The sequence below is a fragment of the Sphaeramia orbicularis genome, chromosome 2 (genome assembly GCF_902148855.1).
Source record: "Sphaeramia orbicularis chromosome 2, fSphaOr1.1, whole genome shotgun sequence".
In the NCBI taxonomy this organism is placed as follows: Eukaryota; Metazoa; Chordata; class Actinopteri; order Kurtiformes; family Apogonidae; genus Sphaeramia; species Sphaeramia orbicularis.
The window spans coordinates 24,593,937-24,657,097 of record NC_043958.1 but is presented as its reverse complement, the minus strand read 5'-3'; the positions used below and the strand labels follow the sequence as shown (position 1 = coordinate 24,657,097).

General features: G+C 33.1%; 1 long non-coding RNA gene across 1 annotated transcript; it reads right to left on the bottom strand.

Annotated features, from left to right (window-relative positions):
* Positions 1 to 2,598: 2,598 nt before the first annotated feature.
* On the bottom strand, positions 2,599 to 22,099 carry LOC115435297 (uncharacterized). The gene is made up of 2 exons (XR_003937679.1): positions 22,047 to 22,099; positions 2,599 to 2,681 (listed from the first exon to the last, which is right to left on the bottom strand). It is a non-coding gene; the product is annotated as an uncharacterized LOC115435297 (long non-coding RNA).
* Positions 22,100 to 63,161: the final 41,062 nt, after the last annotated feature.

The window sequence follows — 63,161 nt, the reverse complement described above, 5'->3', positions numbered from 1 at the left end:
ACATCAAATTAGCAGCATTAAAAGTTTTTATTTCATAGTTTTCACACAGTATATCAGTAAATACATGTTTCTTTACTTTAAAAATTTAATGCACATTTTTGCAACTCCATGAAAAATAGCTTCATTAAAAAAAAAGAAAAGAAAAAATAGTTTCAATTCAATTCACACACAAAAAAGTAAAAAGTATTGTGCAAAAATCCCAACTGAAAAAAGAGCCCAAAAATTAAAAATATCCATAACTTTTTATTTGTAGTGTATGTTAAAATGTGAGAAAACATCAAATTAGCAGCATTAAAAGTTTTTATTTCATAGTTTTCACACAGTATATCAGTAAATACATGTTTCTTTACGTTGAAAATTTAATGCACATTTTTGCAACTCCATGAAAAATAGCTTCATTAAAAAAAAAAAAAGTTTCAATTCAATTCACACACAAAAAAAGTAAAAAGCATTGTGCAAAAATCCCAACTAAAAAAAAAAAAAAAAAAAAAAAAAATTGCCCAAAAATTAAAAATATTCATAACTTTTTATTTGTAGTGTATGTTAAAATGTGAGAAAACATCAAATTAGCAGCATTAGATGTTTTTATTTCATAGTTTTCACACAGTATATCAGTAAATACATGTTTCTTTACTTTAAAAAGTCAATGCACATTTTTGCAACTCCTTTTTGCAACTTTGCAAAATAGTTTCAATTCAATTCACACACACACAAAAAAAATAAAAAGCATTGTGCAAGAATCTCAACTGAAAAAAAAAAACATTGCCCAAAAATTAAAAATATTCATAACTTTTTATTTGTAGTGTATGTTAAAATGTGAGAAAACATCAAATTAGCAGCATTAGATGTTTTTATTTCATAGTTTTCACACAGTATATCAGTAAATACATGTTTCTTTACGTTGAAAATTTAATGCACATTTTTGCAACTCCATGAAAAATAGCTTCATTAAAAAAAAAAAAAGTTTCAATTCAATTCACACACAAAAAAAGTAAAAAGCATTGTGCAAAAATCCCAACTAAAAAAAAAAAAAAAAAAAAAAAAAAAAAAATTGCCCAAAAATTAAAAATATTCATAACTTTTTATTTGTAGTGTATGTTAAAATGTGAGAAAACATCAAATTAGCAGCATTAGATGTTTTTATTTCATAGTTTTCACACAGTATATCAGTAAATACATGTTTCTTTACGTTGAAAATTTAATGCACATTTTTGCAACTCCATGAAAAATAGCTTCATTAAAAAAAAAAAAGTTTCAATTCAATTCACACACAAAAAAAGTAAAAAGCATTGTGCAAAAATCCCAACTAAAAAAAAAAAAAAAAAAAAAAAAAAAAAATTGCCCAAAAATTAAAAATATTCATAACTTTTTATTTGTAGTGTATGTTAAAATGTGAGAAAACATCAAATTAGCAGCATTTAATGTTTTTATTTTATAGTTTTCACACAGTATATCAGTAAATACATGTTTCTTTATGTTAAAAATTTAATACACATTTTTGCAACTCCATGAAAAATAGCTTCATTAAAAAAAAGAAAAGAAAAAATAGTTTCAATTCAATTCACACACAAAAAAGTAAAAAGTATTGTGCAAAAATCCCAACTAAAAAAAAAAAATTGCCCAAAAATTAAAAATATCCATAACTTTTTATTTGTAGTTTATGTTAAAATGTGAGAAAACATCAAATTAGCAGCATTAGATGTTTTTATTTCATAGTTTTCACACAGTATATCAGTAAATACATGTTTCTTTACTTTAAAAATTTAATGCACATTTTTGCAACTCCATGAAAAATAGCTTCATTAAAAAAAAAGAAAAGAAAAAATAGTTTCAATTCAATTCACACACAAAAAAAGTAAAAAGTATTGTGCAAAAATCCCAACTGAAAAAAAAGCCCAAAAATTAAAAATATCTATAATTTTATTTTTGTAGTTTATGTTAAAATGTGAGAAAACATCAAATTTGCAGCATTAGATGTTTAATTTCATAGTTTTCACGCAGTATATCAGTAAATGCATGTTTCTTTGCTTCAAAAATTAAACACATGGTGTCCAGCTTGGTGGACATTTTTGCAACTCCATGAACAATAGCGTCATTCAAAAAAAAAAAAAAAAAAAAAAATCACATTGCTTTTTTAGTGTCCAAAGAGGAATAAAGAAAAAAATCTTGATTAATGTTCTCATAATTCATGCATGAAAGGGTTAAATTCATTCATTACACTGGGTACGTTTACATGATGTTTTTTAAATCCGATTTATTTTTCCAGAAGAAATGAATTCGGAACTGAAGTATTTTTTCTTCTGTTTACATGGAAATGTTAAACCCGAATAAAGGTTTACATGAGAAACGTTTATTTGGTTCTCGCGGCCCTTCTGTTAGCTTAGCTTAGCATAGTCACTGCATTCCCATGGTCACATGTAGCCAGTTTTTTGAAGGTGATTTGTTGTCTTTTGTAAGCGATTTTCTGAAATCCGATTCTCCCTAATTATTTCTTGAGATCTGCGACTTACTGCATTGACCCTCAAATTGCGCGAATATAACCTGCAAATAAAAATTTGCCTCATAGAAAAATGACAGAGTCGCTAAAACTTGTTCTTTGATGAAAAGTTTTTTTGCTGGCAAGAGGTGGTTTTTCGGGCGTAGCGAAATTGATATATTACGCAAAACTGCACTCGAAAGACCTTTTTCTGCAACAAGACAAAAAAAAAAAAGATGTTGACGGATGTTACAACAAGCGAAGAAGAACAGTTTTAATAGAAACATGGCGCGGTATTCACCAAGGAACTGAATCATTTTTTAAAATTTCGTACGACATAGAGGGCTAATATATAACAATAATGGCGATATCTGTAAATCAATGTAATATTTATGTTAGCTGCCATGTTTATAGAATGACTCCTCGTGTCATCTCGCGATAATAAACAAATCATCGCATTTGTGATTCAATGGAAAAATTAGCATTACGCACTTCTGTTTTTCTGACATTTAGTAAATATTGGTAAAGTTTTGCACAGATGTCCAACGGAAAAGCCACTAGTGACACATTCAATCTCCTCATTGCTCCACGTCTGTCCACGGCTCATGGCTCTAGCTACCCATGTGGCTCGGCTACTTCCAGTTTGGTTGATTACCCACAATGCCATGCGGTTACGGTGGCTCATCAAGCACAAAAAGATACATGGTTCCTTGGTTTGTTTCAGCTCACACCAGAAGAGAACCGGCCCAGAGTCTGTTTGGAAGTTGATTGCTTGTTTGGTTGGAATCAGAGTTTGCGTGTTTGTATTCGCACCTAAAAAAAAGTTCGGAGTTTCCGGGGAAATGAAGTCTAGTCCATTTTATAACAAAGTAGGTTTGAATACACCCTTACATACATATGTACATTCAGGTTTAGTCCACTTGCTGAACCTGTACAGCACAGGTGTCAAACATGCGGCCCGGGGGCCAAATCTGGCCCGCCAAAGGGTTCAATCCGGCCCCTGGGATGTACAGGGGTTGGACAAAATAATGGAAACACCTTCACCTCAAGATGATAATGCCCCAATCCATACAGCTAGAACTGTTAAAGAATGGCATGAGGAACATTCTAATGAAGTTGAGCATCTCGTATGGCCGGCACAGTCCCCAGACCTCAACATTATTGAGCATTTATGGTCAGTTTTAGAGATTCAAGTAAGACGTCGATTTCCACCGCCATCGTCTCTAAAAGAGTTGGAGTGTATTAAAACTGAAGAATGGCTTAAAGGTCCCGTATTATGCTATTTTTCAGTCATTGTCATATAGGTCTCAGAAGCCCAAAAACATAGTATTTAAGTTTGTTCGCCCCAAAATCATCCTTTGTTCGGAGTTTCAGCGGTCGAAAAAGTCCCTCTCACTGCCCTCCTCAGAACAGGCTGTTTCTGGGCCTGCTTCCGGGTATGCAAATGAACGCATCTGTCCACGCCCACTCCCCCTCCCCTCTCTGGGAGAGGACGCGGCTTACGCTAGCGGTACTATGCGCTAATGTTGACTGTGAAGCCATCATACACATGTCTCAGACAGAACGTCTTTCCAAACACTTTCTTTGCCTTGAGCCGTGATTGAGCCCCGACGGAAAACGGCGGTGTTGTGTCGAGTTCGTGGACCTGACACGGAAAGACGCCTGCCGCCACTAATGCAGGCAGCTACTAACAAGCTTGATGCTAACTCTACTGATGCCAACCACAAAAGGCCCGTGTTCAAAGTAGTTCTGTTGAATGTCTCTTCATATTATCAGCTCTTGCATGTTAACGGGGACGCAAACGTTAGCAGCAGTAACCGAGCTATGTTAGCTGCCATGCTAACGTTAGAAGTACACATCAACAACCACCAGCTTATCCGTAATGTAGGGTTATGCAGTAAAGATACAAAAAAATGATAAGAACTTACATCTCCCACACTTGTACTTGGGTCACGAAGCGTTGGTACTGCGTCCTTCTGGATTCGGAGTCTTTGTGCTAAGCCAGAGCTGTATGGGCCCATGTTTGAAAAACACTCGTCCGTGAAATGCCGGGGACACACATACAAGCGTTTGGGAATGTTGTTTGGTCCATGACCATCAAAGATAGAATCCAGACACTTTTTACGGAGAGGCTCGGAAGTGGGGAGCAAAAATAAACTTTCGTGTTGGTGTGTGCAGCCAACAACACCACAACTTGCGTGTCTTGCCTTCGCCATGTTTGTTGTCCAAGAGGTACTTTGCCAGGGCGGGGCTCGCTTTGCCAGGGTGGGGGCACAGTCAGGGGGAGGAGTTAAATCCACTTATGTCGTCATAAGCGGACCCAACTCAAACTCGGCCGTTTGAGCATTTTGACAAACTGTGGTGTAGCAAGGCAGGGAGGAAACAGACAGTTTTCAAATTCGAACCTCATAATGAGGCTACTGCAACACACACTACTATAAGAAAACTGTCACAAAGTCAGATTTGCATAATACGGGACCTTTAAAATTCCTTTGGAAACAATTCGCAAGTTGTATGAATCAATACCTCGGAGAATTGAGGCTGTAATTGCCGCAAAAGGCGGACCTACACCATATTAAATTATATTTGGTTGATGTTTTAAGGTGTTTCCATTATTTTGTCCAACCCCTGTATTTGTGAGATACAGAAATTACACTGAAGATATGGAGGATGTTAAAATCATTTCAGTCTAAAGTGGGTCAGACCAGTAAAATACTATCATAATAAACTATAAATAATGAAAACTGTAAATTTGTCTCATTGTTTTAGTGTAAATAAATTAAATTGGACACAGATGTTTACATTTACAGACTAGCCTTTTACAAAAAAATTGAATATCTGAAATTTCTCAAGAGAACTATGTGGAATTTTAATAATATTCTGCCTGTTTTGTGTATTTGTAGATCCACTGTGATCTCTAAGTTGTGATTCACGTGTTTAAATGATAAAGTAAGGCGTAGTATTGTTAACAATGCGCTTATTTTACTAAAGAATTTTCAGGTTGTTCAGATTTGTTCATGTTATGTTCAAGTACAATTCGTAGATGTAAACATTTTAATTACAGAATTTAGTTTTTTCACTCAAAAGTTCTTATCCTATTACTTATATATTTTACTGGTCTGGCCCACTTTAGATCGTATTAGGCTGAATGTGGCCCCTGAACTAAAATGAGTTTGACACCCCAGCTGTACAGTATGACTTTGATTAAATATAGACAACTAATGATTATTAAATTGAAGGTAATTAATAGAAAACTGTTGTAACCCTTTAACCCCTGACGTGTCTGTGGTGAGCGTTCTGAATGCATGATTTATTTTAACCCTTTCATGCATGAATTATGAGAACCTTAATCAAATTTTTTTCCTGAGTGTTTTTATTCCTCTTTAGGCATGAAAAAAAAAACAATTCAATTGAAAATTTTCTTCTGAAAAATAAATAATAAATAAATAAATAAATAAAATAAAAATATATATATATATAAAAAAAAAACAAAAACATAAAAAAAATAATAATGAAAAAAAAAAATCTTATGAGCGTATTTTTCATGAAGTTGCAAAAATATCCACTCAGCTGGACACCGCATGTTTAATTTTTGACGCACAGAAACATGTATTTACTGATAAATTGTGTGAAAACTATGGGGAGGGCTTGTGATTCTGGGGGTTTATGCTCAGGAGAGATCTACATAATGTTACCAATTCATGTCAGAAAAGATATGGAGTGTCTTAAAACTTTAATAAAGATATGTGTAAAAAAAAAAAAAAAAAAAAACTAAACTAAAAAGAAAAGAAAAGAACAACAAAATCCATGAATATACAAGATAACAGCTGTAGAATAGCTGTCCACTGGAGTGACCAGTATGCATGAAAGGGTTAAATATTCATTCATTCATTCATTCATTCATTATCTGAACCCACTTCACCCTCACTAGGGTCATGGGGGTCGCTTGGAGACTATCCCGGCCACTTAAGGGTGAAGGCGGGGTACACCCTGGACTTTTCACCAGTTAAATATTCATGACAATTCAAAGTTTGCTCAATAGGAAATATTTCAAAATGTGTTAATAGAAAAAAACCTTGTGCTTTCCATAGACATCTGAGCATGCTCAGTGTACCCCCCGCCTCCTGTGTAATGGGGGGGGTTAGACTGGTCAGTGAGACCACTGTGTCACTGTTGTTTGCAGTGTTGTGATGCTCTTCCTGTATTTTTATTTTTTTTTACTGTGTTTTTACCAAAATTAGTCCATGTAACTGTTTTTTGGAGTTCAACCAGGTGCCAAAAAGCAGCTGGACTGATATAGAAAAAAAAAAAAAAAAAAAAAAAAGAGCCTCAAAACAAAAACTTTTGGGCCAAAGTTCAAATACTTGTTGTTCAGTGTGTTCCAGTTCACAGCTCATGTTAAACATTCTAACTTATGGATGTACATTCTGAGGGTCTTATTTAGTAAAAACCTGTCAAACTTCAATTCCTTTCTTTCTCCTTCTGTTCTTCCACCCTGTTTTGACCCTAAAACACACAGTAAAGCAAAACCACTGAAGAAAAGGAACACAAGCGCATACTCACAGCAGCTTTTAAACAAACACAACCTGTTTCACTGAAATAGTGTCCCAGGGGTTAAAGGGTTAAACTGTGGATTTAACCCTTTCATGCATTAATTAAGAGAAGATTCATCAAGATTTTTTTTTTTCTGTATTCCTCTTTGGGCATTAAAAAAAAAACAATGCGATTACTGTAAATTCCTTTTTTCCCACGCTTTAAACACTGCGGCTTATACTCCGACGCGGCTCATACGACGATTTTCCCTTATTGCTGCCACACCCCAGGGAAGAATCTGTCTGTTGTTAGCAGGTATGCAGGAATGGATAATGTTAAAACTTAACCTTTATAAAGTTAATATGAACACACACTAAGGGGAACTTTTAAGGCAGTGGTTCTTAACCTGGGTTCGATCGAACCCTAGGGGTTCGGTGAGTCAGTCTCAGGGGTTCGGCGGAGGTCAAGACACACACTCGACTCATTAGTCGGGTGTGTGTGTCGGGCTAGGTCCGTGTATGTAAACAAACGGCTTCGGAGACTCTTTCTCTGATTGACATCCAATATACGCGGTGTATTGTTGTTGCTTATAGCGCTACAACACATCCGGAAGTGTTTATAATCTCTTCCACTTGACGATGTGACGATGAATTATTTGAGTATTTTCCACATCGTTGTTATGACTTTTGCTACTTCCTGTTAACCACGGAGGCAGCCATGTGTAGCGTTTGTTTACATTTTTCGGTCAGTTACAATCATGTGATGACCGACGCACCGTTGCGGATGGAGAAATCGTATTACGCTAAAGCTGAGCTAGTGCTGTAATAAAACAACGATCACAAAAATACTGAAGGAGTATAACGAGAACTTTTTTTTTGATACACTACATGCAATTATGTTTTTTGGTAGTATTAAAAAAGGTCATGCCTTTGTGAAAAGGTATGGAATTTGTTGTGAGTTCATGCACTGTATTGGTTTTGTTCTTTGAACACAGTGATGTTAATGCACGGTTCATTTTGTGCACCAGTAAAACATATACCTGTGTCTTGAATTTGAAAAAAATCATATTTTATTTTTTAATAAAGAAGGATTCGGTGAATGCACATATAAAACTGGTGGGGTTCAGAACCTCCAACAAGGTTAAGAACCACTGTTTTAAGGAAAAATAGTAAACCTTCAAATGTTAATATTGTTTCACAAATATACAAAACAAAACTCTGAATGAAAACACCCAACAAAGCTCTCCAGAGACCGTCCTAAATTTAAAGCATCTCAGAATTAATGCGCACGTCGTGCGTAATGTTAAATGAAAATGATATTACAACAGACGTAATAACTTGTTTTTAATCTTTATATTTTAAAAATAAATTAAAAGTCCTACTCTAACGAAAAACAAAAATTTGTTCACTTTCAAGTGTCTTTCAAGTCATTTTAAGTCCGTGAATCCACAGCCGGCGCAAAAGCAAGTCAATCCTGTATCGGCACAGATCCAAAGGAAACCCCGATAAGTCCACCGACAAAAAAAAAAAAAAGAAAGAGAAAATGTGCTTTTATTACTATCCTTTTATTGCCTCGTTTTTTGTCTTTTGTTTTTTAATCATCATATTAACAACAAATCAGCCTGTAGATATGACACAAGCTCACACATATCATACCCATTTACATACAGGGAAGAATTTCATTTGAACTCAAAGAAAACCTTTATCCAATTACCGTCCAGTTTTGACGCAATGAAAAAAAAGGTTCCACTCGGTCCCACAGACTCCCATAGAAGCCAGGCTTCAACGGGGAAATGCACTGACCATAGATCGTATGAGGAAACAGCGCAACGGGAATGTATGAGAAGTGAACAACATGGAGTCTGATGATCTGTGATAAAGCTGATTCTGAACGAACTCGTCTGTGAGATGAACGTGTTTTAACACATGTGTAGTCAATGAAATGTCAACACAACCAAACATATTTAACCATTTAATTTTCGTAATGATAGGGGAAGCCGGGCTTCTCTTGCAGTCTATGAGAAATCGCCACTGGTGGACACCCGCGGATTATAAACCGGCGCGGCTTATATGTGTACAAAATTGATTTTCTTTCTAAAATTAGGGTCTGCGGCTTATATTCAGGTGTGGTCTATAGTCCGGAATTTACGGTTATTTATTTATTTATTTTTTTTATGAACCTATTTTTCATGGAGTTGCCAAAACGTCCACTCAACTGGACACCATGTGTTTAATTTTTGAAGCAAAGAAACATGTATTTATTGATATACTGTGTGAAAACTATGGAATAAAAACATTAAATGCTGCAAATTTGATGTTTTCTCACATTTTAACATACACTACAAACAAAAAGTTATGTGTGTGAACTGAATTGAAACACATTTTTTTAATGACCATACATAGTTTTATTTACAAATGGCAAAAATGACAAAAAAAAAAAAAAAAAAAAAAAAAAAAAAAAAAGAAAAGAAAAGAAAATAAATATTCTTAACTTTTTGTTTGTAGTGTACCCAATACTAGTCATTGCTCACTTTATGGACATAATATGCCAAAAAAAGAAAAAAAAAAATTGTGTTGTTAACCCTTTCATGCATGAATTATGATTATTTTATTCCTCTTTAGGCATGAAAAAAAAAAAAAAATGCAATTGACAGCTTTTTATGAACTTATTTTTCAAGTTGCCAAAATGTCCACTCAACTGGACACCATGTGTTTCATTTTTGAAGCAAATAAACATGTATTTACTGATATACTGTGTGGAAACTATGGAATAAAAACATTAAATGCTGCAAATTTGATGTTTTCTCACATTTTAACATACACTAAAAACAAAAATTTATGTGTGTGAACTGAATTGAAACACATTTTTTTTTAATGACCAGACATAGTTTTATTTACAAATGGCAAAAATGACAAAAAAAACAAAAAAAAAAAAAAAGAAAAGAAAAGAAATATTCTTAACTTTTTGTTTGTAGTGTACCCAATACTAGTCATTGCTCACTTTATGGACATAATATGCCAAAAAAAGAAAAAAAAAACAAAAAAAAAACTTGTGTTGTTAACCCCTTCATGCATGAATTATGAGAACCTTAATCAAGATTTTTTTTTTTCTGTATTCCTCTTTGGGCATTAAACAAACAATGTGATTATTATTATTATTATTATTATTATTATTATTATTATTATTATTATTATTTTTATTTATTATTATTATTATTATTATTATTACTATTATTATTATTATTATTATTATTATTATTATTATTATTATTATTATTATTATTATTATTATTTATTTATTTATTTATTTATTTTATGAACCTATTTTTCATGGAGTTGCCAAAACGTCCACTCAACTGGACACCATGTGTTTAATTTTTGAAGCAAATAAACATGTATTTATTGATATACTGTGTGGAAACTGTGGAATAAAAACATTAAATGCTGCAAATTTGACGTTTTCTCACATTTTAACATACACTACAAACAAAAAGTTATGTGTGTGAACTGAATTGAAACACATTTTTTTAATGACCAGACATAGTTTTATTTACAAATGGCAAAAATGACAAAAAAAAAATCACAAAAAAAAAAAAAAAAAAAAAAAAAAATCCTTAACTTTTTGTTTGTAGTGTACTCTAATACTAGTCATCGCTCACTTCATGGACATAATATGCCAAAACAAAAAAAAAAAAAAAAAAAAACTTGTGTTGTTAATTACAGTCTAATAACAATAACAAGGAATTGCTTTACACTCGAACTTGTTAGATCAGGTTTATCAAGAACAGCAAAGTTACAGTAAATTTTTCAGTGTCCAATGTGTTGGCTGATATAGAACTAAAACAATAAGAATAGTCTTTATTGTCATTGTAACATGAAACATGTACAACGGAATTAAAAAAAGACTATTCGGTAACACTTTACTTGAAGGTCTAGTTTATAATGCATTAAGCGCACATTCCTAAGACATTATAAAAGTCATTACAACAGTTTATGATCATGTACAACAACTTATACGGAGGTTAATAAAGTATTATAAGTGTCGGCATAATGTATTATAAATTCAGCTTTCATAATGTTTTATACCTCCATACCAAAGCAGTGTGAAGGAATTTATTTGTTTTAGGTGGGGAACTTTTGTTAGGTTTCGTCACTGGTCTCTATACCCATCTATTTTAGGGATTTCATATTTATTAAAAAAAAAAAAAAAAGTATGTTTGAATTAACAAAGATTCAGAGCTGCCACGTTATTTTTTTTATTTATGTACAAAGCAACATGTAACACTTCTATTTACTGTCTCTGTTCTTTTAATGTTTTGTTTTTGCAAAATGAAGACTTATTAAGAACACTTTAATGTCTAATTTTTGACTTACACTTGACTTAGAGCCAGCAGATACTACTCATACGTCATCATACTTGTGTTATATCAAACAACTGATAATGTGTTCTGTAACCCAGGACTTGAGATTCTTCCTACAAACACTTGTCACTTTGGTATGGAGGTACAGCCTACTCTCGTTATACCGCCAACTTCCGTTCACGGCCAAATTGGCGGTATAGCGAAAATGGCGTTACAACGGGTTGCGTCCATAATGTGCATGTCTTTACTATATGATGTCTATGCTGCCTCCGTTAACCCGTTCTAATTGCGTTTCTAAATAAATCTTGATTCTGTTATGTTGTAAGGGATCATTTAAAGTGGGGAAACATTTTAAGCATTATTATACCGTGTCGGGAAATGACACCCCATCATCTTGAGGCTTTGGCTTAATCCCACGTCCTCTTCCCGACATCCAGTGTTCTGCGATAAATGAACGGTGGCCGTTCCGTAGACCTACTCGTAGCTTGTCGCGATCAGCGTCTGGCGCGTTTGTTTCAATGCATTGTTAAAATTTATGTGTACTCGATGGCAATCACGCCGGCGGTATAACGGTCGGGAAATCAATGGTATAAGTGTTGTTTGTGCATGGAACTGGGCTGGCGGATGGAGATAGGCGGAAATGGCGGTAGCTAATGGAATAATGCATTGGGGATTTTTGTGCAATGGTTTTGGTCGGCGGTGAGTGAAAATGGCGGTATAACGGCGGGCGGTTTAACGAGAGTAGACTGTATAAAACATTATGAAAGCTGAATTTATAATACATTATGCCTACACTTATAATACTTTATTAACCTTGGTATAAGTTGTTTTACATGATCATAAACTGTTGTAATGACTTTTATAATGTATTATAATGTCTTATGAATGTGCGCTTAATGCATTATAAACTAGACCTTCAAGTCAAAAGTGTTACCGACTATTCTAAAACAATACAATCCATGAATATACAAGAGAACAGCTGTAAAATAACAGCCCACTGGAGTGACCACTGTGCATGAAAGGGTTCATATAAATTTGTGCTCTACAGAATTTTTGCGCGTTAGAAGGTCCAAACTTAATACAAACAGCTGCTCCTTCAGATAAACGTCTTCGTATTCACCTGTTCCAATGCTTTATGTTTAAGCTATGGACTCACATTGACTTTCAATATAGAAACATATGCTGATTTTCCTGCTCTGTTCCCGTGGGGGTCAGCAAGTACAAGTTAAAAGCAACTTGAAACTGTGAAAAATTGCAAACATTACGAAAAAATCGAGACGGTTTGCATCAGCTTCTAAAGCACAGAGGGTAAAAAGAAAGTACAGGCGGTTTAATATCTTGTGGAATCAGCAAACGGTTGCCGTAGCAACCTTCATTTAATTGAATTAAGATAATGTGATTGCATCTCTGCCTTCGACACACTTTTTTTCCTTTTTTTTTTTGCAGATTCATTCTACTCGTTACTACCGAGATCTAACATTGTATCTGAGCAGTTTGATGGCAAATGACGTTAACCCTTTCATGCACAGTGGTCACTCCAGTGGACAGTTACTCTACAGCTGTTCTCTTTACATTCATGGGTTTGGTTGTTTTAGTTCTTTTTTTTTTTTTTAATGTAATTGAAGACTTTTTTTTTGGCTTAATTCAAGATTTTTTGCTAAATTTGATTTTTTTTTTTTCTTTTTTTTTTGCTTAATTGAAGATTTTGTTTTTTGCTTAATTGAAGATTTTATTTTATTTTTTTTTGCTTAATTCAAGATTTTTTCCTTAATTCAAGCAAAGTTTTTTTTTTTTTTTTTTTTTTTTTTACTTTAACCCTTTCATGTCACTACAGTGGACAGTTACTCTACAGTTTTACTCTTGTATATTCATGGGTTTTGTTGTTTTAGTTCCATATCAACCAACACAGTGGACACTTATGCATCATCTCATAAACTGCAATTCATACCATTATTGTAACTTTACTGTTCTTGATTGGTTCTTGAGTGGAAATCAATTGTTAATATTTATTTTTTGCATATTATCTCCGTGAAGTGAGTAATAACTAGTATTAGAATATGTTAAAATGTGAGAAAACATCAGATTAGCTGCATTAAACATGGTTTAATTTCACTGTTTTCATATCACTGTGTGATATTGGGTTTTAAATACATGTTTCTTTGCTTCAAGAATAAAATTCATGGTGTAGCTGAGTGGACATTTTTGTAACTCCATGAAAAACAGGTTGATGTAAAAGTCAATGTGAGTCCATAGCTTGAACATAAAGCACTCGAACAGGTGAATACAAAGACGTTTATCTGAAGGAGTAGCTGTTTGTATTAAGTTTTGACCTTGTCGCACGCAAAAATTCTGTAGAGCACAAATTTATATTAACCCTTTCATGCACAGTGGTCACTCCAGTGGACTGTTATTTACCTCCGCCAAGGAGGTTATGTTTTTGCCAGGGTTTGTTTGTTTGTTTGTTTGTTTGTTTGTTTGTCTGTCCGTTAGTGTGCAACATAACTCAAAAAGTTATGGACAGATTTGGATGAAATTTTCAGGGTTTGTTGGAAATGGGATAAGGAAGAAATGATTAAATTTTGGTGGTGATCGGGGGTGGGGGGGCCCACAGGGGGGGGCGGGCACTGATCAGCCTTGGCGGAGGTCTGCGCTCTCCGAGTGCTTCTAGTTTTTTCTTTAACAAAATGTTTTTTTTTTTTTTTGTATGTTATCTCCATGAAGTGAGTAATAACTAGTATTATGTATGCGTATGTTTAAATATGAGAAAACATCAGATTAGCAGCATTAAAAGTGTTTTTATTTCATAGTTTTCACACAGTATATCAGTAAATACATGTTTCTTTGCTTCAGAAATCAAACACATGGTGTCCAGTTGAGTGGACATTTTTGTAACTCCATTAAAAACAGGTTGATTTAAAAAAAAAAAAAAAAAAAAAAAAAAAATCAGTCAATCACATTGTTTTTTTCATGCTTAAAGAGGAATAAAAACACTCAGGAAAAAAAAAATCTTGATTAAGGTTCTAATAATTCATGCATGAAAGGGTTAACTCAAGTTTTTTTTTTTTTTTTGGTATAATATGTTCATGAAGTGAGCGATGACTAGTATTAGGGTACACTACAAACAAACAGTTAAGAAACTTTCTTTTCTTTTCTTTTTTTTTTTTTTTTGTCATTTTTGCCGTTTGTAAATAAAATTATGTCCTGTCATTAAAAAAATGTGTTTCAATTCAGTTCACACACACATAACTTTTTGTTTGTATTGTATGTTAAAATGTGAGAAAACATCAAATTTGCAGCATTTAATGTTTTTATTTCATAGTTTTCACACAGTATATCAGTAAACACATGTTTCTTTGCTTCAAAAATTAAACACATGGTGTCCAGTTGAGTGGACATTTTGGCAACTGTAAAAATAGGTTCATAAAAAGCTGTCAATTGCATTTTTTTTTTTTTTTTTCATGCCTAAAGAGGAATAAAATAATCATAATTCATGCATGAAAGGGTTAACAACACAAGTTTTGTTTTTTTGTTTTTGTGGCATAATATGTCCATGAAGTGAGCGATGACTAGTATTAGGGTACACTACAAACAAACAGTTAACAATATTTCTTTTCTGTTTTTTTTTTTTTTTTGCTCTTTTTTTTGTCATTTTTTGTCATTTTTGCCATTTGTAAATAAAACTATGTCTGGTCATTAAAAAAATGCGTTTCAATTCAGTTCACACACATAACTTTTTGTTTTTAGTGTATGTTAAAATGTGAGAAAACATCAAATTTGCAGCATTTAATGTTTTTATTTCATAGTTTTCACACAGTATATCAGTAAATACATGTTTCTTTGCTTCAGAAATTAAACACATGGTGTCCAGTTGAGTGGACATTTTTGTAACTCCATTAAAAACAGGTTGATTAAAAAAAAAAAAAAAAAAAAAATCAGTCAATCACATTGGTTTTTTTCATGCTTAAAGAGGAATAAAAACACTCAGGAAAAAAAAAATCTTGATTAAGGTTCTAATAATTCATGCATGAAAGGGTTAACTCAAGTTTTTTTTTTTTTTTTTTTTTGGTATAATATGTTCATGAAGTGAGCGATGACTAGTATTAGGGTACACTACAAACAAACAGTTAAGAAACTTTCTTTTCTTTTCTTTTTTTTTTTTTTTGTCATTTTTGCCGTTTGTAAATAAAATTATGTCCTGTCATTAAAAAAATGTGTTTCAATTCAGTTCACACACACATAACTTTTTGTTTGTATTGTATGTTAAAATGTGAGAAAACATCAAATTTGCAGCATTTAATGTTTTTATTTCATATTTTTCACACAGTATATCAGTAAACACATGTTTCTTTGCTTCAAAAATTAAACACATGGTGTCCAGTTGAGTGGACATTTTGGCAACTGTAAAAATAGGTTCATAAAAAGCTGTCAATTGCATTTTTTTTTTTTTTTTCATGCCTAAAGAGGAATAAAATAATCATAATTCATGCATGAAAGGGTTAACAACACAAGTTTTGTTTTTTTGTTTTTGTGGCATAATATGTCCATGAAGTGAGCGATGACTAGTATTAGGGTACACTACAAACAAACAGTTAACAATATTTCTTTTCTGTTTTTTTTTTTTTTTTTGCTCTTTTTTTTGTCATTTTTTGTCATTTTTGCCATTTGTAAATAAAACTATGTCTGGTCATTAAAAAAATGCGTTTCAATTCAGTTCACACACATAACTTTTTGTTTGTATTGTATGTTAAAATGTGAGAAAACATCAAATTTGCAGCATTTAATGTTTTTATTTCATATTTTTCACACAGTATATCAGTAAATACATGTTTCTTTGCTTCAAAAATCAAACACATGGTGTCCAGTTGAGTGGACATTTTTGTAACTCCATTAAAAACAGGTTGATTTAAAAAAAAAAAAAAAAAAAAAAATCAATCAATCACATTGTTTTTTTTCATGCTTATAGAGGAATAAAAACACTCAGGAAAAAAAAATAAAAAAAAATTTGATTAAGGTTCTAATAATTCATGCATTTTTTTGCAAATGAAATCCTGGGAAGGTGTGACAGACGAGCCGAGACGCTGGATATCGTCTCCTGCTTCTTCTGTCATCTGTTCTGGATCAAACATAAGAGAGAGGGAGGAGGTGGTGGTAGTAGTGGGTGGGTGGGGGGGTGGGTGGGGGGTGCAAGAAGCTCAATGTTCCACGTAATGGAAGCATGAGTTTTTCCCAACCGCTGGACAAAGCACTTGGAGCGCTGGTTTCCTCAGTCCACTTCACGCTTGCCTGAGCCTGAACACATGACAAGTAAAACCCGAAGGCGCTGGTGGGGGTGGGGGTGGGGGTGGGTAGGTGGGGGGGGGGGGGGGGGGGGAGGAGGAGGAGGAGGTGGAGATGCAAGAAAAGATCCTAAGTGTTTTGATTTGCCTGTGCGTTTGGTGTGTGGATGCATGGATCTGTGTCCTCTCTCTCACCTTTGCTTTTCATCTAACTCACTCACCCTCTCTCTCTCTTTTTCGTCTCTCTCTCTCTCTCTCTCTCTCTCTCTCTCTCCAAGGTTACTCACTATTGTTTTCTCCGACTGGAATCATTGCACGCCTCTCTTCTTTTCTGTCGGAGGACCATGTGAGCCTCTTGAATGTAAGTGCCTCTTTTTGTTGCCTAATTCACTTTCATTGGGACCATTCCTTTGGAGGCAATAGGTTTCTTTTCTTTTTTTTTTTTTTTCTTTTTTCCGTCCTCTCTCTGCTCCTAGTAGCACGTGCACAATGAGATGTCATCCAGTCGTGGGTGGGTGGGGGGTGTTCCAGGGGTTAGACTGCTCCATGTGGTCTAAGCGTGGGAGTTGAATGCACGTGTGTGTGCTGCTGTCGTTGTCTCACTGCAGCTTTTGTCGTTGCTTGTAAATGGAAATCGTTGCATGTGACACCGGATGATTGTTATAAGTCTGTCGCAACTTGAAGACTTATTGAGTTTGTTAATAACCAAATTTGCATCATGTAGAGACGTATACTACAGTAGTGCGTACAAAAAATGAAACTAGTATAGTGTATTATTGTGTACTTTGAGTGTACTTTGCTGTACTTTATAAAAAATTTTTTGTCTTTTTTTGTTTTGTTTTGGTTTTTTTTGGCTCAACTGAAGATTTTTTCTTTTACTTAATTGAAGGTTTTTTTTTTTGCTTAATTCGAGATTTTTTTTTTTACTTAATTGAGGATTTTTGTTTGTTTGGCTTAATTCAAGATTTTTTGCTAAATTTGAGATTTTTTTGGCTAAATTGAAGATTTTTTTTTTCCTTAATTGAAGATTTTTTTTTGGCTTAATTGAAGATTTTTTCCTTAATTCAAGCAAATTTTTTTTGTTGTTGTTTTTTGCTTATTTCAATTCAACACTGTGGAATTTTTGCACTTGGCAAAAACATCCCAGGGGCCGAACTGGACCCATTGTTGGGCCACATTTGGCCCCCGAGCCGCATGTTTGACACCCCTGGTATAGCGTATAACTGTGTACTTTGAGTGTACTTTGTTGTACTTTATTAAAAAAAAAAAAGTCTTTGTTTTAGTGTAAAATAAATACATAAATAAATAATGAAAATACTTACTTTTATAAACTATCCATAAAAAAAAAAAAAAAACTGAAAAAAAAAAAAAAAAAAACTGAAAAAAACTGAAATTTAAATGAAAAAGCATAAAAAAAATTTAGTGCAATTTTAACAATATTATTCCTCAACTTATCATTTGTCCATGTGCATTATGGGTCAGATCTACAAAGACACCAAACACTGAGGAACAGGCAGAAAAAATGTTATAATTGTGCTTAATTTTCTTTAGACATTTCAGGTTGTTCATATTTGTTCATTATTCACATTTTATTGTTACAGGAGAGTTTGTAAATGTAAATATTTTCATAATTTAATGTTATTTTTGCACTAAAAAAAGAAAAAAAATTAAGTTGTTAGTTCAAGTTTTTTTTTTTTTTGGCTTAATTGAAGTTTTTTTTTTTTACTTAATTGAAGGGTTTTTTTTTTGTCTTAATTTGAGATTTTTTTTTTACTTAATTGAGGATTTTTGTTTGTTTGGCTTAATTCAAGATTTTTTGCTAAATTTGAGATTTTTTTGGCTAAATTGAAGATTTTTTTTTTCCTTAATTGAAGATTTTTTTTTGGCTTAATTGAAGATTTTTTCCTTAATTCAAGCAAATTTTTTTTTGTTGTTGTTGTTTTTTGCTTATTTCAATTCAACACTGTGGAATTTTTGCACTTGGCAAAAACATCCCAGGGGCCGAACTGGACCCATTGTTGGGCCACATTTGGCCCCTGAGCCGCATGTTTGACACCCCTGGTATAGCGTATAACTGTGTACTTTGAGTGTACTTTGTTGTACTTTATAAAAAAAAAAAAGTCTTTGTTTTAGTGCAAAATAAATAAATAAATAAATAAATAAATAATGAAAATACTTACTTTTATAAACTATCCATAAAAAAAAAAAACTGAAAAAAAAAAAAAAAAACTGAAAAAAACTGAAATTTAAATTAAAAAGCATAAAAAAAATTTAGTGCAATTTTAACAATATTATTCCTCAACTTATCATTTGTCCATGTGCATTATGGGTCAGATCTACAAAGACACCAAACACTGAGGAACAGGCAGAAAAAATGTTAAAATTGTGCTTAATTTTCTTTAGACATTTCAGGTTGTTCATATTTGTTCGTTATTCACATTTTATTGTTACAGGAGAGTTTGTAAATGTAAATATTTTCATAATTTAATGTTATTTTTGCACTAAAAAAAGAAAAAAAATTAAGTTGTTAGTTCAAGTTTTTTTTTTTTTTTTGGCTTAATTGAATTTTTTTTTTTTACTTAATTGAAGATTTTTTTTTGCTTAATTGAAGATTTTTTTTTACTTGATTGAAGATTTTTTTTGCTTAATTGAAGATTTTTTTTACTTAATTGAGGATTTTTGTTTGTTTGGCTTAATTCAAGATTTTTTGCTAAATTTGAGATTTTTTTGGCTAAATTGAAGATTTTTTTTTTCCTTAATTGAAGATTTTTTTTTGGCTTAATTGAAGATTTTTTCCTTAATTCAAGCAAATTTTTTTTTGTTGTTGTTTTTTGCTTATTTCAATTCAACACTGTGGAATTTTTGCACTTGGCAAAAACATCCCAGGGGCCGAACTGGACCCATTGTTGGGCCACATTTGGCCCCCGAGCCGCATGTTTGACACCCCTGGTATAGCGTATAACTGTGTACTTTGAGTGTACTTTGTTGTACTTTATATAAAAAAAAATGTCTTTGTTTTAGTGTAAAATAAATAAATAAATAAATGAATAATGAAAATACTTACTTTTATAAACTATCCATAAAAAAAAAAACTGAAAAAAAAAAAAAAAAACTGAAAAAAACTGAAATTTAAATTAAAAAGCATAAAAAAAATTTAGTGCAATTTTAACAATATTATTCCTCAACTTATCATTTGTCCATGTGCATTATGGGTCAGATCTACAAAGACACCAAACACTGAGGAACAGGCAGAAAAAATGTTAAAATTGTGCTTAATTTTCTTTAGACATTTCAGGTTGTTCATATTTGTTTGTTATTCACATTTTATTGTTACAGGAGAGTTTGTAAATGTAAATATTTTCATAATTTAATGTTATTTTTGCACTAAAAAAAAAAAAAAAAAAAGTTGTTAGTTCAAGTTTTTTTTTTTTGGCTTAATTGAAGTTTTTTTTTTAGTTAATTGAAGATTTTTTTTTGCTTAATTGAAGATTTTTTTTTTTACTTGATTGAAGATTTTTTTTGCTTAATTGAAGATTTTTTTTTACTTAATTGAAGATTTTTTTTTTGGCTTAATTGAAGATTTTTTTCTAAATTTGAGGGTTTTTTTGGCTAAATTGAAGATTTTTTTTTTTACTTAATTGAAGATTTTTTTTACTTAACTGAAGACTTTTTTTGGCTGAACTGAAGATTTTTTCCTTAATTCAAGCTATTTTTTTTGCTTATATAATTAGTTATCTCTTTTCATAAGTTAATGTTATTTTTTGGAAAAAACAAAAAAAAAGAAAAAAATTAAGTTTTTAATTCAAGTTTTTTTTTTTTTTGTCTTAATTGAAGATTTTTTTTTACTTAATTCAATTTTTTTTTTTTTTTTTTGCTTAATTCAAGATTTTTTTTTTTTGGCTAAATTGAAGATTTTTTTTACTTAATTGAAGATTTTTTTTTTTTTTTTTCCTTGGCTTAATTCAAGATTTTATGCTAAATTTGAGGGTTTTTTTTGCTAAATTGAATACTTTTTTTTACTTAATTGAAGATTTTTTTTTCTTGGCTTAATTCAAGATTTTTTGCGAAATTTGAGGGGTTTTTTGGCTAAATTGAAGATTTTTTCCTTAATTCAAGCTATTTTTTTTATTTTTTTTGTGCTTATTTCAATTCAACACTGTGGAATTTTTGCACTTGGCAAAAACATCGCAGGGGCCGAACTGGACCCTTTGTTGGGCCTCATTTGGCCCCCGGGCCGCATGTTTGACACCCTTGGTACAGTGTATAACTGTGTGCTTTAAGTGCACTTTGCTGTACTTTATAACCCCCTGAGGATTAATACTAGTAACTTGTAACTATATTTTAGCAGTTTCATATTTACTTTATAATCAATCGGCAAATGTTAGCTTTAAATGCTAAGTGATCATTGTTTGCTTCTATAATTAGTTATCTCTGTGCTATTGTGCATGTAGCACAGATGTAACATTAACGTAAACAACCTCATATAACACTACAGGATGCGATATTTATCAGTCACTGAGTCTGTTTACATGCACCAATACTTAGATTATTATCCGATTTCTGGAGTAATCAGATTATTCAAGTGACCATGTAAACGGGATAATCTGATAGCAGTAGTAATATGATTACAAGAAATCGGATTAACACACCTGGATTTCTCGCCAATACTCCGATATATACAGGTTAATCTGATTTATTTCATTTTTCTATGTCTGTGCATGCGTAAACACAATTAAAATCACAGAAAATAGAAGTTACGAAATTAAACATAACAGAGGATAACAACAGGAAGTTTGATTCTACTATCGCTAAAAAGTCCGATATGAACTGTGTCGTCTAAAACACGATTTTTCGATTAAGTGCATGTAAATGCGTTAGATCGGATTATTACAATTAGCCGATTACTCCCAGTTATCGCACTTTTATGGTCATGTAAATGGAAAGGCGTTAATGTATGTAATGTGCGATTCCACTTGCCATTTCTAACACTGTTATTGTATTAATTACGATTTTATTCTATCGCCATTGAACGCAACACCCCTGCTGACTAGGGTCATGCACCCCAGGGAGCTAGCAACAATTTTGCTGTCTATGTAATAGGTACACTTATTGTCAGTCCCGTCATTATTTTACTTTTTTTTTATCTTAATTTCATATTTAAGTGATTGTTTTACATTATTATATTTGCGTAACGTTTAGCTCCCTATCAGTTGAGCATATTCTTGTTTCAAAGTAGTCGTGTTTCCACTGACCCTCAAATTGTGCATAAAAATGTACCTAATGGAAAAACGACAATTTCAACAAAAGTCTCAGTTTTCGATTCAAAATTTTTGCGCTAACACGAGGTAGTTTTTCGGGCGTAGCGCAAATGGTATATCACGCAAAACTGCAATGGAATGACCTTTATTTGCAACTAGAGTCAGGTGAATTAAAAAAAAATGGATGGTGACGGACGCTACAACAAGCGAAGAAGAAGAAGAGGAAATATGTCGCGGTATGTGTGGGCACACCAGGAAATTATTTTACATTATTTATCTTAATTTCATATTTAAGTGATTGTTTTACATTATTATATTTGCGTAACGTTTAGCTCCCTAGCAGTTGAGCATATTCTCGTTTCAAAGTAGTCGCGTTTCCATCGACCCTCAAATTGCGCAAATATAACTTGCACATAAAAATGTTCCTAATGGAAAAACGACAATTTCAACAAAAGTCTCAATTTTCGATTAAAAGTTTTTGCGCTAACAAGAAGTAGTTTTTAGTGCAAATGGTATATTACGCAAAACTCCAACGGAAAGATGTTTTTTCGCAACTAGAGTCAGGTGAATTAAAAAACAGATGGTGATGGACGTTACAATAAGCGAAGAAGACACATGTTGCGGTATGTGAGGGCACACCAGGAAATGCAATCATTTTTTTACTTTAGTACGCGATAGAGGGGTAATATATAATAATAATGAATATATTTGTAAATCAACACAATATTTACGGAAAGACTTCTCGTGTCATTTCGCGATAATGAATAAACAAATCATCGCATTTGGAAATTTTTTTTTGACATTTTGTAAATATCGGTAAAGTTTTGTGCAGATGTCCAATGAAAAAGTGACTAGTGACTGTTTTTACTTATTTGTTCATGATTTTTATATGATTTTTATCAACTATATGGACAAAAATATTGGGACACATCATGGCTACAGCTGTAAGACGTCTTATTCATGCTGATTTGACATATAAACATCAATATTAATAATCAACATGATATTTACACTTGTAATTTAGTGAGATAAAAAAAAAAAAAAAATAGAAATTTAGAGGTAGAACATTTCAAATCATTGTCCTGGACAAAAAAAAAATAAAAAAAAAAAATCAATTTTTAGAGAAATTACATAAAAACCATTTCTGTGGCATTTTGGAAGCAAAGATAACAATTTAAACCAAACTAACCAATGCAATGCAATGATATTCATCCCAATATAAAACTATATTATAACGTCTGTCATGATATTTATGAACTATATGGACAAAAATATTGGGACACATCATGTCTACAGCTGTAAGATGTCTTATTCATGCTGATTTGACATATAAACATCAATATTAATATCAATATGAAATTTATACTTATAATGTAGTCAGAGCAAAAAAAATGTTTTAGAAATTTAGAGGTGGAACATTTCAAATCATTGTCCTGGACAAAAAAAAAAAAAAAAAATCAATTTTGAGAGAAATTATGAAAAAAACATCTTTGACACATTTTGGGAGCAACAATAACAATTTAAACCAAATTAACCAGTGCAATGCAGTGGTATTTATCTCAATATAAAAGTATATTATAACGTCTGTCATGAGGTTTATAAACTATATGGACAAAAATATTGGGACACATCATGTCTACAGCTGTAAGACGTCTTATTCATGCTGATTTGACATATAAACATCAATATTAATCATCAACATGATATTTATACTTATAATGTAGTCAGAGAAAAAAAAAAAGTTTTAGAAATTTAGAGGTGGAACATTTCAAATCATTGTCCTGGACAAAAAAAAAAAAAAAAAAAAAAATCAATTTTTAGAGAAATTACATAAAAACCATTTCTGTGGCATTTTGGAAGCAAAGATAACAATTTAAACCAAACTAACCAATGCAATGCAATGATATTCATCCCAATATAAAACTATATTATAACGTCTGTCATGATATTTATGAACTATATGGACAAAAATATTGGGACACATCATGTCTACAGCTGTAAGATGTCTTATTCATGCTGATTTGACATATAAACATCAATATTAATATCAATATGAAATTTATACTTATAATGTAGTCAGAGCAAAAAAAATGTTTTAGAAATTTAGAGGTGGAACATTTCAAATCATTGTCCTGGACAAAAAAAAAAAAAAAAAAAATCAATTTTGAGAGAAATTATGAAAAAAACATCTTTGACACATTTTGGGAGCAACAATAACAATTTAAACCAAATTAACCAGTGCAATGCAGTGGTATTTATCTCAATATAAAAGTATATTATAACGTCTGTCATGAGGTTTATAAACTATATGGACAAAAATATTGGGACACATCATGTCTACAGCTGTAAGACGTCTTATTCATGCTGATTTGACATATAAACATCAATATTAATCATCAACATGATATTTATACTTATAATGTAGTCAGAGAAAAAAAAAAAGTTTTAGAAATTTAGAGGTGGAACATTTCAAATCATTGTCCTGGACAAAAAAAAAAAAAAAAAAAAAAAAAAAAATCAATTTTGAGAGAAATTATGAAAAAAACATCTTTGACACATTTTGGAAGCAATGATAACAATTTAAACCAAAGTAACAAATGCAATGCAATGACATTTATCCCAATTTAAAACTATATTATAACGCCTGTCATGATATTTATAAACTATATGGACAAAAATATTGGGACACATCATGGCTACAGCTGTAAGACGTCTTATTCATGCTGATTCGACATATAAACATCAATTTTAATAATCAATATGATATTTATACTTGTAATCTAGTCAGAGAAAAAAAAAATATAGAAATTTAGAGGTAGAACATTTCAAATCATTGTCCTGGACAAAAAAAAAAAAAAAAAAAAAAAAAAAAAAAAAAAAAAAAAAAAAATCAATTTTTAGAGAAATTACATAAAAACCATTTCTGTGGCATTTTGGAAGCAAAGATAACAATTTAAACCAAAGTAACAAATGCAATGCAATGACATTTATCCCGATTTAAAACTATATTATAACGTCTGTCATGATATTTATAAACTATATGGACAAAAATATTGGGACACATCATGGCTACAGCTGTAAGACGTCTTATTCATGCTGATTCGACATATAAACATCAATTTTAATATCAATATGATATTTATACTCATAATTTAGTCAGAGCAACAAAAAAAAATGTTTTAGAAATTTAGAGGTGGAACATTTCAAATCATTGTCCTGGACAAAAAAAAAAAAAATCAATTTTGAGAGAAATTATGTAAAAACCATCTCTGAGACATTTTGGGAGCAACAATCACAATTTAAACGAAACTAATCAATGCAATCCAATGATATTTATCCCAATATAAAACTATATTATAACGTCTATCATGATGTTTATAAACTATATGGACATAAATATTGGGACACATCATGGCTACAGCTGTAAGATGTCTTATTCATGCTGATTCGACATATAAACATCAATTTTAACAATCAATATGATATTTATACTTGTAATTTAGTCAGAGAAAAAAACAATGTTATAGAAATTTAGAGGTGGAACATTTCAAATCATTGTCCTGGATTTAAAAAAAAATCAATTTTGAGAGAAATTACATAAAAACCATCTCTGACACATTTTGGGAGCAACAATAACAATTTAAACGAAACTAACCAAAGCAATCCAATGATATTTATCCCAATATAAAACTATATTATAATATCTATCATGATTTTTATAAACTATATGGACAAAAATATTGGGACACATTATGGCTACAGCTGATTTGACACATAAACATCAATATTAATATCAATATGATATTTATACTTGTAATTTAGTCAGAGAAAAAGAAAAAAGTTTTAGAAATCTAGAGGTGGAACATTTCAAATCATTGTCCTGGACAACAAAAAAAAAAAATCAATTTTGACAGAAATTACATTAAAAAAAAAAACATCTTTGACACTTTGTAAGCAATAATCACAACTTAAACCAAACTAACAAATGCAATGCAATGATATTTATCCCAATATAAAACTATATTATAATATCTGTCATTATTGTTTTGTATCCCAAACCCCTGTTTAGAAAAGAAACACCTGAATTCAACACGTTCCAATAATTTTGTCCATTTGTGTACGAGTTAGGCAATTACGCTATGAGGCTAACAGTATGTTTACGGTTCGACCATGCAAGAGCAGTAAAGGCTGTGTTTATTTATACCCAAATATAATCCAATTTGTCCTTTGTTTTTTGTGTGCATGAGCCACTGGACAAATTGCTCGTTTCATCTCCAAGAAATAGAAGCTCCACATTTGACCTTGATACGGTAAATTATAGTGCTCTATCTTTGACTACTCAGTATAATAGTCCCTGAGAGGTTGCTTTTACAGTCAATAAGGAACCCTTGCATAAACATAAATTAAAACATAATTTCCTCTAGAGATAGACCACTGTCACTGATGCCATTTAATGTACCATGTACCATGTCTCATTGTTTTAGTGCAAAGAAGCTTTTTTTTTTTTTTTCAGCTTTGCATTTACTTTTCACTTTTAGATGTTTTCAGACTGCATCGTTTTCTTATAAGTTGCTCTTTTTCTCTGTTTTGTACCGCTGGGTTTTAATGCATGCAAATATGTCTCGCAGTGTGCAAAGATTAAAAATACTTTCAGCTTCAAATGATAAATAGTTTCACTTCCTTCAGGTCTACATTAATTTCTCGGAGCATCCACTCGCACTTTACTAGAATGTGCGTGAAATGAATTGCAACTGACATGGACAATGAATAATGCACGAAGTATATATACGCTGCTATCAATTATGGAAAACTTTGCTAAGCTACATGCTGAATACGGGTCAATGAAATGGGTTTACGTCCTCTGTAGGGTATTGATTGTAATCACCTATGTTAAACATTGCTGGAGCTGAGATGTAAAGTAAATGTTTAGATAAAGGTTAGCAGGTAAAAACTGCTGTAAATGATTTAAAAGATGTAAAATACAGTCAGTTTACCGGTGCAGGAATGAATGAATGAATGTTTATTTCAGTTAAATACAAAATACAAAACACATACATATAAAAAAAAAAAAAAAACAACAACAAAACAAAACACATACATATTAAAAAACAAACAAACGCCAATAAGAGATGCACGGTCCAAACTCATTCGATTTAAAATTCTCAATAGACTATACTGGACACCTGTCAAACTATATAGAGCAGGAATATGCAATTCTAATATCTGTTGGCGGTGTAAACAAAGTCCTGGAGACATGGTTCATATGTTTCTTACCTGCCCGAGTCTGACCTCTTACTGGCATGGTGTCATGGGAAAGATAAATAGTACTTTAAATTTGAATTTGGTCCTGACACCTGCGTTGTGTCTTCTGAATTTCCTGGAACATGATGTTACATTAGAAGTCAAAAGAGCACATTGGCTTAAAATTGCACTCACTACAGCTAAGAGGGTCATACTAAGGCACTGGAAGGGGCAGAACAACCCTACTTATTCTGAATGGTATTCAACCTTATCAGAGACCGCCTCATTTGAAAGACTGATCCACAAGATAAATGGACAGATGGATATGTATAGAAGTGTGTGGGAACCCTTCTTAACACAGATCGGCTCATATTGAGGGATGCCGATTGAACTTAGCTCATGCTGGAAGATCCAATGTGCCCCCCCCCCCCCCCCCCTTTTTTTTTTTGTTTGTTTGTTTGTTTGTTTGTTTGTTTGTGACTGACTGGCTGGGGGAGAGGGGGGATTGTGGGAGAAAAAGGAAAAGGAAGAGTTGTTCCTTCAACATGGACATCTTACTAATGTGTGTTCTTTCCAATTTAGTGCAAGATGCAATGTGTTCGGCTCTGTGCTAGGGCTGTGGACTAATTGTGATGTCCTTGATTTATTTATTTATTTTTTTTAAAAATGTGATTGTGAACCTTTGAAGGACTCAATAAAAATAAAAAAAAAACAAAAAAAAAAAACAAACAAACAAACAAACATAAAATTAACACATTTTCCTATTCACATCCTTAGTCCAAGTCCACACCTTAAGTTGCAGCAGGTAAATACTTAAACACAAATTATACTACATTCAGTGTTATAAGTTATTTTGTAATCGTATTACTTTCATAGCCCTTCAGAATTGGACAAATTAAAGTCTTTTTGAAACTCAACAGTGAGCTACACAATTTCACTTCATCCTTCAGTTCGTTCCATAGATTGACACCAATAACAGAAATACTGTGATATTTAACGTTTGTTCTTACTTTACATTTTTAAAACACAAACATCCCTCTTAAATTATAATGTCCTTCTCTTAACTTAAGAATTTTCTGAATACAAACAGGAAGATTTTTACTTTTAACGCGAAACATAAATTCCATTGTTTTTAAATATACAATATCAATAAATTTTAGAAAACCAGATTCTACAAAAAGTGGATTACTTGATTGGAAATAACCAGCTTTGTTTATGACTCTAATAGCTTTTTTTTTTGAGTTTAATTATCGGGTCTATATTAGTTTTATACACATTGCCCCATATTTCCACACAGTACGACATATATGGCATTACAAGTGGACAATACAACATATGCAAACATTTTTTGCTTTACAAGTCTTGAGTTTTATAAAGAATCGCAACAGCCTTGAACATTTTACGTTTGATATATTCTTTTTGTGGTTTCCAATTTCCCCTAGCACCACCAAAAACCATCAATTTTGTTTTATCTTCATTAAGTGCTAACTTATTTACGTCAAACCATTTTTTTTAACTTGATCAATTCCTTTTCCACATTTTCTAATATTTGTTTCACATTTGCTCCCGAATAAAGCAAATTAGTATCATCTGCAAATATTGTAAATTTTAACTTCCTAGATGCCATAAAAATATCATTTAGATAAAGTATAAATAACTTGGGTCCCAGAACGACGGATGGTTGGTTTAGCAGCATGAATGTGAAAGAGAAAATACACAAAAACATATAATTCAGTCGTATTTGACTCGTAAAAAGGAAATAGTATTACTTTATTGAAAACAGATTCCTTTCATTTTGTGAATCTTAAGATCAGATGATGTTAAAATGTTGAAAAAGTCACGTTGTTACAGTTTTGCCGTCGTCTTTTGTACATGAGGTTTTATGACAACCTGGTATTGTTCTGACCTTTGGCTTCAAGTTTGATAAAAAAGTTTCATTATTCACTTAAAGTGCAGCCATCACGGATATGGCAAAGGTACTTCCCAGACTTCCTGTTCCGAATGGATAAGGTCAAATGTTGTTAATGAAAGGATAATGTGACTTAACGCTTTAAAACCTGGTGCGTCACCGCTGACACACCCTGTACATATGCAGTTTGGGTGGCTGTAACTGTTTCACTGTTTGTGCGATTGGAAAAATTCCAACGGTTTCTGAAACTGGAGATGTTGGGCTTTGTAGGTTTTACTGTGTCATTACGGTAATTTCACTCACAGTTGTATAGAAGCTGGAGAAGTCACCGTTTTAGCAGAATAACAACATGCAATAAATTGTATATGATTGCTAGGTTTTGAAAGATGTGAAAAAAGTGCTGTAAAAAATGGGCAAACATTCACTCACAGCATATTTTCTAATCTTTTTTTTAAATTTTATTTTTATATTCTAATTTTTATTTTTATTTTTATATGATTTTATTTAAACTTTTTCAATCCGCAAAACCAAGACATATACTCTTAATGAGTACAAACAAATCAAAACAACAATTTGAGACAAAAAAACAAAAAAAGACGACAAAACAAACCCCTAAAAAATAAATTAATAAATTCTATATATATTAGAGCTGCAACCGATTAATCGATTAATCGAGTCAAAGTGATCCAAAAAAATCATTCAACCGCAATTCTCCTGAATCAAATCTTTGTTTCCTTCATTTCTCTGCTGTTACACATTGGTTCCACTGTTGTGTTTCACACGGACGTTTATTATGACGCACAAAGATCGGTGCAATAGAATATCTCCCTTCCATCAATTTGAGTCGATTAATCAAATCGGGACTTTTTGCATTGACTAGTCGATTAATCGGTTGCAGCTCTTTAAGATTCTTTATTTGTCAGTATATATTTATATATGCACACACACACACAATAATAATAATAATAATAACACAAATTAAACCCCACCCACAAACATGCTCAACCTCAACATCCTCAAACCTGGACTTTTTTTTCCTTTTACATTATCAATTTTTTAAAAACGCTTCTTCTCATATAATTTCAAATTGGGTTAATTTGTTCTTTTCTGTTGCTATTGCCTTTTCTATGTTTAAATAATAACTCAACGCTCATTTCTAGTGCGACAATGAAGGCACGTAGGTAGATATTTTCTAATCTTTTAATAGTCAAAATAAGAAAAAAAAAAAAAGTCCAGGCAGTTTAAAGTCGGTTTAAAAGGTTAAGTGTTTTCAAGTCAAGACGGTTAAAAAATGTTAATGTACTTAACTCTAAAGTGAATAATTTGATAACGTTTAGTGACTTTTACACATCAACTAACATCAGCATTCAAATCATGGTGTCACATGATACAATATTAACGGTTGTAAATCATGGGTGTTAGACTCATTTTAGTTCAGAGGGCATATTCAGCCCAGTATGATCTGAAGTGGGCAGGACCAGTAGAATAATAACAGTGAAAAAACTCAAATTTTATTATTGACTATGTTTACATCTACAAAATTTCCTTAAAAGTTCAAACAACCTGAAATGTCTTATACAGAAGAGGAAAAATAGGTCCAATATTATTATTATTATTATTATTATTATTATTATTATTATTATTATTATTATTATGAGAAAAAAGTCAGAATTCTGAGATTAACCCTTTCATGCATGAATTATGAGAACCTTAATCAAAAATTTTTCCTGAGTGTTTTTATTCCTCTTTAGGCATGAAAAAAATAGTGCGATTGAAAATTTTCTTCTGAAAAATACATTTTAAAAAATAAATCAAATAAAATAATTTTAAAAATAAAAAAGACATAAAAAAATAATAATGAAAACAAAAAAATTCTTATAAACGTATTTTTCATGAAGTTGCAAAAATATCCACTCAGCTGGACACCACACGTTTAATTTTTGACGCGCAGAAACATGTATTTACTGATAAATTGTGTGAAAACTATGGGGAGGGGTTTTGATTCTGGGGGTTTATGCTCAGGAGAGATCTACATAATGTTACCAATTCATGTCAGAAAAGATATGGAGTGTCTTAAAACTTTAATAAAGACGTGTAAAAAATAAAAATAAAAAAAAATCCATGAATATACAAGAGAACAGCTGTAGAATAGCTGTCCACTGTAGTGACCAGTATGCATGAAAGGGTTAAAGTCAGAATTCTGACTCCAATCTCAGAATTCTGACTTTTTTTCTCATAATAATAATAATAATAATAATAATAATAATAATAATAATAATAATAATAAACATATTTTGGATCTTTTTTTTCCGTGGCCCTAATCCTCTTAAGTAAGATTTAGTAACATTATTCCTCAACTTAATATTTACACATGTGCACTACAATTTACAGATCACATCGGATCGGCAAAGACGTAAAACATTTAGTAACAGGGAGAAAATTGTTAAAATTGCACTTATTTCTCTCAAGACATTTCATATTTGTTCAGGTTTTTCACATTTTTTGCGAAAGGATTGTTTGGAAACGGAAGGATTTTCATATAATTTACTGTTTGACTCTAAAACAAAGAGAAAAAATGGAGGTTGTCTTTATTTATAGGTTATTATGATAGTATTTTACTGGTCTGACCCACTTGAAATTGAAAATAATTTTGATGCACTTGACTATTAACCCTTTCATGCACACTGGTCACTCCAGTGGACAGCTATTCTACAGCTGTTCTCTTGTATATTCATGGATTTTGTTGTTGTTTTCGTTGTTGTTGTTTTTTTTACACATATTAAAGTTTTAAGACACTCCATATCTTTTCTGACATGAATTGGTAACATTATGTAGATCTCTCCTGAGGATAAACCCCCAGAATCACAAGCCCTCCCCATAGTTTTCACACAATTTATCAGTAAATACATGTTTCTGCGCGTCAAAAATTAAACGTGTGGTGTCCAGCTGAGTGGACATTTTTGCAACTTCATGAAAAATAGGTTCATAAGAATTTTTTTTTCATTATTATTATTATTATTATTATTATTATTATTTTTTTTTTTTTTTTTTTTAATTATTATTGTTATTTTTTAAATTATTATTATTCATTTTTCAGAAGAAAATGTTTAATGGCATTGTTTTTTTTTTTGTTTTTTTTTCATGCCTAAAGAGGAATAAAAACACTCAGGAAAAAAAAAAATGATTAAGGTTCTCATAATTCGTGCATGAAAGGGTTAATGTCTTCAGTGTAATTTTAGCATTTTACAAATTTATCCCAAATATTATTATTATTATTATTATTATTATTATTATTATTATTATTATTATTATTATTAATTATTGTTATTTTTTAAATTATTATTATTTATTTTTCAGAAGAAAATGTTTAATGGCATTGTTTTTTTTTGTTTTTTTTTCATGCCTAAAGAGGAATAAAAACACTCAGGAAAAAAAAATTGATTAAAGTTCTCATAATTCGTGCATAAAAGGGTTAATATCTTCAGTGTAATTTTAGCATTTTACAAATTTATCCCAAATATTATTATTATTATTATTATTATTATTATTATTATTATTATTATTAATTATTGTTATTTTTTAAATTATTATTATTTATTTTTCAGAAGAAAATGTTTAATGGCATTGTTTTTTTGTTTTTTTTTCATGCCTAAAGAGGAATAAAAACACTCAGGAAAAAAAAAAAATTGATTAAAGTTCTCATAATTCGTGCATGAAAGGGTTAATATCTTCAGTGTAATTTTAGCATTTTACAAATTTATCCCAAATATTATTATTATTATTATTATTATTATTATTAATTATTGTTATTTTTTAAATTATTATTATTTATTTTTCAGAAGAAAATGTTTAATGGCATTGGTTTTTTTTTTGTTTTTTTTTCATGCCTAAAGAGGAATAAAAACACTCAGGAAAAAAAAAAAATTGATTAAAGTTCTCATAATTCGTGCATGAAAGGGTTAATATCTTCAGTGTAATTTTAACATTTTACAAATTCATCCCAGGGGCCAAATTGGACCCTTTGGTGGGCCAGTTTTGGCCCCCGGGCCTTATGTTTGACACCTGTGTTTTAATTTAAGTCATCTGTTTAACTCCCCCCCCCACAGACTGTAAAGCAGGGGTCTCAAACATGCGGCCTGGGGGCCAAATGCGGCCCGCCAAAGGTTCCAATCCGGCCCCTTGGATGAATTTACAAAGTGCAAAAATTCCACACTCAAGTCATTTTAGTTCATGTTCCACATACAGACCAATGTGATCTACAGTCAAACAATAATAGCATTATAACCTACAAAAAAAAAGACTCCATATTTTCTTCTTGGTTTGATGTGAAAAAATAATATTACACTATGCCTATAAATAATGACAGCTTCAAATTTTTGTCTTTGTTTTAGTGCAAAAAATAACATTAAATGATGAAAATACTTACATTTACAAACTATCCGTTAAAGGTCCCATATTATGCTTTTTTATTATTATTTATTATGCTTTTTCAGTCACGTCATATAGGTCTCAGAAGCCCAAAAACATAGTATTTAAGTTTGTTCGCCCCAAAATCATCCTTTTTTCGGAGTTTCAGCGGTCGAAAAAGTCCCTCTCACCAGCCCTCCTCAGAACAGGCTGTTTCTGGGCCTGCTTCCGGGTATGCAAATGAACGCATCTGTCCACGCCCACTCCCCCTCCCCTCTGGGAGAGGACGCGGCTTATGCTAGCGTTCGCTGTTCTGAATACACAAGTCACCTGTCTGAAATGCCCCTCTCTCGTCTCCAATACACATGTCTCAGACAGAACGTCTTTCCAAACACTGGCTTTCTTTGCCTTGAGGCGTGATTGAGCCCCGACGGAAAACGGCGGTGTTGTGTCGAGTTCGTGGACCTGACACGGAAAGACGCCTGCCGCCACTAATGCAGGCAGCTGCTAACAAGCTTGATGCTAACTCTACTGATGCCAACCACAAAAGGCCCGTGTTCAAAGTAGTTCTGTTGAATGTCTCTTCATATTATCAGCTCTTGCATGTTAACGGGGACGCAAACGTTAGCAGCAGTAACCGAGCTATGTTAGCTGCCATGCTAACGTTAGACGTACACATCAACAACCACCAGCTTATCCGTAATGTAGGGTTATGCAGTAAAGATACAAAAAAATGATAAGAACTTACATCTCCCACACTTGTACTTGGGTCATGAAGCGTTGGTACTGCGTCCTTCTTGATTCGGAGTCTTTGTGCTAACCCGGAGCTGTATGGGCCCATGTTCGAAAAACACTCGTCCGTGAAATGCCGGGCACACACATACAAGCGTTTGGGAATGTTGTTTGGTCCATGACCATCACAGATAGAATCCAGCCACTTTTTACGGAGAGGCTCGGAAGTGGGGAGCAAAAATAAACTATGGTGTTGGTGTGTGCAGCCAACAACACCACAACTTGCGTGTCTCGCCTTCGCCATGTTTGTTGTCCAAGAGGTACTTTGCCAGGGCGGGGCTCGCTTTGCCAGGGTGGGGCTTACCTTTTCATGCAGGGTGGGGCCACAGTCAGGGGGAGGAGTTAAATCCGCTTATGTCGTCATAAGCGGAGCCAACTCAAACTCGGCCGTTTGAGCATTTTCACTAAATGTGGTGTAGCAAGGCAGGGAGGAAACAGACAGTTTTCAAATTCGAACCTCATAATGAGGCTACTGCAACACACACTACTGTAAGAAAACTGTCACAAAGTCAGATTTGCATAATATGGGACCTTTAACAATAAAATGTGAATAACCTGAACAAATATGAACAACCTGAAATGTCTAAAGAAAATTAAGCACAATTTGACCAATTTTCTGTCTGTTATTAAGTGTTTAGTGTCTTCGTAGATAGATGTAGTTTTGCTATAATATGGATTAAAATTGCACTTATTTTTCTTAAGAAATTTCAGTTTTTTTCAGGTTATTCACATCTTTTTTGTTTGGATGGTTTATGAAAGTAAGTATTTTTATAATTTAATTGGGGTTTTTTGCACTAAAACAAAGACAAAAATATGGAGTTGTCATTATTTATAGGTTATTTTGATATTATTTTACTGGTCCGGCCCACTTAAAGTCAAATCGGGCTGAATTTGGCCCCTGAAAGAAAATGAGTTTGAGACCCCTGCTGTAAAGACTGTAAAGCTTGCAAAGTAATGTTATATTAAATGTACTGATTGTGTTTCCTTAAATGTTAGCCTGGGCCTGTATTTCTCTCAGCTGCAGCAGCATTTATGCTTTTATTCTACTTCCCTCTGTTTAATCTGGATAAATAGTCTGATTTAGTATTAAAACTGGCTTCGATCTGCACATGCAATGCACTTCTCTAAAAATGGAATGAGCGTCTCAGTGGATACAATCTACTCCTACTCTACTCTTAACTAGCAGTGCATTACATGACAGGTACAAGCATATTTTTATTTATTTATTTATTTATTTTTGGCCTGTAATTGAGAGCTACACAGTAAAATCGCCAGTGAAAAAGTCACTTTTTCTTCAGTTTTCTGGGTTTTTGATATAATAACCTGAGCTTTTACGAACATCTACATGATCAGTGAATTAAATATTGGGAAAAAAAAAAGATTTTCACAGGCAAAATGCAAAATATTGAGAATTTTTTTAATACTAAATGGTGTTAAATCACCTCGGAAATGTTAAATACAGAGAAAAATTCATTTGGGAACTGCCACAAAAGTAACACTGGGTCTTTATTGGTTAAGCAAATATTGTTTTTTTTTTTTTTTTATTATCTTAAGCGCAATTACATTATTAAAAGCTAATGTTAATCGGAAATGCTAAACTCCGAGCATAAATAATATCTGGATTGACCTCTGTTCACAACCCAGCTTAGAAAGTTGCATTCCTACAATAGTTTTTAAACAGCAGAGAAATCTACACAGTCAAATCACCAGTGTTTATATAACACTTAAAGAGTTAATTTTAACACTACCTCAGTGAACATATGGTCCCTATCTACAAAGTGTCAAATTTACACTGAACATAGAGTTACATTTCTAGAGTCAACTTTACTCTAGTAAGAGTTAATATTTGACACTACACTACACTAATTAGTGTCAATCAAGTATTACACTATTTGAGAAGTAACACCCATAGTGTTATTCACATTCAACACTGAAGAGTTAAGTGTTAAGAAATAACTTTTCCAGTGTTAAACCTACTTAACACTACATGTTGATAAATAAATGACTCCAAAGAGTGTTGATTTCTAACTGCCTCCTACCGGTGTTACATGTGATGTACTATAGTCCCAGTGTCTGCAGGGGGGAAAAAAGATGATATTATTTCTGTTCCCAATTTATTCCAAGTAAAAATGAAATATTGCAATTAAAAGTAAACATAAAATGACATGTAAAATAAAAGCCGCCGACCCGATATCACGTTATCCATTTGAAATTCGGTATTTGAAAACACGTACCCAATATTGATGACGACAACGTAACTATATTCTTGCGCACAGAATCTGCTCGGATGAAATAACAAAAACAATAGTTTATTTACACAAACTTACAAACGCAGTTTTTCGATGCGAGGAAGATGGCGACGCCAGAGTCCGACTTCTCACTCAGTTTGAGCGCGGAGGTAGGTGGGCGGGGCTTTTCAGAGTCATTATTTTTTAACACTGAAAGGTATCTTTCAGGGCTTTAAGACATTTCCGGTTGTTCATATTTGTTCAGATTATTCACACACATTTTGCAAAATTACACTAGTTAGTGTAAATACATGAAAATATTTACATTCTGAAAGAGAAACATTTGGAGTTGTCATTATTTATATGTTATTATGATGGTATTTTACTGGTCCTGCCCACTGGAGATTGAATTGGTCTGAATGTGGAAACTGAAATAAAGGATTGTTAATATCTTCAGTGTAATTTTTGCATTTCCCAAATTCTTCCCAGGGGCCGGACTGGACCCTTTGACGGGCCGGATTTGGCCCCCGGGCCGCATGTTTGACACCTGTGGTCTATGCACTTCCGGATTCCTTGGTATTTTAACGTTGTATTTCCGGATACAACATTTGAACGTGTGGTGCATCCTCTGGTGTATGGTCCTACAGAGTGAGCAGTCAGGTTTTTTCTCTTTTTTTGATTCCCCTGCAGATAATGGCACGTATTGCCAAAGCAGCTCGTTGGTTTTTGTTTAGCGCTACCATTTTGTGACTCACGCCAATGCACAATCGTGTATGCCAGGGGTGTCAAACTCACTTTAGTTCAGGGGCCACATTCAGCTAAATTTGATCGGAAGTGGGCCGAACCAGTAAAATAACAACAATATAACATAATAATGTATAAATAATGTCAACTCCAAACTTTTCTCGATGTTTCAGAGTGAAAAAAGTACATTTACATAATGAAAGTGTTGACACCTTCAAACTATCCTTTCAAAAGATGTGAATAACGTGAACAAACTGATAAAAACAAATGTAATTTTAACAATATTATGCCTCAGTTTATCATTTACACATGTTCATTATAACTTACAGATCACAGTGGATCTACAAATACACAAAACATTTAATAACAGACAGAATTTTGTTAAAATTGAAAAAAAAAAAAAAAAAGAAACAAAACTCTTTAAGACATTTCAGGTTGTTCATATTTGTTCAGATTATTCACACACATTTTGCAAAATTATACTAGTTAGTGTAAATACATGAAAATATTTACATTCTGAAAGAGAAACATTTGGAGTTGTCATTATTTATATGTTCTTATGATGGTATTTTACTGGTCCTGCCCACTGGAGATTGAATTGGTCTGAATGTGGAAACTGAAATAAAGGATTGTTAATATCTTCAGTGTAATTTTTGCATTTCACAAATTCATCCCAGGGGCCGGACTGGACCCTTTGACGGGCTGGATTTGACACCTGTGGTCTATGCACTTCCGGATTCCTTGGTATTTTAACGTTGTACAGGGTGGGGAAGCAAAATTTACAATATTTTGAGGCAGGGATTGAAAGACAGTGTATGACCAATTAGTTTATTGAAAGTCATGAGAATTTATTTGCCACAAGAAAATGGACATAATAGAAAATGTTTTTATTCTATGTGTCCTCCTTCTTTCTCAATAACTGCCTTCACACGCTTCCTGAAACTTGCGCAAGTGTTCCTCAAATATTCAGGTGACAACTTCTCCCATTCTTCTTTAATAGTATCTTCCAGACTTTCTGGTAATAGTTTTGCTCATAGTCATTCTCTTCTTTCCATTATAAACAGTCTTTATGGACATTCCAACTATTTTTGAAATCTCCTTTGGTGTGACGAGTGCATTCAGCAAATCACACACTCTTTGACGTTTGCTTTCCTGATTACTCATATGGGCAAAAGTTTGTGAAAAGGTATGGATAATAGTGTTAGGTATGATTATGACATCAGTATATGTTTGGTTTCAAAACAATTGACGTAGTGCCTGCTGAGAAAAAACAACTAAATGTTCATTGTAAATTTTGCTTCCCCACCCTGTATTTCCGGATACAACACTGAAACGTGTGGTGCATCCTCTGGTGCACAGTCAGGTCGCATACGAGCATCGGTCTGTACGGTGTGAGAACATGAATTGTGAGCCTGATTCGCACAGTTTCAGATGAAGCTGCGTGCAACGATCGAAAAAATTGCAAAGTGTATGGCCACCTTAAGGAAGCCACTAAGACATTCATGGAAGTATTCAGAGTTCATAACATTTCTAGAACCTTCTCCATTATGGATTCCACACACACTGTTCCCTTATCAGTGCTGACACGTGGAGAGAGAAGTGTTGGTGAATGCAGCAGCAGGATGTGACAGGTGTGTACCTGGAGCTACTGGCACTGAGTTAAAATGAAGTGAAACTGTGTGTGGAGGAAGGTTTGGCTACACCACACTAACCTGGAGCACACTTTCCTGGCTAGTCACTGTGAGTGATCGAGGTGTTGGAGAAAGTTGATGCAGAGGGTGTAGTCTGGAAAATACACCACAAAGACGTGTACTTTGTAAAGTTAAGGTCATCCTTCTCACAGGTTTGGTTTGGTTTGTTGAGTGTTTTATGTTCTTCCACGTTGTGTTGTATTGATTTGTTAATGTTCTTCGTTGTCCTTTTTTCGCTTTGTGTACTGCTGTTCTTGCTAGCTATCCACTTCTTTCTCTTTTTCTTCCTAATAAACTGCAGGTACTTTTGCAAACCCACAGAAACATTTCTGTCCAGTCCACAGCAGATGGTTAGAAAAAAGACAGTCGTATTTACTGCACAAAAACAGGAAATTAAATTGATTGAAATGCAAGAAAGTTGGTTTTAAGTGCTTCTCAGATCTGTCAGGTTGCTTTGTAGATTGCCTTTCTTGTGTTTGTACCTTTCTCTGTGATGTAGATGCTAACTATCCAGTTCTTTCTGTTTTTATTTCTTACAAAAACTCGTACTTTTATTAACACAAAAATACCTAACTTCAGCTCAGTCCACACCAGGCATTTAGAAGAAAAGACAAACAAATGCAAGGAAGTTGCTTTTATGCTCTTCCCCAGATCTGTCAGGTTGCTTTGTAGATTGCCTTTCTTGTGTTTGTACCTTTCTTTTTGATGTAGATGCTAACTATCCAGTTCTTTCTCTTTATTTCTTACCAAAACTCGTACTTTTATTAACACAAAAACACCCCAATTTCAGCTCAGTCCAAAAGACTTACATTCATATTTATTGTAGAAAAACAAATGCAAGAAAGTTGCTTTTATGCTCTTCTCAGATCTGTCAGGTTGCTTTGTAGATTGTCTGTGTTGTGTTTGTACCTTTCTCTGTGATGTAGATGCTAACTATCCAGTTCTTTCCCTTTATTTCTTACAAAAACTGGTACTTTTATTTACACAAAAACACCCCAATTTCAGCTCAGTCCAAACCAGACGTTTAGAAAAAGACTAACATTCATATTTATTGTTGAAAAACAAAAGCAAAAAAGTTGCTTTTATGCTCTTAGATCTGTCAGGTTGCTTTGTAGATTGCCTTTCTTGTGTTTGTACCTTTCTCTGTGATGTAGATGCTAACTATCCAGTTCTTTCTTTTTTTATTTCTTACAAAAACTGATACTTTTATTAACACAAAAATACCTAATTTCAGCTCAGTCCACACCAGGCATTTAGAAGAAAAGACAAACAAATGCAAGGAAGTTGCTTTTATGCTCTTCCCCAGATCTGTCAGGTTGCTTTGTAGATTGCCTTTCTTGTGTTTGTACCTTTCTTTTTGATGTAGATGCTAACTATCCAGTTCTTTCTCTTTATTTCTTACCAAAACTCGTACTTTTATTAACACAAAAACACCCCAATTTCAGCTCAGTCCAAAAGACTTACATTCATATTTATTGTAGAAAAACAAATGCAAGAAAGTTGCTTTTATGCTCTTCTCAGATCTGTCAGGTTGCTTTGTAGATTGCCTTTCTTGTGTTTGTACCTTTCTCTGTGATGTAGATGCTAACTATCCAGTTCTTTCTCTGTATTTCTTACAAAAACTGGTACTTTTATTTACACAAAAACACCCCAATTTCAGCTCAGTCCAAACCAGGGATTTAGAAAATAAGACTAACATTCATATTTATTGTAGAAAAACAAATACAAGAAAGTTGCTTTTATGTTCTTCTCAGATCTGTCAGGTTGCTTTGTAGATTGTCTGTGTTGTGTTTGTACCTTTCTCTGTGATGTTGATGCTAACTATCCAGTTCTTTCTGTATTTCTTACCAAAACTCGTACTTTTATTAACACAAAAACACCCCAATTTCAGCTCACTCCAAAAGACTTACATTCATATTTATTGTAGAAAAACAAATGCAAGAAAGTTGCTTTTATGCTCTTCTCAGATCTGTCAGGTTGCTTTGTAGATTGTCTGTGTTGTGTTTGTACCTTTCTCTGTGATGGAGATGCTAACTATCCAGTTCTTTCTCTTTATTTCTTACAAAAACTGATACTTTCATTAACACAAAAACTCCCCAATTTCAGCTCAGTCCAAACCAGACGTTTAGAAAAAGACTAACATTCATATTTATTGTTGAAAAACAAAAGCAAAAAAGTTGCTTTTATGCTCTTAGATCTGTCAGGTTGCTTTGTAGATTGCCTTTCTTGTGTTTGTACCTTTCTCTGTGATGTAGATGCTAACTATCCAGTTCTTTCTTTTTTTATTTCTTACAAAAACTGATACTTTTATTAACACAAAAATACCTAATTTCAGCTCAGTCCAAACCAGGCATTTAGAAGAAAAGACAAACAAATGCATTGAAGTTGCTTTTATGCTCTTCCCAGATCTGTCAGGTTGCTTTGTAGATTGCCTTTCTTGTGTTTGTACCTTTCTCTGTGATGTAGATGCTAACTATCCAGTTCTTTCTCTTTATTTCTTACAAAAACTGGTACTTTTATTTACACAAAAACACCCCAATTTCAGCTCAGTCCAAAAGACTTACATTCATATTTATTGTAGAAAAACAAATGCAAGAAAGTTGCTTTTATGCTCTTCTCAGATCTGTCAGGTTGCTTTGTAGATTGTCTGTGTTGTGTTTGTACCTTTCTCTGTGATGTAGATGCTAACTATCCAGTTCTTTCCCTTTATTTCTTACAAAAACTGGTACTTTTATTTACACAAAAACACCCCAATTTCAGCTCAGTCCAAACCAGACGTTTAGAAAAAGACTAACATTCATATTTATTGTTGAAAAACAAAAGCAAAAAAGTTGCTTTTATGCTCTTAGATCTGTCAGGTTGCTTTGTAGATTGCCTTTCTTGTGTTTGTACCTTTCTCTGTGATGTAGATGCTAACTATCCAGTTCTTTCTTTTTTTATTTCTTACAAAAACTGATACTTTTATCAACACAAAAATACCTAATTTCAGCTCAGTCCACACCAGGCATTTAGAAGAAAAGACAAACAAATGCATTGAAGTTGCTTTTATGCTCTTCCCAGATCTGTCAGGTTGCTTTGTAGATTGCCTTTCTTGTGTTTGTACCTTTCTTTTTGATGTAGATGCTAACTATCCAGTTCTTTCTCTTTATTTCTTACAAAAACTGGTACTTTTATTTACACAAAAACACCCCAATTTCAGCTCACTCCAAAAGACTTACATTCATATTTATTGTAGAAAAACAAATGCAAGAAAGTTGCTTTTATGCTCTTCTCAGATCTGTCAGGTTGCTTTGTAGATTGTCTGTGTTGTGTTTGTACCTTTCTCTGTGATGTAGATGCTAACTATCCAGTTCTTTCCCTTTATTTCTTACAAAAACTGGTACTTTTATTTACACAAAAACACCCCAATTTCAGCTCACTCCAAACCAGACGTTTAGAAAAAGACTAACATATATTAACTAACTAACATATAACATCATATTTATTGTAGAAAAACAAATGCAAGAAAGTTGCTTTCATGCATTTCTCAGTTTTGTAACCTTCTAACCGTTCCCTTCTTTGCCTTTTTATTCTGCACAAGCTGCTGTTACTTTTACAGAAACATAAACATACAGTTTTCTGGCCAATCTGCACAGTGTTTATAAAAGACCAAAAAGTACAAAGCAATCACATTTAACATTGAGAAGAAAAAAAAAAAACAAAAATATTAAATAACACCTTGCAGATACACATCAAACACGTTCCTTTTACGAAGACTCTACTATCTGCTGAGCTCAATTTATTTTTCAGTTTTAACACCCTCCTTCCCATATTTGGAGCTCAGCAGGATCTCAAGCTAGGGGGGGCCCTGGCATCGACAACCGCCAGTGTATCCGATCTTTTTCATGTCCCGCCAAACCCCTACATTCCAGCTATAAAATCCCATTTCTCTGCTGAGGACTCAAGAGCTTGGCATTCAAGTTCCAGCTCCCCAACAGCCAAAAACTGGATCCTAGCCACCTCCTTGTCTTATACCAAAGCTCAAGAAAAAGACTCTGAATAAAAAGAAAAGACAGACGGAGAGGGTTTTGGGAGAGAAGTAGGGGGAGATTAAATGGAAGTAGAAGCATTTTATTTGCAATGCCCTCTTTCATCCACCCTGGGGGTATTGGACTGCATGAATGAGCTGGTTTGTTCCACGGGTGACCAAACATGGCACTTCAGTGTTTATCTGCACAATGACAAAGCCTGAGAGAGCCAAAGACACTCGGTGATGAGATGGACCGTGAACTTGTCAAGTGCCCTGTTGTGTCCCATCTCCGCTCGACACACAGCTTCGGCCAGACCGCAGCCTTGGCCATTTCGACCGTCCAACTTCTCTCAATACGTTGTGTATGTGTGCCAGCAGCTGCAGGACAATATTGGAGTCTTAGCATTGTTTAATGAGCTGGGAACCTACCACTCAAACTCACACAGTAAAATCACCAGTGTTTATATCACACTGAAAGAGTTAATTTTAACACTACCTCAGTGAACATATGGTCCCTATCTACAAAGTGTCAAATTTACACTGAACATAGAGTTACAGTTCCAGAGTCAACTTTACTCTAGTAAGAGTTAATATTTTACACTACACTACACTTATTAGTGTCAATCAAGTTTTGCACTGTGTGAGAAGTAACACCCATAGTGTTATTCACATTCAGCACTGAAGAGTTAAGTGTTAAGAAATAACTTTTCCAGTGTTAAACCTACTTAACACTACATGTTGATAAATAAATGACTCCAAAGAGTGTTGATTTCTAACTGCCTCCTACCGGTGTTACATGTGATGTACTATAGTCCCAGTGTCTGCAGGGGGGAAAAAAGATACTATTATTTCTGTTCCCAATTTATTCTAAGTAAAAATTAAGTATCGCAATGAAAAGTAAACATAAAATGACACGTAAAATGAAAGCCGCCGACCCGATATCATGTGATCCATTTGAAACTCGGAATTTGAAATCATGTACCCAACACTGACGACGACGTAACTATATTCTTGCACACAGAAGCAATAGTTTATTTACACAAACTTACAAACGCAATTTTTCGATGCGAGGAAGATGGCGACGCCAGAGTCCTACTTCTCACTCAGTTTGAGCACGGAGGTAGGTGGGCGGGGCTTTTCAGAGTCATTATTTTTGAACACTGAAAGGTATCTTGCTCTTATTGGTGTTGAATTAACTTTGAGAGAGTCAATTGACTTTAACACTGAATATATGACACTGACAGTGTAAAACCTCTGGAAACTCCAATTATTTTCACCGACACTGGAAGTTATCTTGTTCAATTTTACTCTGTCCATTGTTGGAATAACTCCGAAAGAATTAAAATACTTTGACACTGCGTTTTTTACACTGGCAAATTTACTGTGTAGCTTTTTTTTTTTTTGTATTGATCTGAACACCAGCTAGCATCACAGACCTGACCTTTACTTGAGGAAATACAGTACGTGTTCCTGCTAGCATAATGTCATCATCACTGACTTGACTGAAAAATCTGTGAAGTAGAAAGACAGCGACCCAAGTTATAACATCTTTTATAATCCGATGGTAACTAAGAAAAGTTTTAATGTTACAATAAGTTGTCTAATGCTAGCTAATAGGTGATCTGTCGGCCGAGTTTCAGTCATTTTTATCTTGCCGGCGTCACCTTTGTTAGCAATTTCTTCAGACATCTTCTCTCACAAAACTACCGGTCGGATTCATTTCAAATTTTATATCTACCGTCCTCACTCACAGTTTTGAGATTCTTAGATTTTTAAAATTTTTTGACGAATTATTGAAATATAAAAAAGTGCCCGTACTTGTAATGGTCCATACTTTGGAGGGGGGGGGCACTGATCAGCCTTGGCGGAGGTCTGCGCTCTCCGAGTGCTTCTAGTTGATTCTGTTTCTGTATTATTGGTCTGTGTTGTGGTTGTCAACATATGCTAGGATTGGAAAGTCTTCTGCTGCGTCTTACCATAAATGTCAGTCAAATATAGTAGTTTCAACTTCCACTCAACCTGAAAAATCTGCAGGGTCTGAACCAGCTACAACCCCCCCCCCCCCGAGGAGTGACCTCAGGTGATGTGCAGGGAGCTGAGATGGACAAACATTGATTCACATGGTTTGACATTATTTCTCTTCATCCATTTTGAGACACATTTATGTTTACCTGGACATTTTATAACATTATCCATTAAAACAGTATATAAAATCCATGGACGTTGAATGTTACATGTGCAAAAACACATGTAATTACATATGTTTAATATGAGCGTCACACGTTACATCATAAAAATGTTCCAAAACCAATGAATCTGACATGTGGTCACCTTTGTTTGTAAGATGAGTTGTGTGTTTGGGTTGTTTTTCACTTTGATTTGTGCACAGTGGGTTAATCCTAAACACTAGGATGTAGTGTGTGTTTGGAAAAAGAGTCTTCGTTTCAGGCTCTGCTGATGTTCTGATATATTCTAGACCAGGGGTGTCAAAGTCATTTTAGTTCAGGGGCCAGATTCAGATAAATTTGATCTGAAGTGGGCCGGAGCAGAAAAATAATAAAAGAATAACCTATAAATAATGACAACTCCAAATTTTTGTCTTTGTTTTAGTGTAAAAAAAAAACAACAAACAAAAACAAAAACAAAAAACATTAAATTATGGAAATACTTACTTTTATAAACTAAAAAAAAAAAAAAAAAAAAACATCCTGAAAAAACCGAAATTTAAATTAAAAAGCATAAGAAAATTTAGTGCAATTTTATCAATATTATTCCTCAACTCATCATTTCTACATGTGCATTATGGATCAGATCTACAAAGACAGAAAAATTGTTAAAATTGTGCCTAATTTTCTTTAGACATTTCAGGTTCTTCATATTTGTTCAGAAATTCACATTTTATTGTTACAGGAGAGTTTGTAAGTGTAAATATTTTCATAGTTTAATGTTCTTTTTTGCAATAAAAAAAAGAAAAAAAAAAGTTCTTAATTGTAGTTTTGTTTTGTTTTTTTTTTTTTGTTTTTTTTTTTGTTTTTTTTTTTGGCTAAATTCAAGATGTTTTTACTTAACTGAAGTTTTTTGGGGTTTTTTTTTTGCTTAATTGAAGATTTTTTTTACTTAATTGAAGATTTTTTTGGGCTTAATTCCAGATTTTTTTTACTTAATTGAAGATTTTTTTTGGCTTAATTCAAGATTTTTTGCTAAATTTGAGATTTTTTTGGCTTGAGTCAAGATTTTTTTACTTAATTGAAGTTTTTTTTTTTTTTGTTTGTTTTTTTGCTTATTTCAAGATTTTTTTTTACTTAATTGAATATTTTTTTGGCTTAATTCAAGATTTTTTTTTAACTTAATTGAAGATATTTTTTGGCTTAATTCAAGATTTTTTTTTAACTTAATTGAAGATATTTTTTGGCTTAATTCAAGATTTTTTTTAACTTAATTGAATATATTTTTTTGGCTTAATTCAAGATTTTTGCGAAATTTGAGATTTTTTTTGGCTTAATTCAAGATTTATTCCTTAATTCAAGCTTTTTTTTTTTTTTCTTTCCTTATTTCAATTCAACACTGTGGAATTTTTGCACCTGGCAAAAACATCCCAGGGGCCGAACTGGACCCTTTGGCCCCCGGGCCTCATGTGTGACACCCCTGTTCTGGACACTTCTTCTTCTTTAGTGTTTACTATTAGTATATCTTTAAGTGTTGATGGGGTGTTGTTGCACTGTTCTAGGATGACCTGTTGGACCTCAGTGACGTCTGCAGATTCTATGTGACTGTATTTTAACTCTTTAAAACCTGACGTGTCAGTGCTGACACACCCTGCACAGATGCAGTTTGGATGATGACTCCTTCACTGTTTGTGAAATTGGAAAAATTCCAACAGTTTCTGAAACCTGAGACGTTGCGCTTTGTAGGTTTTATTGAGTCATTCTGGTAATTTCATTCATACCTGTACTAGAAGCTGGAGAAGAAGCTGTTTCAACAAAATTATAACATGCAGTAAATTTGAAATGATTGGTAGATTTTGAAAGATCTGGGGAAAAAAAAAAGTTCTCACTCACAGCGTATTTTCAAACCTTTTAGTTAGTCAAAATAAGACAAAAGAAGTCCAGGTGGATCATTTTAGTCTTAGGGTTTAAAGGGTTCTCAGCCTTGGGAAGTAGGCCTGTAACGGTACACAACGGTACGTTTTCAGTTTTGAAAGCCACAGTTTGGGTTTTTTTTTTTTTTTTTTTTTCTTGGTTTGGTACAGGAAAAAAGGAAACCCCTCAAAATGTCTTTAATATATTTATGATTTTTTTTTTAACATTTTCCCCTCAATTTTTGGACAAAATAGAATTTAGAAAAAAAGGAATAATATAATTCTGCTGCTATAAATCAAATAGAAAATAAAAGGAATTATTAATATTACTAAATGTATTTTAAACATTAGTATTGCACTTTTCTCTGACAGGTAGTTTTGAACAAACAACAAAAATGTAATCACAGTTCTGTCAGTTCACATTCTGCAGAAAAATACCAAAAAAATTCCACATGAAGTGCAACATTAACAAGAGGACAAACTGGTATTCTGTTTAAACAAACTGAAGAGCAACTTTGAAAACAAAAAAATTAACCAAATTATTTATTTTAGGACAGAGAACAAACTGTTTAGGACACTTTGTGTACGTGTGCATGTGCAGAGTGCGATTTTTTTTTTTTTTTTGGTCAGAGCCGGGTTGGGGGGGGGTCCATAACTAACGTAACTAACGCTGGCGTGAAACGAAAGCGAAAAATATATACTTTCAATGTCCGACTCCTGGGTTCTATTCCTCTGTTATACAGCATACGGGAGAGACAGACAGACAGAGCAGGTGTAAGTGTTTTAGAACTATCGTAGTTCATAGGTGGTAAACAACGTCCATCTTATTAACGTCTCTTTCCTCGTTGTTGTCTTTCACCGGGACCTGAACTGATCCCAAACTGTACTGTACTGATGGTGGAGGGTCTTCAGTCTCCTCCTTCCAGGTTCACATCATATTTGTTTTTTTTTGTTTGTTTGGTTTTTTTTACCTTATATCAGCTGCTATTTTGTATTTCGGGTCAATGTGCGCTCCTTCAATATGTCCGTGTGAAACTTGCACGGATTTAAAGTTCCGCATCAAACAACATCTTTCATTCCTTCTTTTTTTTTCTCATCATACTGTGCCGTTTCAGTACAGCTGTGTACCGAACCGAACAGGTGTGTACTGAAACAGTTCGGTTCGGTACGTGCACCGCTAAAGGCCTAATGGGAAGTATGATATCTATTGTTTATCTAATAATCTAATAATATACAGGGTGGGGAAGCAAAATTTACAATGAACATTTAGTTGTTTTTTCTCAGCAGGCACTACGTCAATTGTTTTGAAACCAAACATATACTGATGTCATAATCATACCTAACACTATTATCCATACCTTTTCACAAACTTTTGCCCATATGAGTAATCAGGAAAGCAAACGTCAAAGAGTGTGTGATTTGCTGAATGCACTCGTCACACCAAAGGAGATTTGAAAAATAGTTGGAGTGTCCATAAAGACTGTTTATAATGGAAAGAAGAGAATGACTATGAGCAAAACTATTACCAGAAAGTCTGGAAGATACTATTAAAGAAGAATCTGAGAAGTTGTCACCCGAATATTTGAGCAACACTTGCGCAAGTTTCAGGAAGCGTGTGAAGGCAGTTATTGAGAAAGAAGGAGGACACATAGAATAAAAACATTTTCTATTATGGAAATTTTCTTGTGGCAAATAAATTCTCATGACTTTCAATAAACTAATTGGTCATACACTGTCTTTCAATCCCTGCCTCAAAATATTGTAAATTTTGCTTCCCCACCCTGTAGATGGCAAAAGGCTGAAACCCCACTGTCTTAGTTCGAATGTCACAAATATTTATGGAAAATGCGCAGGGGCAGCTGGTTAGATCACAGTGCAGAGCCCAAACAGAACATGCCTTACAGCAGGGCTGTCAAACTCGTTTTGGTTCAGGGGCCACATTTAGCCCAATGTGATCTGAAGTGGGCCAGACCAGGAAAATGATGACCTAATAACCTATAAACAATGACAACTCCAAGTTTTCCTCTTTGTTTTAGTACAACCCCCCCCCCCCCACACACACACACACACACCAAATTATGAAAATATATACATTTTACAAAAAAAGATGTGACTAACCTGAAAAAACTGAACTTTCATTAGACAAATTAGTACAATTTTAACAATATTATGCCTCATCTCATTTATACATGTACATTACACACAATGTTACACAAACTTTTTTTTTTTTTTGGCTTAATTCCATATATATATATATATATATATATATATATATATATATATATATATATATATATATATATATGTATTACTTAATTGAAGACTTTTTATGGCTTAATTCAAGATTTTTTTGCAAAGTTTGAGATTTTTTTTTGGCTTAATTGAAAATGTTTTCTTACTTAGTTGAAGATTTTTTTTTTTAAATTCAAGATTTTTTTTACTTAATTGAAGACTTTTTTTTTGGCTTAATTCAAGTTTTTTTTTTACTTACTTGAAGATTTTTTTTGTGTGGCTTAATTCAAGATTTTTTTAAAAACTTAATTGAATAATTTTTTTGGCTTAATTCAAATGTTTTTGCTAAATTTGAGATTTTTTTGGCTTAACTGAAGATTTTTTTTTACTTAATTGAAGATTTTTTTTTTGCTTAATTCAAGATTTTTTCCTGAATTCAAGCTACATTATTATTATTATTATTATTATTATTATTATTATTATTATTATTATTATTATTATTATTTCAGTTCAACACTGGAATTTTTGCACTTGGCAAAAACATCCCAGGGGCCGAACTGGACCCTTTGTCTGGCTGCATTTGGACCCGGGGCCGCATGTTTGACACCCCTGTTCTAGACACTTCTTCTTCTTTAATGTTTACTATTTGTGTAACTTTTATTGAAGAAAACAAAATTTAAAAAACAAAAAACAAAAACAATGTACAGAGTAACAACGTTTGTCCTGAGACTGGGCCCAAGATTACAATATAAAATATTTGGTTACAATGAAGAAAAAAAACCAAAACAATCCAGGCTTAAATATCCATTCCAATAAGACTGAATACTGGTCTCCATCTTCTTTCAAAGGTCGGAGTCTTCAGCTGTTAACTGTTCCATTAAACAAACTTGTTTAATTTTTTTGTATCCATTGTCCAATTGTAGGTGATTCAGGTTTCAGTCATAACATTGTTATCATTTTTCTCGCAGTCATCAGAAGAAGATGTAGTTTGAATTCTTGGTCGTTGGACAGACCATCAGGGAATATGTCCAGTAAAAATAATAATAGGTCCATAGAGAGGTTCACTTTAACCCTCCGGTATCCGGGTGTGCTTTTCAGGCACACTTTTCACTTCTTGTTGAAAAACTTCATATTATTTTTCACAATTTAAATAAGGTTAGAATTCAAACGTTGTTCATTTTTGCATGATCTTTAAAATTCTGGCCACCAACTAAAATGTGCACATTGTAAACAAAAGAAAATTACAAGACTAGCATCCAAGTGTGCCTAAAACGCACTATTTCTTCCATTATAACCACTGTTTTTGATCTGAAAGCCATTAAATCATAAATCCTGCTTTTACTGATATCTGGGCTTCATTTGAGAGATGAGGGTCTTAATTAATTTATTAACATTGTTAATGCTGCTGTTAATCATTGACATATGCCAGGCTGCAAAAATCAAATAATATGTAATCCAATTTTTATGTAGTATTTTGAAAAAACAAACAAACAAACAAACATATTTTGTGTTTTTTGCATCAAAAACTGTAGTGACATCATGATGAAAAGAGATCATTTAAAAGGTTAAAAAAAAATAAATGAATGATTATTTGATATGTATGATTAGGGCTGACTTTGATTTACCAAAATAAAATCAAATTAGAGCAGAAAAATAAATCAATATATAATATTTAATAGTTTGATTTTTAGGTGTGCATTTTTGGCACACTTGGTGACAGATGCTAGTATTTTTGAACATTTGACCTAGTGCCAAAAATAATAATAATGCAAATTAACCAATGTTGGAGTTAATCATTGACATATGCCAGGATGAAAAAAATCAAATAATATGTGATCCACTTTTTATGTAGTATATTGAAAAAAAATTTTTTGTGTGTTTTTTGCATCCAAAAAAATGGTTTGTTTACATTACAAACACGGCATTTAAAGGGTTAAAATATGTGACAGTTATAGGGTATTTGGTATTTTTATTTACAGCTCAAGTTGATGAAATAGAAAGAAGTGTAAAAGAATTAAAAACAAACTGTATGAAAATTTTTTTGACATTATTCCACAAGTGTGCTAAAAAGGCACACCTGGTGCTTTGTAAGGGTTAAGTAAACGATCCAATATGCCTTTTACATTAGTCCAGAAGTGTTTCACAATGGGGTTCTCCCAAAATATGTGTGTCTGATCACCGACAAGACCACAGTTTCTCCAACACTTGTTGCTAACACCACTTTACAAACATTTTGTAACAGATATTAAAATTTTGGAGTTTGGAACTAAAATAAGAACAATATCTATAATATTATGTCTCAGCTTATTATTAACACAACCGTGTGTCTACAAATGCACAAAACATTTAGTAACATGCAGAATACTGTTGAAATTGTACGTTTCAGGTTGTTCATATTTGTTTTTATTTATGTATTTATTTGCATTTTATTGTGAAAGGATAGTTTGTATAATGTAAATATTTTCATTGAGTAATGTTCTTTTTTTCACATTCCAAATTTCCAAGATGAAAATTTGTAGTGGTCATTATTTATAGGTTATTACCCCGCCCCCTGAAGGGAAGGCAGGAGGTATTGTTTTTGTTTTGTTTCTTTGTTTGTTTGTTAACAGTCTAGCAGCAAAACTATTGGTTGAATTTATACCAAATTTGGTTTATAGATCGCCAGTGACCCAGAATACATTTCATTACATTGTTGGAACAGTAGGTAAAAGTTAAAATGTTTTATGAATTTTTTAAAATCTTCCTGTTCATAATGGGCAAAATTTGTGCTAGGGGCGGGGTTTGTTGTGCCGGCACCACTTGTTATGTTATTATTTTACTTGAGATCACATCAGTCTGAATGTGGAACCTGAACTAAAAGGATTTTGACAACCTTGACTGTTAAAGGTAGGGTAGGCGATCCTGGAAAAATAGTTCAAGCAAGCTACATTTTTTAAAAATGCACAATTCCTCCCGAAGCCACGCCTCCAGAGTGCTGGATTGTACTCACAGAGGGGGGAGGGACAAATGGCAGTTGAATTTGATTGACATATCCTTCCTTGGCTTTTCAAACCATGTGAGATGTTTGAATGTATTATTTTTATTCTATTGTTTTTATTTGGTAGTGGTTTATTATTCTTATTTTTTGTTGTTTTTAATTGTATAGCTTTTTATTTTATTTTTTTTAAACCTATTCTTGTATTTTATTCTTTTATTTGGGTTTTTATTTATTGTTATGTACTGCACTGTTTTCTTTTATGTCTTTAAATCTATTCTGTATTTTATTCTTTTATTTTGGTTTTGACCCTTTCATGCATACTGGTCACTACAGCTGTTCTCTTGTATATTCATGGATTTTTTTTTTTTTTTTTTTTTACACATATCTTTATTAAAGTTGTAAGACACTACATATCTTTTCTGACATGAACTGGTAACATTATGTAGATCTCTCCTGAGCATAAACCCCCAGAATCACAAGCCATAGTTCCCCATAGTTTTCACACAATTTATCAGTAAATTCATGTTTCTGTGCGTCAAAAATTAAACATGTGGTGTCCAGCTGAGTGGACATTTTTGCAACTTCATGAAAAATAGGTTCATAAGAATTTTTGTTTTTCATTATTATTATTTTTTTTATGTATTTTTGAATTATTTTTATTTTATTTCTTTTTTTAAAATTTATTTGTCAGAATAAATTTTTCAATCGCATTGTTTTTTTCATGCGTAAAGAGGAATAAAAACACTCAGGAAAAAATTTTGATTAAGGTTCTCATAATTGGTGCATGAAAGGGTTAATTATTTTTCTGTACAGTACTTTGGTTCACTGCAGTTGTTTTAAAGCAGTGGTTCTTAACCTTGTTGGAGGTACTGAACCCCACCAGTTTCATATGCGCATTCACCGAACCCTTCTTTATTAAAAAATACAATACGATTTTTTTCAAATTCAAGACACAGGTATATGTTTTACTGGTGCACAAAATGAACCGTGCATTAACATCACTGTGCTCAAAGAACAAAACCAATACAGTGCATGAACTTACAACAAATTCCATACCTTTTCACAAAGACGTGATCTTTTTTAATACTACCACACTGAAATGGTTTTAATTTTTAACCTTATGTATTCCAATAATGAACTTATTGTATTTATGCTATTTATCATTTTTAACATTTTAACACACACCCATCACCTAATTTCCATCAGGCTACAATAATAATGAATATTTACTGCAAATCAGTGTGACTTCTGCTGTTGTGTATATGTATGTGTAGGCCGTCAGGTCAACCCGGTTTTCATTTCATCTCGCTCCGAACTTTCCGAACCACGCAATTTTGACATAAAAAAAAGATATTTGCATGTAGTGTATCAAAAAAAAAGTTCTTGTTATACTCCTTCAGTATTTTTGTGATCGTTGTTTTATTACGGCACTAGCTCGGCTTTAGCGTAATACGATTTCTCCATCCGCGACGGTGCGTCGGTCGTCACATGATTGTAACTGACCAGTGCGGTGACCGAAAAATGTAAACAAACGCTACACATGGCTGCCTCCGTGGTTAACAGGAAGTAGCAAAAGTCATAACAACGATGTGGAAAATACTCAAATAATTCATCGTCAGACGAGTGGAAGAGATTATAAACACTTCCGGATGTGTTGTAGTGCTATAAGCAACAACAATACACCACGTATATTGGATGTCAATCAGAGAAAGAGTCTCCGAAGCTGTTTGTTTACATACACGGACCTAGCCCGACACACACACCCGACTAATGAGTCGAGTGTGTGTCTTGACCTCCGCCGAACCCCTGAGACTGACTCACCGAACCCCTAGGGTTCGATCGAACCCAGGTTAACAACCACTGTTTTAAAGTGATTTACAAATAAAGTTGGATTGGATATCACCATTCAATCATTTCAATGGGCTGTGGCAATGGTTAAAATGGTTGGATGGTGTTTTTTCAGTCCTGTCCATTCCACAGGTAACTCAGTTTTTTTTATTTTTGTGTTAGAGCATTTAATTAATTGGTTACAATCAGGGTGCAAAGGGGATTTTAAGCAATATAGTAAAAAATGCTCCAGGAAAACATCTCCTACCTCACCTTTAATGTCTTCAGTGTAATTTTTTCACTTTCATCCTGCGGGCTGGATCGGACCCTTTGGCGGGCCGGATTTGGCCCCCGGGCCATATGTTTGACATCTTTGCCTTACAGCAGGGGTCTCAAACATGCGGCCCGGCGGCCAAATGCGGCCCGCCAAAGGTTCCAATGCGGCCCGTGGAATGAATGTGCAAAGTGCAAAAATTCCACAGTCGAGGCCGTTGAACTCATTTTAGTTCAGGTTCCACATACAGACCAATATGATCTAGAGTAAAATAATAGTATAATAACCTTCAAAAAATAACACTGGGTTACAAAAAATTTTTTTTTGCAAGTTGTCTTGTTTTTTTTCAACTGAATTAGGACCATTTTGCAAATCCAAAAATGACACCTGTTTTTCTCAATCAGGTCAGGTTTTTTTGCTAATTTGATTTTGAAAAATTTGATCTTCTCACAAAATATAATAATTAATACCAAAATAAGATCGGTAAGCACACTTTATGAAACTTGTGACTTGATTCCTGTTAGGTACAATGGTGTATTCAGCGCAGATGTAGCAGAATACGTCAGGCTTATTTTTGCAAGATCTTCTAGTCGAAGCCATTTCATTCACCTGTAATATTAAAAAAAAAAAAAAACATTAATCATAAATTGTCAAAAGTAAAATCTTCAGAACTCGTTTATTGCAAGAAATATGAAAGAATTTTGTATCATATGATGTGAAAATGCCCATAAATGTAAGCAAAAATGTTAAAAAGCCAATATGTAGCATAGTTCAGAAAGTTGACCTGATTGAGCAAAATTAATGTGATTTTTGGATTCAGCACACCAAAATTATCCTAAATCAGCTCAAAAAACTGAAACAATGCATTTGTTGTTGACCAGTGTAATGACTCCATATTTTCTTCTTGGTTTGATGTGAAAAAAAATAAAAAAAATAAATAAAAAAAAAATGACACTATGCCTATAAATAATGAAAACTTCTAATTTTTGTCTTTGTTTTAGTGCAAAAAAATAACATTAAATTATGAAAAAATTTACATTTACAAACTCTCCTGTAACAATAAAATGTGAATAACCTGAAATGTCTAAAGAAAATTAAACACAATTTTAACAATTTTCTGGCTATTACTCAGTGTTTAGTGTCTTTGTAGATCTGATCCATAATGCACATGTAGAAATGATAAGTTGAGGTATAATATTGTTAAAATAGCACTTATTTTTCTTAAGAAATTTTAGTTTTTTCAGGTTATTCACATCTTTTTTGTTTGGATAGTTTATAAAAGTAAGAATTTTCAAAATTTAATGGGGGGTTTTTGCACTAAAACAGACAAAAATTTGGAGTTGTCATTATTTACAGGTTATTTTGTTATTATTTTACTGGTCCGGCCCACTGGAGATCAAATCAGGTAGAATGTGGCCCCTGAAAGAAAATGAGTTTGAGACCCCTGCCTTACAGTATATGCTGTTCATGTGGTGGAATAGTTCAGTTCTTGTTTTGGCTTTGTGTCGTTTCATAGGATGGTACACAATAAATTAGCCAGTGTAAAAAATGCAGTGTCAAAGTATTTTAATTCTTTCGGAGTTATTCCAACAATGGACAGAGTAAAATTGAACAAGATAACTTCCAGTGTCGGTGAAAATAATTGGAGTTTCCAGAGGTTTTACACTGTCAGTGTCATATATTCAGTGTTAAAGTCAATTGACTCTCTCAAAGTTAATTCAACACCGATAAGAGCAAGATACCTTTCAGTGTTCAAAAATAATGACTCTGAAAAGCCCCGCCCACCTACCTCCGTGCTCAAACTGAGTGAGAAGTCGGACTCTGGCGTCGCCATCTTCCTCGCAACGAAAAACTGCGTTTGTAAGTTTGTGTAAATAAACTATTGTTTTTGTTATTTCATCCGAGCAGATTCTGTGCGCGAGAATATAGTTACGTCGTCGTCGTCAGTGTTGGGTATGTGTTTTCAAATACCGAATTTCAAATGGATAACGTGATATCGGGTCGGCGGCTTTTATTTTACATGTCATTTTATGTTTACTTTTAATTGCGATATTTAATTTTTACTTAAAATAAATTGGGAACAGAAATAATAGTATCTTTTTTTCCCCCCTGCAGACACTGGGACTATAGTACATCACATGTAACACCGGTAGGAGGCATTTAGAAATCAACACTCTTTGGAGTCATTTATTAATCAACATGTAGTGTTAAGTAGGTTTAACACTGGAAAAGTTATTTCTTAACACTTAACTCTTCAGTGTTGAATGTGAATAACACTATGGGTGTTACTTCTCACATAGTGTAAAACTTGATTGACACTAATAAGTGTAGTGTAGTGTAAAATATTAACTCTTACTAGAGTAAAGTTCACTCTGGAAATGTAACTCTATGTTCAGTGTAAATTTGACACTTTGTAGATAGGGACCACATGTTCACTGAGGTAGTGTTAAAATTAACTCTTTAAGTGTGATATAAAGACTGGCGATTTTACTGTGTATGTTCTTTTCAGGACACATGACTGGGATGTAGCTCGTCTTTGCAGTCGGTGACGTTCCGCTGTAATCCTACACCCACATGCTTCTCCTGTCATTATGGCCTTTTTAATTTGGGCTTTTGCTCACTGTGCTTTACTCACTAAAACTGTCAGGACTGTTCTACAATCATACATAAGTGAGGACAGACAGGAGGACAAAGACAGAAACACTATCTCATACCCTGCAGACCAAGATGTGCCCGTCTCAGTCCTCTGGACATCACCTGATGTCAAGGATATGCTTTGGTCCAACAGTAGATTCAGCAGATTTTTTTTTTTTTTTTTTTTTTTTAGTATCAGTGGTTACAACTATGACTGATTTTACTGATGTTTTTGCAGCAGACGACTTTGCAAAAGCCTCATAGAATATTTGCACAGTCACTGTCAAACTGCATTTTCATACACTATATAGACAAAGGTATTGGGACACTTTGAATTCAGGGGTCTGGGATACAAAACAATAATGATAAATGTCATAATATAGTTTAATATTCTGATAAATATCATTTTGTTTATTAATATTAATGTTTTTATGTTTGCAAATCAGCATGAACAGGACATCTTACAACTGTAGCCATGATGCGTCCTGATATTTTTGTCCATGTAGTTTATAAACATCAAAATTTCCTTAAACCACATACAAACAATTACAAAGTCATCTTACTATCACCTCAAGAACATTTCTAGGATTAAAGGACTGATGTCGCAGCAAGACCTTGAAAAACTTGTCCATGCCTTCATCTTTAGTCGAGTTGACTACTGTAACAGTATCTTCTCTGGTCTGCCTAAAAAGTCTATTCGACGACTGCAACTGATCCAGAATGCTGCTGCTCGAGTCCTCACTAAGACCAAGAGAGTGGACCACATCAGTCCAGTTCTGAGGTCTCTACACTGGCTCCCTGTCTCTCAGAGAACAGACTTCAAAATTCTCTTACTAGCATATAAAGCACTGAATGGTTTAGGCCCAAAATCCATCAGAGACCTTCTAGTCCAGTATGAACCATCTTGACCACTCAGGTCATCTGGTGCAGGTCTGCTCTGTGTTCCAAAAGTCAGAACGAAACATGGAGAATCAGCGTTCAGTTTCTATGCTCCGTGTATCTGGAACAAACTACCAGAAAATATCAGGTCTGCTGAGAGTCTGAGTTCTTTTAAGTCCAGGTTAAAGACTCACCTGTTCACTGCTGCCTTTGACTAAAAGGCTTTTGACTTTTTAAATTTTATATTCTCTTTGAAACTCTGCACTGCGACTTTTACTTTAATATGTGTGTGTTTATATTTTTATTTTATTTTATTTTGATTGTATGTGTTGTTTTCTTACTCGCTGTTTTTAATCACCTTTTATATGTTTCTTTTATAATGTTTTAAATGTGTTTCTTTTTGTTTCTTTTATTTCAATGTCCTGTGTGAAGCACCTTGAATTGCCTTGTTGCTGAAATGTGCGATACAAATAAACTTGCCTTGCCTTGCCTAAAGTCTCAAATGTTTAACACTGAAATTTCAACTCTCTGTGTAGGTGACACCGGTTAGAAAACAGCAGTGAATGAGTTGATTTAAACGTCTGGAATCAGTGATATGTCTGTTTGCTGTTTGTGGACACATGTTGACATACAGTCGAACACAACAGAACAGTGACACTGTTTGTCTAGTGTAGTTTCCAAAGTCTTTGTGCCACCGCAGCTTCGTTTACCATTGATTAACACTGCAGCTCTGTGTGCAAACTGCTGCCTGCATTAATTGGCTCTTTGATTATCTGAAGCTCAGAGTCAATGTCTGGCCTCAGAGCTGAAGTGGATCGATGAGTCCTCGTGGAGAATGCATAAACTAGGAGAGCAGCGCTGGGACAGAGTCGGCGTCTCTTAGCTCAACTTGACAAATATGGCTGCGAGTGAGTACTTTTCTGGTGTTGTTACATCATACTCCCTAATGTGATTCCAGGAAAAGATGCTGCCTAATTATGGGGAGCAGGTTTTCCAGGTGCGGCGTTATGATTTGTAAGCAAACCTCAAAGCATTCCACCGCGCTCTCATTCATTATCATGTTTTTGGATGAGTCTGCAAATTAAAGTTATGCTCAGACTCGCTCAGGCCAAGTAATAGGAACAAAAACATGCGATGTAAACGAATACAGGTCAGGCTAGCGCACAAAAGAGGACGCTGAAAATGTGTGTCAAAGCATTATGACGACGGGATTATCGGTAAAAGAAGACAAAAGCAAGTGCAAATGTAGAAAAAAAGCCAAAATGTAAATGACAAAAGTCTAAAGTAGAACGCGATAGAAACACAAGGGTCTGATGGGAATGTTCATAACACTGGGTTACAAAAAATGTGTTTTGCAAGTTGTCTAGGTTTTTTCAACTGAATTAGGTCAATTTTGCACCGCTAAAACCAATAAATGTTGTTATTATTATTATTATTATTATTATTATTATTATTATTATTATTATTATTATTATTATGGGCTAACACTGGAAACGCGGGGCAATTTTAGCAGTTCATATGTGTTTTCCGAGGGATGGAGGCAGGAAAATGTATGATTGACAGCTGTAAATATGGATCAATACAGAGGCAACATGGCAGCTCCAATAACTGTGATATTTTGGGGTCACTTCTGTATAAGCAGCATGAAAGAGCATCAGGTTATCTATCTAGCATATTGGTTGTTTTGATTTTTTGTTTCCGTACCTGTGTTAACCAAATTAAGTTCCTTATATTTTTTTTCTTAAGTGGAATTACACTGGGTTACAAAAAAATGTTTTTTGCAAGTTGTCTAGGTTTTTTCAACTGAATTCGGACCATTTTGCACCGCTAAATCCAAAAATGACATCTGTTTTTCTCAATCAGGTCAGGTTTTTTTTGCTAATTTGATTTTGAAAAATTGGATCTTCTCACAAAATTGATGACATTTTTGTGACTTTCTCGGTTGATTTTTTATATAGTTCTCACCCAAAATAGGCTTTAAGAGAAAAAAAAAAAAATTTGATCACTTGATTCCTGCTAGGTACAATGGTGTATTCACCGCAGATGTAGCAGAATACGTCAGGCTTATTTTTGCAAGATCTTCTAGTCCAGGGTTCTGCAACCTTTATTATCAAAAGAGCCATTTTCCCCCCTCTTCCGCCAAAAAAAATAGTCTGGAGCTGCAAAAAATAACAGAGCTTATAAACTTGTAAAAGTTTTAATTTTTTTTTTTACATTTTATCTGTTACAACCACTGAATACAACAAACAGAAGTGCAGTGTGGAATGGATTCTGGAGTATGATTACTCTAAAAGTACACAGTAAAAGTATTTCATAGTATTTGTGCTAATAGTATATGAAGTACTAATACCAAAAATACTAAATTCATGAGGCACTCATTGGAAAAAAAAAAAAAAAAATTGATTATTGAATTTAGTCTTGAAGCCTATTTCAGATGAAAAAACAAACATTTTTGGAGCAAGGAAGGGATTTTTGAGTATGATTACTTCAAAAGTGCAGAGTAAAAGTATTTCATAGTATTTGTGCTAATAGTATATGAAGTACTAATACCAAAAATACTAAATTCACGAGGTACTCATTGGAAAAAAAAAATTCTTCATTATTGGATTTTAGTCTTGAAGCCTATTTCAGATGAAAAAACAAACATTTTTGGAGCAAGGAAGGGATTTTTGAGTTGATTACTTCAAAGGTACACAGTAAAAGTAGTTCATAGTATTTGTGCTAATAGTATATGAAGCACTAATACCAAAAATACTAAATTCACGAGGTACTCATTGGAAAAAAAAAAAAAAAAAATCATTATTGAATCTAGTCTTAAAGCCTATTTCAGATGTAAAAACAAACATTTTTGGAGCTAGGAAGGGATTTTTGAGTTGATTACTTCAAAAGTACACCGTAAAAGTAGTTCATAGTATTTCTGCTAATAGTATTTGAAGTACTAATATCAATTGTAAAAAAATTCATGAGGTACTTATTGGAAATCATAATTTTATTCATCATTGAATTTAGTCTTAAAGCCTATTTCAGACAAAAACAAACACTTTTGTAGCTTGGAATGGAATCTGTTGTGGGATTACCCCAAAAGTACACAGTACTTATACTCATTCAGTTGCTCTATGAAAAGTATCGCTATTTATGAAAATTATTCTCTTCAAAACTCAACACTGCCTCCACAGTTCCCAGTTGTACTGCTCCATATTCTCCCGGAAAATGGACAGAATTATGTGAGTAATATACAAAGGACGGACAGAACCCTCCGTCCGTATCCGTCTGCGTCTTTAACGTAGAGCAGAAATAAGCCCTTACTTTTGTTGTTGAAGGCACATTTGCTCCATGCAGCTCATCTACCATAATTGTCGAATAAGTAGCGCACTAGAAAAACGCTAGCGGCGGGGTTGACCGCAGTAAAGGGAGGAGCCACTACAAGGAGGATGAAGAGCCGCAGGTTGCCGACCCCTGTTCTAGTCGAAGCCATTTCATTCACCTGTAATATTAAAAAAAAAAACATTAATCATAAATTGGCAAAAGTAAAATCTTCAGAACTCGTTCATTGCAAGAAATATGAAAGAATTTTGTATCATATGATGTGAAAATGCCCATAAATGTAAGCAAAAATGTTAAAAAGCCAATATGTAGCATAGTTCAGAAAGTTGACCTGATTGAGCAAAATTAACGTGATTTTTGGATTCAGCACACCAAAATTATCCTAAATCACCTCAAAAAACTTCAACAATAAATTTTTGGTTGACCAGTGTAATCTGCAGAGAAGACACGTAAGTAAGCCTTTATGATTTGTCGTAAACAAATTGGATTTGCCGTCTGAGTAAAGCGGAACTGGATGATGGATGTTGGCGATTTGATCACTTTTGGGCCCAATCCCATGTCACCCATTGGCCCTCCCCTTTACCCCTACCCTGGGGCGCCGATAGGGGGGGGTAAACATGACAAATTCATGGGGCCCAGAATTTGTGGGGGGCTCAAAAAGCAGTCGATACAGGCAGGGTGCGATTTATCGGGGGGTGGGAGGTTAGGGATCAACCCCCCCCACCCCCTCTTTTTTTTTACATCCCTACTTCTGCTCAATGAATTTCATCCTGGGGGGGGGGGGGGGGGGGGGGCACAATAACAAACCGATGTAAATAACAAACAGGTTGTGACTGAATTTTCGTACACCTATATCTTACATTACTGGCGCTAACTGAACTGTCGGCGGTCTCTTTTGTGTAAGATCTGCTGTATAATAGAGGAATAGAACGCGGGAGTTGGACAATGAAAGTATGTAAAGTTTCATTTTTGTTTTACGTGTCACCTGGCTCGCTTGCATTTCAGCGTGTAGACCAGGGGTGTCAAAGTCATTTTAGTTCAGGGGCCATATTCAGCAAAATTTGATCTGCAGTGGGCCGGACCAGAAAAATAATAACATAATAACCTATAAATAATGACAACTCCAAATTTTTGTCTTTGGTTTGGTGTAAAAAACAAACAAACAAACATTAAATTATGAAAGTACTTACTTTTATAAACTATCCCCCAAAAAAAAAAAAAAAACCTGAAAAAACTGAAATTTAAATTATTTAAAAACATTTTTAAAAATTTAAAAAATGTCAGAAAATTTAGTGTAATTTAACAATATTATTCCTCAACTTATCATTTGTCCATGTGCATTATGGATCAGATCTACAAAGACACTAAACACTGAGGAACAGGCAGAAAAAATGTTAAAACTGTGCTGAATTTTCTTTAGACATTTCAGGTTGTTCATATTTGTTCAGGTTATTCACATTTTATTGTTACAAGAGAGTTTGTAAATGTAAATATTTTCATGATTCAATGTTATTTTTTGCACTAAAAGAAAGAAAAAAAAAGCTGTTAATTCTAGATTTTTTTTGGCTTAATTCAAGATTTTTTTGTACTTAATTCAAGATTTTTTTTTTTTAAACTTAATTCAAGATTTTTTTGGCTTAATTAAAGATTTTTTTGCTGAATTTGAGATTTTTTTTTTTTGCTTAATTGAAGATTTTTATTTTTTTTTTACTTAATTGAAGATTTTTTAATTTTTTTTATTTTTTGGCTTAATTCAAGATTTTTTTTACTTAATTGAAGATTTTTTTTCTACTTAATTAAAGATTTTTTGCTAAATTTGAGATTTTTTTTTTGCTTAATTGAAGATTTTTTTTATTTTTTATTTTTTTTTACTAAATTCAATATTTTTTTTGGTTTAATTAAAGATTTTTTGCTGAATTTGAGATTTTTTTTTTGCTTAATTGAAGATTTTTTTTTTTTACTTAATTGAAGATTTTTTTTTTTTTTTTGGCTTAATTCAGGATTTTTTTTTC